Here is a 72,089-nt window from a genome sequence, read left to right as displayed (position 1 = left end):
ACCCATACACACACTGACCCACACACTGACCCCCCACACACACACACCCTCACACTGTGCCATACACACACTGACCCACACACTGACCCCCCACACACACACCCTCACACTGTCCCATACACACACTGACCCACACACACACCCTCACACTGTCCCATACACACACTGACCCACACACTGACCCCCCCCACACACACACACCCTCACACTGACCCATACACACACTGACCCACACACTGACCCCCCACACACACACACCCTCACACTGTGCCATACACACACTGACCCACACACTGACCCCCCCACACACACCCTCACACTGTCCCATACACACACTGACCCACACACTGACCCCCCACAGACACACACCCTCACACTGTCCCATACACACACTGACCCACACACTGACCCCCCACACACACACCCTCACACTGACCCATACACACACTGACCCACACACTGACCCCCCACACACACACACACCCTCACACTGTGCCATACACACACTGACCCACACACTGACCCCCCCACACACCCTCACACTGTCCCATACACACACTAACCCACACACTGACCCCCCCCCACACACACACCCTCACACTGTGCCATACACACACTGACCCACACACTGACCCCCCCACACACACACCCTCACACTGTCCCATACACACACTGACCCACACACTGACCCCCCCACACACCCCTCACACTGTCCCATACACACACTGACCCACACACTGACCCCCCACACACACCCTCACACTGACCATACACACACTGACCCATACACTGACCCCCCCCACACACACACACCCTCACACTGTGCCATACACACACTGACCCACACACTGACCCCCCACACACACACCCCCTCACACTCTCCCATACACACACTGACCCACACACTGCCCCCCCACACACACACCCTCACACTGTCCCATACACACACTGACCCACACACTGACCCCCCACACACACCCTCACACTGTCCCATACACACACTGACCCACACACTGACCCCCCACACACACCCTCACACTGTCCCATACACACACTGACCCACACATACACACCCACACTGTCCCTCACACTGACCCTGACCCCCACGCAGCCACACAATGACCCATACATAAACCTTCAGACACCGACCCTGACTACACCCTCACACTGACCCTTACACACACTGACCCTGAGACACACACAGTCAGACAATGACCTTTACACACACCCTCAGACACTGATCCTGACATACACCTTCACACTGACCCTTACACACGCTGACCTTGACCCCAACACACTAACCCTTACACAAACCCTCACACTGACCCTTACACAAAGCCCCAGACACTGACCCTGACACACACCCTCACACTGACTCTCACACACACTGAGACTCGGGACACCCTCCTGACGTGAAAGGAGCTGTACAAATGTAATGTGTTGTTTGTGGCTGACCCTGACCTCACACACAGCGACCCTAACACCCACACGCAGACCGACCCTGACACACAGCCACAAACTGACCCTCACACTGACCCTGACATTCTGACAGTGACCCTAACATGCCGTGATACACACTGACCCTGACCATCTCACACGCACGCACACACGCGCACACATACACAGTAACCCTGATCTCACACACACACTGACTCTCAATCCATCCAGACACACAGTGACGCTGACCCTCACACCCTGACACGTACACACACGCGCGCACGCACACACACACACTACTCTCACTAATACACACTGACCCTGACACACAACCTCACCACAAACATACTAACTGTGATGCTCACACACTGTCGCGCACACGCTCACACCGACACAACCCCCTCACCAACACACCGGTATACCCTGACCCACTTTCACACGCTGACACCCCACCCACACACTCTCGTACCGACTCACACGCGCACACACACACACACACAGACACACACAGACACACATTCGCACACTCACCGATCCCGCGATACGATTCGAAGACGGAGGTTTCTCCAGTGTCCTGGTCAAAAATCCTTCGGACTGTTCCCCGTCCTTCTTCGGCTGAGACTTTAAACCGAGGTCCCGTCTGCCTGTTCAGGCGGACGGTAAAGATTCCGCAGCGCTATTCGAAAAGAGAAGGAAGTTTCTCTCCCGCTTTCTCGGTGTCTTGCTCGAAAAATCCCCCCCAATGGAAATGGGTCGCTCGCTCCATGGCTGTTCGCGGGACACGGCTGTGGTCAAACTGGCGGCTGTTTGTCGTCCGCAAAACACAGTCGAAACCACTTTGCAATATTCCGCGAAGGGCTTTGAGGCGTCTTGAACGTGATGACATGGGGCAAATTTCCAAACGTATGGGGATGACACCCGACTCTATCTCTCTGCCCTCACCCTTAACTCCAGGACTACTGGCGTTCTGACCGACTGCCTGTCCGACATCCAAGTTCTGGACAGGAGACAACTTTCTACAACCGAATGTCAGCAAGACCGAGGCCCTCCCGATTGGCTCACCCCAGCGCCTCCGCACCTCGGGTGCCGGCAGCATCGGCCTCCACGGCTGCACACTCAACCTCACTAAGGCAGTCAGGAACCTGGATGTCTTGTTTGACCCTGAACTGTCCTTTCTCCCCCACATCCGCGCCATGACCGACACTGCTTACCACCACCTCCGCAACATTGCCAGACTCCGCCACTGCCTCACCCCTCAGGCTGCCCAAACCCTCACCCACGCATTCGCCACATCAAGGCTCGATTACGGAAATTTTTTCCTCGTCGGCCTTCCCAACTCTTCCCTTCACAAGCTGCAGATCATCCAAAACTCTGCAGCTCATGTATTCTTGTGCACCAGGCTCCGTGAGACCCCCATCGCTCCCACTCCACTGGCTCCCCATCCCCCAGAGGATCGAGTTCAAGATCCTCGTCCTCACTTTTAAGGCCATCCATGTCCTTGCCCCCTCCTACCTCTCTGACCCGCTGACTCCCTATCAACCTGCCCGCTCCCTCCGTTCAGCGGTCTCCGTCCTGCTCCGTGTCTCCCGCCCGACCTACCCTACCATCGGTGTCCGGGCTTTCAGCCTCTCCGCCCCCACACTCTGGAACTCCATCCCACAGTCCCTTTCCCTCACTTCCTCCCTCGCATCCTTCAAGGCCGTTCTCAAGACCCTCTTCTTTGATCGTGCCTTCCCTCACCCCTACCCCACCCTTCCCCCAATGCTCGGGTCCTGACCCCTGACTGTCCAGCGCCTTGGGACGTCCTCCCGACGTGAAAGGCACTCCATAAAGGTAATTTTGTGGTTCTTGTTGTTGTGATGAGGCGCTACGTCAAATGCAAGGACTATTATAATAACAATCGTCCAGATAAATTGGTCTTGCACTACAGTGGTTGCCGGTGACACTTAACTTTGCACAAAATATCTCCCAAGTATGGCCTACAACTAAACCGTGGCCAATACGTTCTCAGGCGTTCTCAACGTTCAAGCCGCCAAAAACGTGCAAGTTATTTCTTTCTCTATGTTTAGGCCTCAAATGTTGGAAATCCAAGATAAAAACAGAAAACGTCGCAAACGGAGGGAGATTTTATTTTTCGCACACACACACAGAGCTGGTGTCGGTCGGTCGCATTCTCGCCTCTGAGCGAGAAGTTCGTGGGCATCAAGCCTCACGTCAGGACTTTGATCTTATATAAACTTTTTAGTGCATTGCTGCTTTGCCAGACGTGTGGAGACTTTGTGGAGTCGTGCAGCTCAGTGGTTAGAGCGCTCGCCCCGCAAGCGAGGGACCTGGGTTCGATTCCCGGCAGGGCGAAATATTGGGCACGTTTCCTCACTCCACACGCCTTTGTTTACCAGCAGTAAGTAGGAACCCGGCTGTTAGTCGACTGGCGGATCGCCAATTCCAGGGATAATAATTCCTTAAAAAAAATAATGATGAATCGGTCACTTCAATCCACGACTGTTTGTGGGGACGCTGCTGTGCGCAATTGGCTGCCGTGTTTCGCCCACAAAATACACAGTCAATTCACTTTACAGTCTATTCTGTGAAGCGCTTAGAGTCGCCGGGAAGACGTGATATCAAATGCAAGGATTATTATTATTATCATTATTGAACTAACGACAACTTGGATTTATATAGCGGCCTCCACGCCGGACGGCGTCTCAGAGCGCTTTACAGTTTCGGATCCCGGGACCGAGCCGGGGGGAGTGAGAGGGGGAGGAAAGTGACCAAAGGTGCGGTCGAAAAGAAAGGTCTTCAGCAGAGACCTGAAAATGGGAAGGGAGGGAGCGAGGCGAAGGGAGTGAGGAAGGCAGTTCCAGAGCCTCGGGGCGTAGTGGCTGAAGGCACGGCCGCCGAGGGTGGAGCGGAGGACTTGGGGGACGAGGAGGAGGCCAGACCCGGAGGAACGAAGGCGACGGGTACTGTTTTGAGGAGAGAGGAGGTCAGAGAGGTCGGGGGGTGCAGAGGAGTGCAGGGACGTGAATACGAGGGTGAGGACCTTGAAGTCGAAATATTTATTCTACTTGCAAATAAATGTATATTTTATTTTTAAAACAGTTGACACACCGTGGAGGTGCGACACCGTTTCAGGCGTGGAACTGCCACATCTCTTTCCGCCTTCCTCCCCCACATACACGTAGGTCCCACTTGCCTGATCAGGTGGAGACAGACAGACAGACGGGAGGGAGGGAGGGAGGGAGGTACAGGACCCACTTTTAACTGCGTCCTGCAAAACAGAAATCTGAGGAGGGGTTTTAACCTGAAAATACATTCCCCCCCCCCCCGCCCCGCCCCTTTCCTTTGAAGACGCCTTTTCTTACACAGTTTCGGTCCCTCCACCATAATAATAATAATAATAATAATCCTTGCATTTGATATAGTGCTTTTCACGTCGGGAGGACGTCCCAAAGCGCTTCACAGAACACACTGTAAAGTGAATTGACTGTATATTTGTGGGCGAACGCGGCAGCCAATTGCGCACAGCAATGTCCCACAAACAGTCGTGGATTGAAAATGACCAATTTATTATTGTTTTTGGTTTTGGAGGGATTATTATTAGGCTCTGTGTGGAGTAAGGAAACTTGCCCAAGGTTTCGCCCTCTGCCTGGAATTGAACTCAGGTCTCTCACTTGCGAAGCGAGTGCTCTAACCACTGAGCTACAGGACTCCACCTTACTACAGCGCAGTGCAGAGGTAATCTCCCGCTCCCTCCCACGCACGCGCACGCGCGCACACCTGCACACAAATGGCCTGGTCCGTTACAACATGTAACGGGGCACAAATGAATCACGTTCTCTTCTTTCTTTCTGTCACGGGAACTTTTTCCCCTTTGAGATAAGTGTAAACATTTATTCTATTTGTAAATAAGCGCGTATGTTATTTTTAAAACAGTTGACACACCCTGGAGAGTGCGACATTGTTTCAAGCGTGGAAGTGCCACATTTCTTTCCGCCTTCCTCCCCACATACACATACACGCACACATGCACGCACACGCACACACGCATGCACACACATACACGCACAAACACACACATACATACAGCCAGAGCTTCCGGCAACAAGACCGGTGTAATCCAACAGATCCCAGCACAAATTCAACGGGGATACTGGTAACTGATCTATCTATATATATATATATATATATATATATAATCCTTTCACTTGATACAGCGGCTTATCACGTATTCCAGACGTCTCAAAGCGCTTCACAGAATATACTGTAAAGTGAATTGACTGTATATTTTGTGGGCGAAACGCAGCCGCCAATCGCGCGCACAGCAGCGTCCCCACAAACAGCCGTGGATTGAAGCGACCGATTTTATCATTGTTCTTTTTTTCCCCCTTCTCCTCGAGGGGCTATTATCAGAGGCGCGTCACGATTCTCACTGCCCAGTAAATTTTCGCCCACGGGGTTACGCACGGCATACGATGCGCTCGACAGTATGTTCTGCAAAGAGCCCAGAGACGTCTCGGCGATGTGATAGGGCGTTATATCAATATCAGGTGCACAACGTGGGACAGACAGACAGAGAGAGAGAGAGACAGTGACAGAGAGAGAGAAAGAGACAGAGAGAGAGAGAATGAAGTCCACACACAATGTTACCAGATGGGGCGGGTTTCACGCCCAATTGGGCGGGTTTGTTGTTATACTGTGTGTGGGGAGAAAACGTCTTGAGGCTGGTGCCTAATTCTATTATTTTTTTTATTAAATCAATTTAAATCTGCAAAATACATTCCCCACACACCCCCCTCCCCCCCCCCCCACCACACTTTGAAGACCCTTTTCTTACACAGTTTCCACGAGCACTGAGATCTCAATCAGCCACACATCACGTTGGGCTACTTTTCGGGCTTCTGTTTGTTTGTTTTTGAAATGTGGGCTTTAATTTCTGTCCAGAACCCCACACCCCACCCCCCACCCCCACCCGTGTGACACACACACAGACAGACACACACACAGACAGAGACACACACACACAGACGCACACACACAGACAGACACACACACAGAGGGACAGACACACACACACACACACAGACACACACACAGAGGGACAGACACACACACAGACAGACAGACACACCCACAGACACACAGAGGGACAGACACACACACACACACACACAGACAGACAGACAGACACACCCACAGACACACAGAGGGACAGACACACACACACAGACAGACACACACAGAGAGGGACAGACACACAGACAAACAGACACAGGCTCACAGACAGAGACAGACAGATAGACACACACACACAGACAGACAGACAGAGACAGACAGACAGACAGACACACACAGACAGACAGACACACGCAGACAGACAGACAGACAGAGGTTCCACTGATCAGCAAACACAAACAGAACCCAGAGCACAACCAAACCAAATCATTGGGAAACTGGTAACTGACCCCTCTGCTCTCACACACACACACACACACACAGGGAGAGTGAGTGAGTGTGTGAGAGAGTGAGTGAGTGAGAGTGAGTGTGTGAGTGAAAGAGAGAGAGGGAAGGAGTGAGTGTGTGAGGGAGAGAGAGAGAGGGAGGGAGTGAGTGTGTGAGAGAGTGTGTGAGGGAGAGAGAGGGAGGGAGGGAGGGAGTGAGTGTGTGAGAGAGTGTGTGAGGGAGAGAGAGACAGAGGGAGGGAGTGAGTGAGGGAGAGAGAGAGAGAGGGAGTGTGTGAGAGAGTGTGTGAGGGAGAGAGAGGGAGGGAGGGAGTGAGTGAGTGTGTGAGGGAGAGAGAGAGAGAGGGAGGGAGGGAGTGAGTGAGTGTGTGAGGGAGAGAGAGTGAGGGAGTGTGTGAGGGAGTGTGAGAGAGAGAGGGAGTGAGTGAGTGTGTGAGAGTGTGTGAGGGAGAGAGGCGGTGAGGCAGTGAGGCCTGGCGGGCGGTGCGGGCGGTGAGGCAGTGCGGGGCTGGCGGTGAGGTGAGGCCTGGCTGGCGGTGAGGCCTGGCTGGAGGTGAGGCCTGGCTGGAGGTGAGGCCTGGCTGGCGGTGAGGTGAGGCCTGGCTGGCGGTGAGGTGAGGCCTGGCGGTGAGGTGAGGCCTGGCTGGAGGTGAGGCCTGGCTGGAGGTGAGGCCTGGCTGGAGGTGAGGCCTGGCTGGCGGTGAGGTGAGGCCTGGCTGGAGGTGAGGCCTGGCTGGAGGTGAGGCCTGGCTGGAGGTGAGGCCTGGCTGGAGGTGAGGCCTGGCTGGCGGTGAGGCCTGGCTGGAGGTGAGGTGAGGCCTGGCTGGAGGTGAGGCCTGGCTGCGGGGCTGCCGGGCGGGTTAGGCCATGAACTGCCGGGCCCAGGCCCTGGAGCTGACGGTGGAGGCGCGGCAGGTGGAGGAGGCGGTGTTGGCGGCGCTGCACACGGTGCTGCTGCACCGGAGCTCCGGGAAGTTCCACTACAAGAAAGAGGGCACTTACTCCATCGGTACCGCGGGCTCCGAGGACGTGGACTGCGACTTCGTGGACTGCACCTACGTCAGAGTCTCCTCCGAGGAGCTCGACCGCTCCCTCCGCAAGTCTGTGGGGGAGTTCAAGGTCTGTCTGGGTCTGTGTGTGGGTCTGTGTGTGGGTCTGTGTCTGTCTGTCTGTCTGTGTCTGTGTGTGTGTGTGGGGGTCTGTGTCTGTGGGGGAGTTCAAGGTCTGTCTGGGTCTGGGGGTCTGTGTCTGTCTGTCTGTCTGTGTCTGTGTGTGTGTGTGGGTCTGTGTCTGTGTGTGGGTCTGTCTGTCTGTCTGTGTGGGTCTGTGTCTGTCTGTCTGTGTCTGTCTGTCTGTGTCTGTGTGTGTGTGTGTGGGTCTGTGTGTCTGTGTGGGTCTGTGTCTGTGGGGGAGTTCAAGGTCTGTCTGGGTCTGGGGGTCTGTGTCTGGGTCTGTGTCTGTCTGTCTGTGTCTGTGTGTGTGTGTGTGGGTCTGTGTGTCTGTGTGTGTCTGTGTCTGTGGGGGAGTTCAAGGTCTGTCTGGGTCTGGGGATCTGTGTGTGGGTCTGTGTCTGTCTGTCTGTGTCTGTGTGTGTGTGTGTGGGGGTCTGTGTCTGTGGGGGAGTTCAAGGTCTGTCTGGGTCTGGGGGTCTGTGTCTGTCTGTGTGGGTCTGTGTCTGTGTGTGGGGGTCTGTGTCTGTCTGTCTGTGTCTGTGTGTGTGTGGGTCTGTGTCTGTCTGTCTGTGTCTGTGTGTGGGTCTGTGTGTCTGTGGGGGAGTTCAAGGTCTGTCTGGGTCTGGGGGTCTGTGTCTGTGTGTGTGTGGGTCTGTGTGTCTGTGGGGGAGTTCAAGGTCTGTCTGGGTCTGTGGGTCTGTGTCTGTCTGTGTCTGTGTGTGGGTCTGTGTGTCTGTGGGGGAGTTCAAGGTCCGTCTGGGTCTGTGGGTCTGTGTCTGTCTGTCTGTGTCTGTGTGTGGATCTGTGTGTCTGTGGGGGAGTTCAAGGTCTGTCTGGGTCTGGGGGTCTGTGTCTGTGTGTGTGTGGGTCTGTGTGTCTGTGGGGGAGTTCAAGGTCTGGGGGTCTGTCTGTCTGTGTGTGGGTCTGTCTATGAGTCTGTGTCTGTCTGTCTGTCTGTCTGTCTGTGAGTCTGTGTCTGTCTGTCTGTCTGTCTGTCTGTCTATGAGTCTGTGTCTGTCTGTCTGTCTGTCTGTCTGTGGGTCTGTGTCTGTCTGTGTGTGTGGGGGTCTGTGTCTGTCTGTGGGTCTGTGTCTGTCTCTGTGTGTCTGTCTGTGTGTCTGTCTGTGTGTGTCTGTGTGTGTGTGTCTCTCTGTGTCTCTGTCTGTCTGTTTGTTTGTCTGTGAGTGTGTCTGTTGGTGTGTGTGTCTGTGTGGTGTGTATGTGTGTCTGTCTGTGGGTCTGTGTGTGTCTGTCTGTGGGTGTGTGTCCCTGTGTGTGTGTGTCCCTGTGTGTGTGTGACTGTGTGTGTGTGTGTCCCTCTGTCTGTCTGTCTGTCTGTCTGTGTGTCTGTCTGTGTGTGTGGTGTGTGTGTCAGTCTGTCTGTGTGTGTGTGTCAGTCTGTCTGTGTGTCTGTGTGTGTGTCTGTCTGTCTGACACACACTCACCCACAGTCTGTGGCTGTGTTTAAAGCCTCTGATACACATTTGTTTCCGGGTTTTCGTCTTTTTTTCCCCAAAAATTCGAATGCAAACACTTTTTTTATTTTTATATCTCCAATAGAAACGCATACATGTGTGTCTATAATATGTTTTTATTATCTATTATGTCATTTTTAAATAATCATATCTAGTTTGTACACCAGTGGTCTGTCTGTACGTCCCTCACACACTCACGTTCAGAGGCCCCAGACATACAATTTCTTCCAGGTTTTCACCTTAAAAATAACAATTCAAATATATATATATATAATATTATATATATAACGTGAAGGATTGTTAGTATTGGCAATATATCCACAATTAATTCTTTTTTAATCGGCTTTTTAAAAATATTTCAAAATAGTCACCTGTAGATATTGTCTGTACACCAATCGTCAAAAGCCTGAAATTCAGATTTTTTTTCGGTGGGGGGGGGGTGGTGGGGGAATAAATAATCCTGAGAGGCGATCTCTGTTAGAGGCTTAACTGTCCTCGTGAAAATTATTCTTTGTGAAAAAAAAATGTACATTTTTGGGGAAATTTTGAAAAAAAATACATTCGGAGTTTTTTCCCGATAGAAAAGACGATCGGCCAATTATCCTTTGTACAAAAAAGTATAAAATGCTTCATTTTTTTTTAAAGGAAAAAGCGCGAGGGTTGTCTTGTGGCCCGTTGTTGTCCGTGTTTCTCTGCTGAGCGGCGTATTGCGGAAGGCCACACACGGTCACAGGCTGATACGCAGGCCATTGGTTCCTGGAATCCACCAGACCTTGTCCGCCAGACCATTTTGCCTTCAAATTTTTAGGGTTTTCCCGGAAAAAGAGTGGAAGAGTCTTAAACTCAGCCCCAATCCGGATTATGTTTTTTTTTTTCTTTTTTTCTCCACCCCCCAACCCCACCGCGCACGCACGCACCCCGAGACGTTGTTCAAAATAAATGAACTACCTTCCCGAACGTCGAGAAGCAAAGAATCCTTCGCGGAGCTCTGTAGATAAGTTTCCTTACTCCACCCGGCCGATAATTCATCCCTCAAGAAAAAAAAACAATCAATAATAATTCGGTCACTTCAATCCACGACTGTTGGTGGGAATGCCACTGTGTGCAATTGGCTGCCGCGTTTCGTCCGCAAAATATACATTCGCTGCATTTTACAGTGTATTCTTGTGAAGGGCTTTGAGATGACAGGAAGACATGAAAAGCGCTGTATTAAATGCAAGGATTATTATTATTATTTATGGCTATCAAAAGGGGATCGGTTCAATGTTTTGAAAATAAGAAAAATAACAATTACAAGATTTCATTTGTATAGCGCCTTTCACGTCGGGAGGACGTCCCAAGCCATTGGACAGTGCACAGCATTTCGGACCTGAGCTGGGGTCAGGGTGGAGAAGGGGGGGGGGTGGCCAATGGCATGGTCGAAGAGGAGGGTCTTGAGGCGGGACTTGAAGGAGGCTAAGGAGGGGGCGAGGCGGAGTGACTGGGGGATGGAATTCCAGAGGTTGGGGGCAGAGTAGCTGAAGGCCCTCCTGCCAATGGTGGGGCGGGGGACGTGGAGCAGGCCAGAGCCGGCTGAACGGAGGGAACGGGTGGGTTGGTAGGGGGTTAGGTGGTTGCAGAGGTAGGGTGGGGCGAGGCCATGGAGGGCTTTGTAGGTGAGGACCAGGATCTTGAACTGGATTCTCTGAAGGACAGGGAGCCAGTGGAGTCAGGCGAGAGTGGGGGAGATGGGGTCACGGAGTTTGGTGCGGGAGAGGACACGGGCTACAGAGTTCAGGATTATCTGCAGCCTGTGGAGGGAGGAGTTGGGAAGGCCGACAAGCAGGGCATTGGCATAGTTGAGCCTGGAGGTGGTGAAGGCATTAACAAGAGTTTCGGTGGCCTGAGGGGTGAGGTAGTGGCGGAGTCGGGCGATGTTACGGAGGTGAGGGAAGGCAGAGCGGGTCATGGCTTGGATGTGGGTCATAGTGGATAGAGAGAGGATCCGGGTTCGGTTCCCAGACAGGGCGAACCCTGAGGCAAGTTTCCTTTACTCCACACGTCACTGTTTACCTAGTAGGAACCCAGTGGTTAGTCGACTGGCGGATCGCTTTTTTTCGGGGGTAATAATCCCTTCAAAATAATAATAATTTTTTNAATATTTGCGCGCAGCTGTGTCACGCTGTTTGGGGGACGCTGCTGTGTGCAATTGGCTGCTGAGTTGGACCCACAGAATATACACAAGTCAATTCACTTTACAGTTTATTTTGGGAAACGCTTGTGGGATGTCTAAAAGGCCGCCATAAGGTGCTGTATCAATGGCAAAGATTATTATTATTATATAGTATGCTTATTATTATCTGTGCAGTGGGTATGAGATCTTGAGGATGTATTAAAATGTGAGGCTTATTATTGTTGTTGGTGTTTATATGGTAATCTCTCCTCCCTGTAGGACGCACTGCGTAACTCTGGCAGTGAAGGGAGCGGCCAGATCTCCCTGGAGTTCTACCAGAAGAAGAAGTCCCGCTGGCCGTTCTCGGACGAGTGCATCCCCTGGGAGGTCTGGACCTTCAAGGTCAACGTGGTCAACCTGGCCAACGAGCAGGAGAGGCAGATCTGCCGTGAGAAGGTGGGCGAGAAGCTGGGCGAGAAGATCATCAACATCGTGGAGGTCATGAACCGCCACGACTACCTGCCCAAGATGCCCACCCAGTCGGAGGTGGACAACGTCTTCGACACGGGCCTGAAGGACGTGCAGCCGTACCTGTACAAGATCACCTTCCAGATCACCGACTCGCTCGGGACGTCTGTCAGCACCACCATGAGGCGACTGATCAAAGACACGCTGGCTTTGTAGTCCACAGGTCACGCACTCGACTGATGTACAACTGCGCTAAGCAGCCTAGCTGAGATTGTTTGTGTTTTACTGTGACCCCCCCCCCATCCATTCCCCACTCTGTCCCACCGCATTTACCGCCCCCCCCCCAAAAAAAAAATTGAAAACATTTTCAAAAACATTTTGACCCACAAAATAATACACCTCGCATTCGAATATAGCGCCTTTTCACGTCTTCGAGAAGTCTCAAAGCACTTCACAGACTGGATACCGTAAGGTGAATTGACTGTATATTTTTGTGTTGTACAGCCAATCCTCTTTACCGTATATTCTGTGAATAGATTGTGAAAAACGTTGAGACCTCTCGACGGCTTGATAAGGAGTTGTATCAAATGCAAGAATTATTATTATTATGTTTTGCTGTTGCTGTGTTTTTGTTTGGCGGTGGGGGAGGAATGCTCGAGGCATCTGTTTCTCGGGAGAAGAGTTTGGCTGATTTCGGAGCCGAGTGCTTCAGAAAAGCCACTCTGCAAAACCTCCAGCTGTCAAAGCCGAGTCTTTGTAAAGTTGTGTGTGTTTTTGTGTGTGTGTGTGTGTGTGTAAATATATTATGTAAATAAATATAGATATTTTAAAATGAGGGGGGGGAAAAAAAGACAAGAGTGAGACGGATGAGCGAGATTGTAAGAAAGAGCTGGAAAAGAGAGATGCTTCGGTTTTCTCAGTGCTGAGGGGTTTAGCCACTGATCTCGCAATCATCTCGTGGAATCCTGTAGCATATTGGTTAGTCCGCTCACCTCGCAAGCAAGGACCCGGGTTTGATTCCCGGACGGACGAAACCTTTGGCAAGCTTCCTTACTCCACACACCTCTGTTTGCCTAGCAGTAAGTAGGAACCCGGTTGTTAGTCGATGGGCGTTTCGCTTTCCAGGGGTAATAATCTCTCCAAAATCAATAAAAACAATAATAGTTTGGTCTCTTAATCAACGACTGTTTGTGGGACACTGCTGTGCGCAATTGGCTGCTGCATTACGTCCACAAAATAATCACTCAGTTCCCTTTTTTAGTATATTCTGTGCAACGCTTTCAGTCTCAACCATATGATAAGGCGCTATATCAAATGCAAGGATTATTATTATTAACTGGTTGCCAAACAGCTGCTTTGCATGTAATTCTGGCGTTCTGCAGACTCACCTCAAACCCCCCCCCCCATTGGTATTTTTTGCTGTTTATATTGAATAATATCTTTGTGTTGTCGAAACCACACGTTAGGTCACTAGGAACTTCCTTACCTCGTCTTTCCCGAACCAAAATTCCACCTGGCCTGGGCCTGCAAGCTCTCAACATTTTAACACCGCGCATGGAAATTGGAGAAAATTTTAACATTGCACCATCTTAAATGTTAAAGGCTAAGACTGTGTGGCTCCCAACCAGCCTACGCCTAAAACTTTCCGGAATTAGGCAAGCAGGATGTGTCCCTCCAAGGGAGAGAGTGCGCATTGCATTTCAACAGTCTTATCTCTGGGGTTTCCATGTGTAGGTGGGATGCCTGGAATTCTCAGTTTGGTTTGGATACTCTTAAGCACGGAGATGGGTTTCCGCATGTGTCAAGACACCCGGCTGACCCCCCAATAAAAGGTGTGGGGCTCAGGAGGTGAGCAAACTGTTTTTCTTTGATATGACCACATCGGAGGGGGCACACAGTGACAGACTCTTGTGTAAACTGCACTGCCTCTGTAAGGCAGTTTGCCCACGTTGACACAGGCTTTCCCCGATAAGATTAGATCAGCTGTTTATTTTACAGGAACACGAGAGAAAAGGAAATCCGACACATTTACTTACGTTGGCACTTGCGTGCTCTCCGAAAGTGTATTCATTAAAGAGATTCATCACAAACTTGAGGAAGTTTGCGTTTCTTTTAAATCACGTCATTATTTATTTCAGGGTTTTAGGGGGCATTTTCATTCTGGCTCAGTTGGTAGCGCTCTCGCCTCTGAAGCAATCCAAGGTTGTGGATTGACGGCCTGCAACCCATATAGAACCCAGTCTCTGCTGGTACTCCAGTGGAAGCTGATGTGTGTGTGTGTGTCAAGACCCTGCTCTTCGACCGTGCTTTCAACCACCCTGCTTCCCCCCCCCCCCCCCCCCAACATCCTGCCCTCCACCCTCCCCGATCCCATTTCGGGTCCGAAACTTTGACTGTCCAACGCCTTGGGACGTCCTTGCGACGTGAAAGACGCCACACCTATGTAATTTTGTTGCTGTTGTCTTCACTTGTGCAATACAGCTGCATCTCACAGCGCTGAGGTTAATTGGAAATGAACTGAATGTTGTGATGGAGGCAAATATGGCAGCTAATTTGCCCCCAGCAGCAACAATACAACCTGTATTTATGCAGCACCCTCCACGCAGGATAGCGTCTCAAGAGTGCTTAACATTGGCAGAGCACGAGGCTGAGCTGGGGGGAGGGAGGAGGTGAGCGTAGGTACGGGCTAAGGAATATCTTCAGGCGCGAACTGAAAATGGGTAAGGGGTGGGGGAGTAAGGCGGAGGGGTTGAAGCAAGTTCCAAAGCTTCCGGGCCTCGTGGCTGAAAGCACGGCCGCCGATGGTGGAGCGGAGGGGACGAGGGACAAGCAGGAGACTGGAGAAGAGGTAGGGAGGTGCCAGGATGTGAAGGGATTTGTAGACAAGTGTGAGGATCTTGGAAGTCGATCCGTTCTGTGATAGGGAGCCACTGGAATATAGGGGCGGCATATATGGTTTGTAACCATACTCATGAGGTGAAATTTAACAAGAAAGACAAGATCAAAATATAAATCAAGGTAAGGAAGACAAAGCAGTGTGCAGGTTATTCCTGTATGCTTACCTGAATCACCAAGGAGATTGGATCTAAATTAAACACAATTAAAAAGTTAACCTAGAAGTAAACGTGTATTTAAAATAGATTGTCCTACAATATAGGTTTACACACTCAGTCACCAGTTTTTGTACAACATAAACATTTGTAGAATCGATTGGCGGATCTCTTTCCAGGGGTGGTAATCTCTCCAAAATAAATACTGTAAATAATAATAATTTGGTGACTCAACCATGACTGTTTGTGGGTCAATGCCGTGTGCAATCGGCTGCTGTGTTTTGCTCACAAAGCACAATCAATCCATTTACGATCTATTCTGTGAAGCACTTTTCAAAGAGACGTTTCAACGATGTGACAAGGCGCTTTATCAAATGCTCGGATTATTATTCCCTTAAATAGAAAAAAACCCACAACAAAACATAATAGTTTGGAAACATTATTTATTACTTAGTTTCTATAAATGTATTACACAAGGACATTGAAGTCAAGTGGTTAATTCGAGAGCAGAAACAGTCAAAAGCCTAAAGCTATCAGTTAATCTTTGGTGTCTGTGAGCATGACTACTGCAGACAATGTACAATGGGAGTAATCCTTGCTTTGTAAATACAGGGCTTTAAAATAACTCTTTTAATTTTAATTATATAAAAAACACTGCTTCATTTAACTTCTTTCTAGTCCAGACTAAGCAAAAAACAGTCCATTGAGCTTAAATGCCCAAGAGCCAAAATGAAGCTTTGTACATATATTTTTCTGCGTAAACAGATCAGAGATTGAGAGAGGCCAAAAATGTTTGCAAATGGCAGACACAAATTATTTAATCTGAATTTTGCAGGTACACTTTTTGATGCCCGCTCTGTTAGTATATACACCGGTAAACAAAGAGGACACTGAACAATAATGGCCTCAAGTTTACCTTTCTAGGATCAGCATGTTCCAGTTATTACAAAGTACAACTTTTAGAGAGAGAGAGAGAAAAAACACAAGAGAAGGTGCAACTCAAGCCCAGATTCAAAAGGGCTTGGACGTCCAAAATTTCAAAATACATTCTATACCATCAGTAGTACATCTTAACAATAATTTTTTTTTAAGTTGCATTGCAGACGGCAACTCGGCATGCGAAGCAAAAAGCAGACTGTGCAGAGATTGGAGGGAGAGGGAGAGAGAGGGCATTTTAGAAGGTGTTAAGTAAATTGGTCAACTGAAGCCCAAATAAATCACTTAGGGAGCGAAAAGAAACACAGGCAAGTAAGAAAACATTTGTACTGTACAGCAAAAATTCAAACACACTTCTATTTTGTTTAACCTCCGCCCCCAAGTCTTTCAGATTGAGACTTGTAAATAAAAAGGAAGTGTTTTTAAAACTAAAATTGTACCGAGACGTGCGTGAATTTGAGATCCGTAAATGACGTGAATCAGTGACGTTTAGGAAGGGAACGAGGGAAGGAGAAGAAACGTGTCAACTGTTTAAGGGCGATTGGAATGAAGGGTATCGAGCCTGAACTTTTACAAAAACGATGTTGGCCAGAACACGACTAGTAAATATTTTACGCTCGTCCACATTGCTATTCATTGAATTACAGGGTTAATTTACATGAGTGTGAATGACATCACCTGGCAATGCTGAATACCAAGAACTCTAAATCGGTATACGGATAATATTGTGCATTACCCTACCCAAGCACCAATAATATCCACGCATTATAACCCTATAAATATCATGAATACCTAAAACATAAATGGGCTACGAGCAGAAACGCGCATCTTACTCATTGCGAAAGGCAATTCACAACAACTTGCATTTTTAAATTCACGGGGCAGTGTCTCAGAGTGCTTAACGGAGGTTACTGTGACCACAGTCGAAGAAGAAAGTCTTCAGTCGTGATCTAAAGGAGGGGGTGAGGTGGAAGGATTAAGGGAGTGAGTCAGAGCAAAGTGGCTGAAAGCATAGCCGCCGATGGTGGAGCTGAGGGGACAAGAAGGCCAATTACTCATGAATTCCACTGCAGGCCCTCTCGAGCACTTTAGCAACCATGGCCTCAGAGGGTCCCGTGAAAATTCAAGAGGTGGTCTCGGGTGTTTTCTGCTTCCTGGATATGCACCAGTGGTCGCATACCTGATTAAGTTCCACTAGCAGAAGTCGCCTGTGCGGGTGAAAGCCAAGTGAAACAAGGAGTATGATTGTCCTCATCAAAACCCGCCGGGTGGCCTCCAGCATCAAAAGCATCATCCAGGTCATTCATGACGAGCTCCCGCATCGTACTGTTCAAACCATGGATCGTAATAACAGAAGCAAGTGCGTACAAATGTGTGTGGATTGTTCACGGGCTGGGGAAACAACTCATAGCCTTTCCCACAAACACCAATTACTACTGAACTTCAATATTTAACCAACCAACCAACCAACCAACCAAGAAACCCCAATAGCAGGCTGATGTCCCCTGCTCCAACGACGTGGGAGCTTGCACTCCTAGTCGAGGAGGAGATTTAAGGCCTGCCTCAGCTCCATGTCTCTTTCCTCGCCGGTCCCAGCCGGCAAGGAAACAGACGTGGCTACCAAACCCGTTTCCATTCAGGCTATCAAACCCGTTCCCTCCCGCCACCTGTGCAAAACGTTCAACGTTATTGTTTTCTCATTTGCCTTTCCTTTAAAACCCACCGGACTTTCCCTAATCCCCAAGGTTTCTTCATGTGCTGACCCATCCGAATACAGACCCATCTATCATTGTTTTCATAAAACTCTGGCCAAACAATGCTCTACCTAGATCAGATTTAATCCGACCAAAGGGCAATCTACATGGGTGACAGGATGGCATAAGATAGTTATCCTCGATACCTTCCTAAAAAATTACCAACACCTAACTTATCCCCTTACATATTCTCTAGAAATGCTTCTACTCAAAATTCAAATGCAGCTTTTTAAAAANCACACACACACAGGTTTAATGTTTGTTGCAGGAACCAGCAGGCAATTGCAGTTTAAAAATATAATTATTATTATTATAATTATTATTATTATATTATAAAATGCAATTTTATTTTTGTGAGAAATCCACTTTGATAATTTTAGACTTGTCGTGATCTGGAATGGATGGCCTGAAAGGGTGGTGGAAGCAGATTCAACAGCTTTCAAAGTGCAATTGGATAGGTACTTGCAAAGGAAACATTTGCAGGACTACAGGGTAAGAGCGGGGGAGCGGGTCGAGTTGGATAGCCCTTTCGAAGAACTGGCATAGGCACGATGGGCCAAATGGCTTCCTTCTGTGCTGTTAGATTCTATGGTTTTTATAGCCCAGATATTTACCCTTATTGGATCTTCTTATTGGATTGAATGAATATTCAATGCCATTCCCTGACTGAAATAGTTGGTAACCGTGTTGCCAATACTTCTCTTTAGCTGCGCAACGGATCGGAATGAACAAAAAAACTGGGGAAAAGTGGTTTTTTTTAAAAAAAGAAAAAAACGTTTCAAGGAGCTTTTCTCAGAGATGAAGAACAATTTCACCCAGGGCCACATTATCTCCCAGTAAAGGTCGGTGAGCAGCTTAATCATTCAGATAAAGGGTTATAGAAAGGGACAGTTGGAATACTTTTTTTTGTATAAAAAAATCAGGTCACTCTCAAGAACTGCAACATTAAAATTATTAAGAAAAGGACTTTCTCTGGCGTCGAAACAACGATCGGATCAATGAAATGCTGAAATGCTCTCCCCTTTGATTTTGGAAGTAACAATAATAATAATAATCCTTGCATTTGATACAGCGCCTGATCACATCATCGAGATGTCTCAAAGCACTTCAACAGAATATACCGTAAAGTGGATTGACTGCGTATTTTGTGGGCGAAATGCCTCGGACTTTAATTGTTGTTTTGGGAAAGCAAAGCGAAGAACTCTCTCCTCCCCACCCAAGATCAAAGTATTTATTTTAATCTTATTTAAATTGTTTTCCGTCATGGAATCAGAAGAGTAGAAATAAAGTCCCACAAAGGTAGATATTATATTTGAGTCACGACTTGTCCCTGACTTCCACTGACATTTTGCTGCGTGGAGTCATTGGTATCCCCGATCCCGGCATCCTTAACACAGCGGCAAATTCAAAAATATTTTTTGAACTAAATTCATTTCATTTCAGTGAGTGACAGGGACAGACAAGAGGCTCTGATGGATACAGAGAGGCACCGATAACTTTTTACATTGATTTTTTGAATAAAAATGATGTGGAAACAGCTGTTGTTACAGACAGCAGGAAGTTAAAAAGCAAAACAAAAAAAAAATCCTCTTAACTTCTGTCGATATATCGGAGCCAGTGTCTGTACCGTGTCAGTTAGTATCTTTGTGAAGGAAAACAAAAGGCAAAATACTGCAGATGCTGGAAATCTGAAATAAATATAGAAGTCGCTGGGAACACTCAGCAGCATCTATGGAGAGAGGAAAGTGGGTTAACGTTTCAGGTCGATGACCTTTCAGCAGGGTGGGATCTGCGTTCTCTCTAATTTCTCATGATCATCAGCGATTTGAGACGTCTTGAAGACGTGGTAAGGTGCTACATCAAATGCAAGGATTATTATTATTATTATTATCTCCCCCTTTTACATCAACAAAAAAAAACAAAGAAGAAACTGGAAACTGTTTGGTATGCTTGTATAAACATATTAAGAAGTAAAGTATATTTGCGACACTGGCTAACAGGGACAGGACAGAGCCTTCCAATGGATAGTGAGAAACCCAAGGATTTTTCTTCCCCAGAGTTTTGTTTTTAATTTGCTGCTGGATGAGGATTTATCACGAGACAGCATGAAATTCAAACATATGTGAAATATATGACATAGATGTTTATCAAGTTGTAGATAAACTGATCGGACAACACCGTAAGCAAGTAGGCTATTTTCCTCATTGTGAATATGTTCAGTAAATAAATGGGCATCCGGTTATATACTGTTAAAAGTGTTTAGACTTGAAATCTAAATCATTTTAACATTTCGCTTTAACATTTTGATTTTTAAATTTTTTTTTGACGTTTAACTTTTTGTTAAAAACTATACATACTTTTACACACACACACACACACACACACACACAGAGTTGCAGACCTCATACATGTTCCTAAGAGGAGATGCCCCAGTGAGGCCACATGCTCTCGGGATGAAAAAAAAATTGTTTGCCACTAACTAAAATAAAGGTTCTTCGGAATAGCATCAGCAGAGGGCTACAAATACTAACTCACACAGGTAAGGCACTTTGCACCAGGACAGGGAATAAAATAGGGTGTGTGTGCGTATATATATATATATATATACACACACACATACACTTTTTAAATGTTCGCATATATACACACACACACTTAAAAACAATCAGCAGCTCACCCTCAAAACCTGTAAATCTAAAATGAGCAACTCTAAGGTGATTTTTTCAGTGACAGTCACAGTGCTTACATCAAATTAATTCTGAAATGCTTCCCTCCTTTCTGTTGGAAGGCGTTTTTATTCCCCTTTATTTTCTACTTGAGTAAAAAGCTTGCACCCAGATAGAACCATGACTCTCACTTTCAACAAAACTACTCTACTATTTTTAAAATGCACCACAACCTAAATTTACTTTCGCGCAGTTTACTATTGGCAAAAAAAAGGAGCATTTGGTCAGAGAAGGATCTGCAATCTGTAATTTCTCATGATTATATGGAATCGCTGAACTATGAGACTTCGAATAACACTCACACCTTCTGTAGTGTTCGAGACGCTAACCTCCATGAAGGGCGCTATGTAAATGCAAGCTGTTGTGTATTCAAAGATGCATAAGCTACCAATACTTATTTGTTGCATACAAATGAACTAAATCATGGGGGGGTTGGGGGGGGGAAGAGATGAGCAGACGAGGAGAGGTAGAGTCTTATTAACTCTTCGAAAGTCATCACCATAAAAACAAAATCTACGGGGCCCAAAGAGAAGTCACGCTGGCCCTGACTCTCTTATTCTTCCAATCTTGAAGGGGAGCAGTAGAAAGTGGAAATATAGATTTTTTTAAAAAAAATTAAATGATCAATGAACATGGTATTGAGTATGGAAGAGACACTACTTGATAAAAATTTGCTTCGCAGTCATGCAAACAAAGTGAAAATTCACACATAGCAATTAGAATTAATTATAACAACACTATTACCTCAGGTCCTGGAATCAATAACAATTTTCCTACTATTGCTAATGTACACTGTCATTTTAGGGGAGTGTTTACTTAACAGTAGAAATATTGTAAAACATTCTTTCAACAGTATATTAAGACCCATATGTCTTTTAGTACGCAATGCTGTGAAACCAACCCATCCTCAGGCCCTCTAGATAAAGTAGTCTCAAATACTATTGTTTATAAACACTTAACATATCAACTTCTAAAAAGCCTTCTTTATTTCTGTAAATATTTAAGAAAGGTTTCCCTTAAGAAAGACATCTACTCATTGTTAGCATTTTTAAAAAAAAACTACTTGACATTCCAGTGTTGGTAATAAGGATTTCCAGTTCAGGTTCAGCAAAGATCAGTCGCACAGGAAGGATCCCTCTGTTCTGCCTCAATCCCAACTCAGATAGACATCCGAGTGTCTTGAATCCCAAGATTCTTTCTGATCTCTTCCAACTGAGGTTGTCAACTTAGAGAGTGCCTTTTGTGCCATATGTGGGACAGTGGCAGTAATTTCTGCTTCACAAGGATGGGAAGAGCTGACATGGAAGGATTTTTTTTTTTAGTCAGCCGGGTGTCTGACGTATGCGGAAACCCATCAAGTTATTATTAATAATTATGTTAAAGGTAGCCAAGCCAAACTGAGAATTCTGTGCATCTCATCTACGGATTGAGGATCAAAAAGCGATCCTCAAAGCTTTGAATTCTTAAGCCGCCACCAGCCAAGTATTCCTTTTCTGACACCTCGTGCTTAAAACCCTAAAAGTAAGATGGATTAAGAGACCCCACTTTCACAGTCTGTATTCATACTGAAAATCAAGATCAAAAGTAAGCTTCTGCTCTTTGTTCTATCCACCACCACAACAACAACTTGTGTTTATATCGCATCCTTAAAGCAGTGCAGTGTCTCGGAACACTTGGAGCCCTAGGAATGCAGTTGAAATAAACCCAAATTTGGCTGTTTGTGGACACTGCTGCGCACAATTTTGCTGCTTCGTTTGCTGACAAAAACAGCGCTCGCTGCACTTCGCTGTAAATCCTGTTTAGTGCTTTGAGACTGCTGATGTGAAAGGCGCTATCAAATGCAAGGATTATTAATAACTAATTTCACGTGGTCAGCTGAGACAGCGAGAGAGAGAGAGGAAGGCCACTGTCCTATCAGTGTGAGCTGCAATTAAACCCATGGTCACAGAAGAGAAAGCACATTTCAAATACAGTAAACCTCACATGAGTCGAATCACTTGGGACTATACCTTTAATCTGACTGATGCAAAGTATGAGTTATGCCAAACTTGCATAATAATAACATATGTAGAATATAAACTCTTAACTGGAATTTCTGTAGCTCAATGGTTAGAGCACTCGCTTTGCAAGCAAGAGACCTGAGTTCGATTCCCAGCAGGGCAAAACCTTGGGCAAGTTTCCTTATTCCACATGCCTGATAATAATCCCTCAAAAAAAAAATTGGTCATTTCAATCCTCGAGTGTTTGTGGGATATTGCTGTGTGCAATTGGCTGAGCATTTCGCCCACACATATACAGACAATTCACTTTACAGTCTATTCTGTGAAGCGCTCTGAGACATCTAGAAGACGTGAAAAGCGCTGTATCAAATGCAAGGATTATTATTATTTGGGCAGGTGTACGACTTGGGCAATTATACGATTTATATGATTTATCATTTAACTCAGTCTGCACAAGGGATAAAGGGCCCTTCCTGGTTCTGTATCGAGGTCCACCCTACATGATGCTATTTCTGGAGTCATAGGTTACTTTTTGTGGCGATTAAGTGCATGGAAACACAGCTAAATCTGACAGCCATTCTACTAGCTTGCTAAAATTAGCTCTTAAACCTCTCTTTGTATCTCAAATGAATTGGCCTGGGTTTGACTGTGTCTGTCTGCCGAGTTGAAAATTGGCCATTTCTCCAAGATGTAGAAATTAAACCAAAAATTCAGTAAGTTTGTAATTACTCAGCACTATTTTGATAGGCTAAAATGAAGCATGCGTCAAAATTGGATATTTTGAAAGGATTCACATTGTCCAATTTGTATATCCCTATCGATATAACTGAAAGCTAAGATCAAGGTGGTAGAAATGTCCTGCATCTAGCACAATAAAAACTTTACATCATACCCTATTTACAAAGACATCCAAGTCAGATCGTTCATTAGTGCACATTAGCTCACTGACACAATATTAGACACCTCGAATCTAGATATGGGAATCAAGAGAGTGTTTACTGGAAATCAACTTTACTTTACTGGAAGTCAACTTAACTCAGCAGGAGAGTCACTCAGTTAAGAAATGTCAAATTCAAATCTTCCTGATGTACAAACGAAACAGTTTTGCCATGCAACCAGTTTCTCATCAGGGCGCAAAATTATATGACTGCTTGAACACCAAATAACCGTCAATTGAAAACATAAAGTGTACCTAACCGACATACAACATTTTGCCCTGCTTCACATTTTCTTACGTAGTCCTCAAAGGATGAGTTATAAAGATTGCAGTGACTTTGCTCATGGTCTGCAGGCATGAAAAAACAAACTTCTCTACCGGATTTAGAAAAACAACATACTACCACGGAGTAGACAGAGCCATTAAGGTACAATGCAATTATATTCAGTAGTGTTACTGTACACCCTGCAGGTTAGCTATACTAATATATGAAGAGGTGTGGATATGGAGAAAATGTTCTGCCATGATCTTAAAAAAGTGGAGTCCTGTGGCGTAGTGGTTAAAGCACTTGCCTCACAAGCCAGAGGACCTGGGTTTGATTCCCGGGCAGGACAAAAGCAATAAATCAGGCATTTAGAAATTTAAATTTTGACAAAATTTACATGTGACTTTAACCTTTTGCCTTTCTGCTTCAAACAGAAAAAAAAATTCTGGTTACTTTTAGGGATGGACATTTAAAAGTACTTAACAGTCAACAGTGCCCAGCACTCTTCTAAACCAAGATCAAATGTTATGTGGAGAGACTGGAGAGGAATTGTTCCCCTTGGAGCAGAGAAGCTTAAAGGGAGATTTAATAGAGGAGTTCAAAATCAGTAGGTGTTTTGATAAGACTAAATAAGTAGAAACTGTTTCTTCTGGTGGGTGAGTCGGTAACCAGAGGTCACAGATTTAAGATAATTGGCAAAAGAACCAGCGGGGAAACAAGGAGAATTGTTTTCTACCCAGAGAGTTGTTAAGATGTGGAATGAACTTCTTGGAAGTGTGGTGGAAGCATGATGGGCTGAATGGCCTCCTTCTGCACTGTAAGATTCCATGAAATATACAAGACCGAATGCACACAATCTGAACAGTAAATAAATTGGTTTTGCTAAGTGATTTTGAATTTTAATAGGTTCACCTCTGGATTGTAAATTGGAGGCTACATCAGTACTTGAGTTCACTGTCTAGGCCTCCTCCCTTTCAGTACTAAAATAGCCCTGCATTGTTTGAGGAGCCAGTCCTTCAGGTGAGATCGCAGAAACAAGATCACAAAATTGGTTCGGTTGAAGAAGAAGGCCTTTCCAAGTCCTGAAACACATCGTTGCTGCTCAGCTTCGCTCCTTCCTCTCTTCGGCCTATTTAATCTCATCCTTCCAGAATACACACCCTACTGTCTTCCCATTCGCAGCACCAAGCTGCATGTTAAAATGAGTCCCAGTGTGCTGGCTTCTCCCAACCTTCCTGGTAATCCTGTTCCAGTCACTAATTACCCTCTGGGTAAAGAAACACTTCTGTGCGTCTGGCCTCAGATTGCCCTTTACAACTCTAAACCTATGTTCTCTTGTTCTACTGTCTTCAAAGTATTGTTCTGTGTTCACTTTTTCAGTCCCATTCGCTCCTTCCTCTTACACTACTTTCTCTACAAACCCCTCTAATTGGGTTTCCATGCTGCCCACAGTACAGAAAGAGTCTTGGTCAAAGTCACAAATGACATTTATCCACCTGTGACCAGGGCTCTCTGTCTCCTTGAACTCCTTGATCTCTATACAGCTTTCGACACTGTCGAACACTCTATCCTTCTCCACCACCTCTGCTCTCAGATCAATCTTCACGATCCCGCCCTTGCCAGGTTCAAATCTTACCTTTCCCAAAATCTCCACTTTGTGTTCATGAACAGGTTTTCCTCCAGCCCCCACACCACCACTTGCGGCGTTCCACAGGACTTTGTCCTTGATCCTCTCCTTTTGAATATCTATATGCTCCCTCTTAATGAAATCATTTACAGACATGGGGTTAACTTCCATATATATGCAGATTACACACCTCAGCTCTACCTCTCTGCCGCCACCCTCAATTCCAGGACAACTGCTCTTCATCAGACATCAAGTTCTGGATGAAAGCTAACGTTCTCCAGCCGATTGTCAACAAGACCGAGGCCCTCCTGCTTGGCTCTCGTCAGCACCTCTACATTTCAGGCCTTGACAGCATCAACATTCATGGATGCACTCTACACTTCACTGAACCTTGGTGTCTTGTTTGACCCTCAATTGTCCTTCAAACCCCACATCCGTGCCATGATCCGTTCTGCCTTCCCCCACCTCCGCAACATCGCCCAACTCTGCCTGTCCTTTCATCCACACATTCATCAGGCTTCCAGGCTTGATTACGCTAGCTCAATACTTGTCAGTTTTCCCAAATCTTTCCTCCACAAGCTGCAGATTATTCCGAATCTCTGCAGCTCGTGTCCTCTCCCGTACCAAGCTCCATGAACCTGATGAGTTATCCAGGATGACTAGTTATCAGAGAATCATAATGAGCATTTCAAATGGGAAATAGCCAGAATATTGAGTGAGTGACAAGTTATATGGATTGACGACTTATTCCAGGGGCGAGTTATCAGTTTCATTGAACCTCCATGAAGTCTCCTCTGAGACATCTCCTTTGAAGACTGAAGTGCCTTAGTTTGTCCAATTTGTGCTCATTACTGTCTAATAGTTTTTCACAGCAAAGTTTAAACTGAAGTCCAGTCTAGCTGTTCTGGTCATTAAGGTTAAAGATCTCGGGGCACAGTTTCATGAAGTGGAGGAAGATTTTGTAGTACCTTACCAATATTCTCCCTCATACAAATGTGGTCACTCATCAATCTCATTGCTGTTTGAGAGATGTTCTTGCTTCAGGACAGGTACCACATTTGCCCAAGTTAAAGCCAATCATGAAGTAAAACGCTCTTAAAGAAATTTCGATCTGAAAATGTGGCTGTATTAAATGCAAGTGTTCTAAGAACTAAGATCTGACAGTAAAAACAAAACTTATTTAAAGGGTAACAAGACAGTAGCACAGGATGTAATATGAAATAATAGCTTGTTTGAAAGACTTGTCCTTTCCAACCTAGTGCACTGCAGGGCCTACAGTGTCAGACAAAGATTAGCCGAACTTTACTCCTGTAACCTTGCTCTGGGACTTCATACCTGTTTAAGTCAATTTCGTTCAATGCGCTCTGGAGATTTGCAGAAACAGCAGAGGCTAGATCAAATCACAAGTGTTTTTTTTAGAAGGAAAATAAATGTATCCTGGTTGCTATGAGCAATGCAATGTTACTGTAAAATCACAAATAAAATCTATGTATTGCAGTGCAGGCAAATGTAGTGATCACCCTGAGCTTCAATACTTAATATCAAACTGCAATAACCCAATTGTTCCCAAAACACCTTTTCCAGCAGTGCAGTAAAGTCCTGCAGTGTATTAGTTAAAGGACTCGCCTAGCAAGTGGCAGGACCTGGGTTCAATTTTTGGGCAGGGCAAAACGTTAGGTAAGTTTCCTTACTCCACATGCCTCTGTTTACCTAGCAGTAAGTAGGAACCCGGTTGTTAGTCAAAAAAACAAGTCACTTTTCCAGGAGTAATAATCCACTAAAATTTTTTTCTAAAAATATAATAAATTCAGTCACTCATTCCACAACTGTTTGTGGGACGCTGCTGTGCGCAATTGGCTGCTGCTTTGCCCACAAAATATAGACAATTCACTTTACAGTATATTCTGTGAAGCGCTTTGAGACATCTCGAAGATATGATAATAGGGCGCTATAGCAAATGCAAGGATTATTATTATTACTTTGCAACTATATTTTCTCTAATATATAAAAAGGTGTGTTGCAGTGGATTGATTGGGGTATAAATGCCAAGGTTAAACAAACATTGCACTGCTCCATAGCTCTTTCCTGGTGTTTAGTCAAAACCGTGCAAAACAAAAAGTTGTTTACAAAATATTGGTTGCCTTTTCTCCTTAGTAATCCGAAACACTGATTGTCCAGCGCCTTGAGACGTCCTCCTGACGTGAAAGGCGCAATACAAATGTAATTTTGTTGTTGTAGTACCATGAGCTCCCTTGCTTTACTCGCTGAATTTAGGCAAGCATTGGGATGACATAACAGCAAAACCCAACTGACTAAAATAGGAAGCTCATCCTGCATGTTAGTAAAAAATATAATAATCAGTTCATCTTAAAAACACTATAATTCATCATTACATAATAAAAAGCAGGAATCAATCAATCAATCAATCAATCAATCAATCAATCGGACAGTCTCTTTTGGTTAGATAGGTACTGATACCTTGCAACATTCTCTTTCATAAACTGCAGTTACGTAAATATTTTTCGGGAGGGCGCGGGGGGGTGGGGGGGTCTGGAGAGGCGAGGGGGTAAAGAGACACTAATCTTGAAAGATAACCCTGATAAGACTGCTAAAAGGTCACGTTTTAAAAAAATAAAAAGGCAATATTTGGCTTAAAGAGCAGTTTTATTCTGTGCTTGAATTTAGACAAAGATAAATAAAATTCAACAGCAATTTGAAAGGAGAGTCTGTTTCTTAAAAGGAGGATTGTGCATTTGGAAATTCGCAAGAAATGCACTTGAATCGCATGCTTGGTGTATCCATAGTACTAAATTCTGGAAATCCGGAATGAAGTTGGAGAGTTGAAGTCAGACACAGCAAGCTGGATACTGCCTTTTTAATACAAATGTATTATACACACACATGATAGGACTAAGCAGAACCATTTGAGATCCCTTTCAAAGCAATGTCAATAGTTTCACCCACAAAATATACAGTCAATTAATTTTACAGTATATTCTGTGAAGCGAGGCGAAAAGGCGCTATATCAAATGCAAGGATTACTATTAATGTTGCAGTGGAATTAAAATCAATATTTGCTAAACCTGTCACTGGAACTGTCATGGAACTTCACTGTGCGGGAGACAGACCTCATTCCGATCAATCTTCTGAGGCTCGTTTGTCTATTACACAATGGGTGAGAGGAAGGGATAAACAAGCAATCATCCGTGATTTAAAATTTTAGGTCAAATGCCACGGTCAGTGATTATATTATATAGGTACAGCCACAACCTGTACGTACATTCTGAGATCAGAGTGGAATCCTGCCAAATGGTCCTTATTTGAAAGCCAAAAACAGGCCAAACATTTCGGTACTAGAATGCCAAACAATTTAATTAGCTACAATGGCCACGGACGGTGGAGGGGTCAAGATGGGAAGGTGCCACAGGTACTTTTTGGAAGATAAAAATCACTGAATGTAACAGGACTACATAGGCCACTTACCCATCCTCTCTCCCGTCACCCTCCTCTAACCATATTCTACAGAAAACAGAAGGTTAGTGCTACGTCCCACTTCCTGCTCTGCTGTTACACTATTACAGAATACTTAAAATTTATCCAAAATCGCTTCTCCCCCCACCCCCCGATTCTGAATAACACAATTCTCTCCCCTACCAACATTCGTAGGCGTTGCTAACAATTAGTTTTACGTAATACCACCCGTAATTTAGTAAAAACAACTCCATGATCAGTTATTTAAGCAGTCAAGAAAGAAAAAAAATCACACAGGAAACCGGGTTACACGGTTTCTCGCAAAAATAAAGGACATTGAATATGGCATTGCAGTACTGTAACAGTTTGACTCCCTTCTAGCATAGCTCGCCTAGCGTAACTACCTTCAGCTCGGCTCCTCAGTAACAAACACCAGACTACTCTGAAGGTTAGGTGGGTCGGTGAAAGTCCATCATTTTGTTTTCCTCTCCTCCTTTCACAGGAACTGCTTAGTTATTTAGCATTCCCAACTGTTACAACGAAACAATGCCATTTTAGCCCACCTCCTCTCTCTCTCTCTCACACACGCACGCACGCACACGCACACGCACACACACGCACACGGTCCGAGCTGTCCGCTACCTTTGGTCCCAATCATAGCGTAAGATTTCTACAATGTCACCAGGTGTGTTCCATACCACAATGGAAGCATTCTTTTTCCCGCGAAAAAAAAAAAGAAGAAAAAACTAAAAACAAGGTACTGTAAAAATATCAGATGAATAAGTGCACATAGAATCAATTAATGGGTGCGTCCCCCGTCTAGTTGTGGATGGGGAATGATCTTTCAGAATCACCTTGGTGCTGGTTGCCAACGATCATCTTCCCAGCTTAGTCGGGGGAAGCAGGTTTGACGGCTGAGCTACAGGTTCTGCTTCACGCTACCGTTTAGCCGAGGCTGGCAGCAGATCCCAATCTATGTCAATAAATCCATGAGCTGCGTAGCCACAGCGAGGTACAGAGACCAGGTCATCCATCTTCCTTTCTTCCCCCACCCCCCCCACCAATAAATTGAATTAAATGGCTACAATCCTCTTTCCCCACTCCATCAAACGGTAAAACAGCAAAAAAAAAAATACTGCCAGGAATGACCAGGCCAGCGGTTGCGTTTTGCGTTTGCAGTGATGGGCCGCAGAATAAAATCTCTTGAATAACATTATTGTAAAATCCCCCCCCCCCCCGCCCCAACCACACACACCTTACTGAATGTTTCAGACACAATAAAAAGTCCATCCCAATGCACAAATTGGTTCAGCAACTTTTAGTTCAGTCCCACTTAAAACAGTGATTGTGTAGTAAAACTGGTGAATTCCTCTCGTTAAAAAAATATGCTCCCAAGTAGCCCCCGAACAACAAGTATGCTGATTTTTAAAAAAAAACATTTCTAGAGATTTTACTTTGTCCCGTTAGTAATCATTATTCCGCGATATCATCCTTTACCTTTCGTATCCAACTTTCCTTTTACAAACTTGAATGGTTTGTAATCAGATGTACGTTATGTCGGCCATCTCCTGACTGCGCCCAGAGTGTACCGCTCTCCCAGTTACCTTTATAGATAAACCTAGCGGAGCACCAAAACATTTACATCAGTGGGTGATATCAAACTCAATTGTGGGTCTGTTCGTGGCTCCACTGACTGAAAGCAGTCTTGAAAGTCCTACGGCAAAATTTGCACATGAAGGGCCTTTCAAATGTGGCTGCCGCAAGAGGAGGGGCGTGCGAAAACAGTGTTTCAGAGGGCTGTGGGCTAGCAGTCCTGTCTGAGTGACTTGAGGATTGTTCGTGATCGGGACACTGCTCCTGAGGTGGGGCTGGAGGCGGGGGCGGAGGAGGTGGGGGAGGGAGTGGATGAGACGAAGGACTCCGGGAAGGTTTGGAGAATTCAAGGCGATTGGCAGACTGAGATATATGGGACTGGAAGTGGCTCCAGAGGCGGAAGTTTGTACGGAAAGCCTTGTGGCAGACGTGGCAGATGAATGGCTTGACAGCGCAGAGCAGTTCCTGGTGACGTTCCAGCTGTTTGTGTATTGTGAAGATCTTGCCACATTTTTCACATGGCCAAAGACCTCGCTCTCCTTTGCAGGCCAAGTCTTCCAGATCTCCACTACAACTGTTGGATTCGGGGGCCATGTCCTCCAGATGGGTGGGATTCGAGGAAACTGATTCAGATGGATTATCTTTAGTGTTTGTGCTTCTGCGACTGGAGACACTTAGATCCTCAGGAAAGCAAGACGAATCTTCGGAGTCAACATACATGGGTTCTGAAGAGTCACTGCACGCAGCATCTTCCTTTGAGGTACTTGGGCTGGCTACAGAATTCTCTTCCACTTCAGCTTGAAGAGTCTCCTCTTTGGGCAAGACGCCATTGACCCGCATGGCCTCCAAGATCGACTGTTCCACAGGAGCCATCGTATTTTCATTATGCACTTCAATCTGGTGACGCCATATACTGAAGGAGGTCTTAAAAGTGCGCTTGCATTCCGGACAGGTTAGCTTCTTGTATTCGCACTGATTTTCATGTTCCTGTTTTAGTTCTTTGGAACAAAACCTAAGGCTACAATAGGAACATACAGTAATGTTCCTACATATTCTCTCATGCTTTGTCTTCTCCACTACTGAAGACAACTTCAGGTTACAATGCTCACACTTATGATCTTTACCATCGCTCAGACTTTCATCAACACCTTGTTCTTTTGATTTGAAAATTTTGTTATAGAGCTTGCAGACAAAGGGTTTTTCACCTGGGTGGGTCTTCATGTGTTGTCTGTAACGTGAAAGGAAGCGGAACAGCTTTCCACACGTTGTACATATGTAGACGCCTTTGGTCGCGGATCTCAAATTCTTTTTGTATCCCTGTTCTGATCGCAGGACAGTGTAACTGTGAGAGACTTGCTTGCGCCGTAGCTTGTGAAAAAGGGCCTTCTTGATCTCCCTTTCACGTACCATATCACTCAGTTTCTTTTGAAACCTTTCTTCTGAAACAGGGTTGGAGCTCGTAGCCGCTGATGGATTTATAACTACACCATGTTGTGTCTGACAATGGGTCCAAACCTTAAAGTTGGTTAGGAATCGCTTATGGCAAATGTCACAGGCATACGGTTTATCCGGGTTATGGTACATGTCAACATGTCGTAAAAGGCCCGCTGTGGATCGGAATATCTTAAAGCAGGTCTTACATTTGAACTGCTTCCCCATTATTGCCGATTCACACTCGGAATATTCATCCTTGTTTTCGTCGGTCTTCAACACGTCCACATTATCACCTTCTGCACTCTCCTCAAACCTTTGCACCATACTCTGAGAACGCTGAATTCCCTGGAAAGTCTCAGACTTCTCGAAAGAAAACTTGGAATTTTCAGTCTGAAATGTCCTCTTCACCGGCAGCATTGACGTCCTTCTGTTCCTTTCCACATTTTTCACAGAGAACTCTTTACTTGTAGATGGAGATGTTTCTCCTACAGTAACCCTGATTATATCAGAGGCATCGGAAACGGGACTACAAGGTTCCGTTTTTATTTTAAGGGTAATTGGTAGTGAGGCAGACTCTGTGTCAGGTTGAGACACACTATGTTGCCTCGGTTGACAATGTTGGTTGACCTGCGGTTTATCCTTTACAAACCTCTGTTTCATTGAGTCTGCGTTCAAAGGCTTTTGGGATGAAGCATCATAAGCCAGCTCAGGTGGTTCACGCTTGCAGATGTGTGGTCCGTAGTTCATTTTTAGATCAAGAGAAGAAGAGTAGCTGGGAACTTGACTGTCCATGGACAATGACCTTCGAAGGAGACTTTTCACCAAAGGGCCACTGTTGACAACACCCTGGCTGTTAAGCTGAAACCTAGGTGATTGAATTGTGTGTCCCACTTTGGTGTAATATAGCAGATTACTTTCTTCCACTTTGCTGGCACTGACCACCTGCTCTGCTTTGTGCTGTGGGTATGGCAGTACTGTGGTTCCATGAAACGAAAATGCGCCTGAAAGCTGTGGCCTACCTCCAGGGTTTCCATTCACCAGCAGGTCAGTTAAACTTTGCCTAGTGTCAGAAACATTGCGTGCAAAGTCAGAGGTGCTATCCACACTCATTGAATTTCTCCTGTCCCACAAAAACCTCATTCTGCTGTTTCGGTCTTCCAAAGATCTGAAGTTATCATGACGTTTTGTGTCACCTAGAGGCCCATGCATGTGAGATTGTCCATTATCATCCATGGGGTGACTTTCATCCATATTTCTAGATGTTGCTGCAGGTACAACGCTAGAATTTGCCCGAAGAACATTCATCAAAGATGAAGACTTCAAATCATGTCCTCCATCTTCCTCTGCCAGTCCTTTTTTCTGGTTGGAATCCCCTCCTTTTCCTGTGGAATCAATATGGTTTTTATCAATGTCGTTGCGACTTTGGCACACAATGACACTCCGTGGCTGGCAGGCATTTCCATCTTCGAGAATCTTGCGAAGCTTTTTTGAGGGGTTTAAGGGACAGGGAATCTGAGGAGTCTGCGAGGGAATGTTGGTGAGAAATGAGATGCCAAGTTTACCGCCTAGATCGTGGACGGTGGCGAGACTTTTCTTCTCCACAAAGAGGGATGAAGAATAGATGTAATTCAGGATATTTTCAAAAGCAGTCGCTTCGCAGAGATCCAGCTGGAAGACCGATTGATTCTCGTTCTCCTTCTTAGTAAACAAAGTCTGGAAATAGTCACTACTGGCAGCCAGGACATTCTTATGGGCTCGGAATTTGTGGTCGCCCACAATCAGGACAACATCACACAGCTGGCCTTTTAAACGGTCCTCATTGAGCGCACTCAGGAGAGAGATGGCATGTGCTGGATTGATATAGTGAAGTAACGCTTCCATGGTGTGTTCCACCTGTAAGATAGCAACACAAAAATTAAGGGTCAAACTTGGGTGTGGGGGTGGGGAGAGGGGGCTGGTGCAACAAACATTATGAGACTGAAATACAAACAATGTCAACAATACATCAAGAAATTCGGTGGTTTAAAGGGGACAGGAAAAGTGGCAGAGCGGCAGGATTCCCGAATAGCGAATGCAAATCATTAACAGGGAATTCTACCAATAACCAGCAGTACACTAGGCTAACTAGTAGGAATCTCACCATCGACTCCCACTCTATACATTCTGTAATGGAGATCCTGTGGGTTGGTCGTGATGTAATAATAAATAATAATCCTTGTGTTTGGTATACCGCCTTTCACATCAAAGCACTTCACAGGATTTACAGTAACTGTATTTGTAGGCAAACACGGCAACACAACAATTGCCCACATGCAACTATGAAATTAAGAATTTTACACAAATGTATCTACTTTTTGATGACCAGGACCCTTGGAGACAGAAACTACCATCTAAGTTTTGAATAGTACCATGAGATCTTTTAACGTCCATCTCAACAGGCAGACAGGACCTCGGTTTTAACGCCTCGTCTGAAGGATGGCAACTCTGACAATGCAACACATCTCCAGCAATGCAATGAAGCATCAGCCTACTCTAGTTGAGTTTGAGTCCCAATATACGGGCTTGAACCACAAGCTTTGGACTGAGAGGCGAGAATGCTACCAACTGAGTCGGTTAACAGAAGGATTTCCTGTTAGCAAATTGATGTCGCTATTAAGGAATCCAGATACAAACTGCCTTCTTTTTACTCCAATGAGAACTTTACAGGCACAGTACAAATTGGCACACAATAATAATCCTTGCATTTGTGGAGTCCTGTAGCTCTGTGGTTAGAGCACTCGCCTTGCAAGCGAGACACCTGGGTTCAATTCCAGGCAGAGGGCGAAACCTTGGGCAAGTTTCCTTACTCCACACAGAGCCTAATAATAGTCCCTCCAAAACAAAAACAATAATAAATTGGTCATTTTCAATCCACGACTGTTCGTGGGGCACTGCTGTGCGCAATTGGCTCCCGCGTTTTGCCCACAAATATACGGTCAATTCACTTTACAGCATATTCCGTGAAGCGCTTTGAGACGTCTAGGAGACATGAAAAAGGCTATATCAAATGCAAGGATTATTTGATATAGCTTCTTATAAAAGTCGTTGAGACATCTTAAAACACTTCACAGAAATTGTAAAGTGGATGAAACGCAGCAGCTAATTGCACACAGCAATGTCCCACAAACAGTCGTGGATTAAGTGACCAAATTATTGTTATTTTTTGAAGGAATTATTACCCCGGAAAAGCAATCCAGCAATCGGCTAACAAGCAGGTTCCTACTTACTGCTAGGTAAACAGAGGTGTGTGGAGTAAGGAAACTTGCCCAATGCTTCACTCTGCCGGGAATCAAACCCAGGTCCTCTCGCTTGCGAGGCGAGTAAAGTATACTGTAAAGTGAACTGACTGTATTTTGTAGGCAAAACGTAGCAGCCAATTGTTCGCGGCGATGACCCACAGACAGTCGTGAATTGAGTAAGGGATTATTATTCCTGGAAAGCGATCTGCTAATCGAATAACAAACGGATTCCTACTTACTGCTCGGGAATCGAACCCGGGTTCTCTCGCTTGCGAGGCGATCATGCTGACCGCTGCCCTACGGGATTCTGATCGCTGTCTGATATCTCTGCTGGTAGATCCAATTGTATGGACATTTGATGAGGATACGATTGGACTGAAATGTGAAGGACCCCACCTGCTGATGTTAGGGTCTACACTCATGTATGAAAAGTGACGCGAGCAATGATAATGCTCATGATCCTCATACATGATGCTCTCTTGTGAACCTGCTTGGAATTTGTGCCTCAGTTGACAGGGAATCAGAGTGGGCTGTGATACCCCTCATCCCCACACCTGCTAACACTCATGATTTGGACTTGTGTATGAATCGCTACTTGAGCGAGACACCAAAAGGTAGTTAGTTGTTCATGGAATAATACTTGATACAATGGGCCAAATGGCTTTCTTCTGTACTGTAAATTTTCTTGGAGTCCTGTAGCTCAGTGGTTAGAGCACTCGCTTTGCAAGTGAGAGACCTGAGTTCAATTCCAGGCAGAGGGCGAAACCTTGGGCAAGTTTCCTTACTCCACACAGAGCCTAATAATAATCCCTCCAAAACCCAAAACAATAATAAATTGGTCATTTTCAATCTACGACTGTTTGTGGGACATTGCTGTGCGCAATTGGCTGCCGCGTTCGCCCACAAATATATAGTCAATTCACTTTACAGTGTGTTCTGTGAAGCGCTTTGGGACGTCCTCCCGACGTGAAAAGCGCTATATCAAATGCAAGGATTATTATTATTTATTATTAAAAAAAAGGATCGCCAGTAATAAAGGAGAGAAAATTAATAACAATAATCCTTGCATTTGATATAGCGCCTCATCACATCGTTGAGATGTCTCAAAGTGCTTCACAGAATATGTCGTAAAGTATATTTTGTGGGCGAAACTAGAGAATTGGATGGGGGTGGGGGGGAAATATCACTTCTGTAAATTGTCTTTTTTTTCACTCAACAGTTAAATATGCCAAAACAATTCACCAAAAACATAAAAGTGTTTACTTTGGAGGTTGACGGATGGAGGTTTTAACTTGAAAATTAACTTGGAAGAAACGCCTGACGAAATTTCAAAGTTACTTCTCTTTAAAGACTACAGCATTGGATTTTCTTGCAGAAGACGAATTTACTTCATTGATTAAGGACAATGGCAAACTTTCTCAGCAACTCAAATCCTGTGCCTAACAGGAAGGAAGCCAATGCGTGAGCAGAATCGTAACAATGTCAAACGATTTTAAATAACAGGCAGGGAGTGTTAGGGGGGGGGGAAGTAGTTTGCAAAAAAGGACATATAAGAAAACTCAGAGAAACTCAGCAGCAAGCAAGTTCATGTTGCAGAGCCAATGTGGACGTCAACCATAATTCCGACTTTCTCTTTCTCCTTCCCTTATTTCTCTTAAGAGTTTATTGAAGGCTAAAGGTCAGAAGTATAGTTTGTTGCATGTTACGCAAGACAGACAAAAAGTCTTTTGTCACATATAAATCAAGGCCATGGGTGCAGGGCTACGTAAAGTGCTTTTGAATGAACAAAAAACATTGGCAAGTAGAGTTCAGCTTCTTGCTGCTAACTTTTACAGCTCCAAACTAACATCCACTCCTGCCAAATTTATCATGGAATGCTAATGAAGGCCAAAGCTCTGCATTAGTTCATTCTCACATCATAAATTTCTGCCGATTTCTAAGCATCGGTTTGGTGCTAGAGGAAAAAAGTGAATAACTGATTATAATAATAATCCTTGCGTTTGATATAGCGCTTTTCACGTCGGGAGGACGTCCCAAAGTGCTTCACAGAACACACTGTAAAGTGAATTGACTGTATATTTGTGGGCGAACGCGGCGGCCAATTGCGCACAGCAATGTCCCACAAACAGTCGTAGATTGAAAATGACCAATTTATTATTGTTTTTGGTTTCGGAGGGATTATTATTAGGCTCTGTGTGGAGTAAGGAAACTTGTCCGAGGTTTCGCCCTCTGCCTGATTCTTGTAGGCAAACGCAGACTTCTGCATTGAATTAACATGATCACTACGGAACACATCACATGGCACACACGAGACATTTTTGATTGCTTAAGTAGTGACTTTCATTAGTTACAATTAATTTATTGTTTAGCTCCCCCGTTTCTTGAAATAGTACACTGCAATTTTCTTTTCTGTCATCATAACAAAACGTTTCTGCTCTTATGGTCTTCCCCACATCACACAATCACCCACTGAGTGGGAGAGCAGATAACCTGCTTAGTTTTCTGACTGGTCTGCTATGACTGGCTGCTTGTAAGTAAACCATTATAACAATGAGATTTTCCTCCAAGTATCGCACACTTCTCTCATGACATGGGTGAAAATCTTCATCGCGTGAAGATTTTCTGGAACCAACACATGCCTCAGCACCACAAGGCCTACATAGGCTTAACAACTTGAATTAGCTGAATCTGGTGAAAGGCATCAAAGTAGCGTAAGCTCTCTGGTGATAATTTACATAGCTCCTTGACAAAGAAGCAAATTATTATTATTATTATTAAATGGAGCTCTAAATGTCAACAGCTGAACGGGGAGAGGGGGATATCGCCGCTTATTTTTGCTAACAACAATATTCCTCAACTTAAAGCAATTAAATCAAACACCCTAAATCCTCTGAAAAAGACTGCCAAATTATGGAGACCGTCATGCTATGGACCAATGAACCTGGGTCACATAAATCAAGTATTTTTAGCTTTGCAAATATTGTAAAGAGTATACGTTTACGTAAGATATAGAGGAAAGAGTCTCAAGGGAATGTTTTTAACAGTTTTATAAGTTCGTCATTAACATACAGCAAAGATCAAGTAGTTTCCTGCTTTTCCCGAATCCCTCAGTGTGAATACTTAATTAATAATATACAAATAACTGTGGCTTCCCTATCCCTCCATGGCCTATTAGGTAAAAGCACCACTCAGTGTAGTAGTAAGCCAAACAAACCAACGGGCTGATAACCGATAAATAAAGTTCAGTACAGATAAATGGAAGGTACGACATGTAGAATACAAGAATTGTCCAATGGGATAGAACTTGTCAAGAGGGAAGCTGAAGGAGATCAAACTGTGTCAGTTGACACATCATTCATTATGTCAAAATAATGCAAGGCAGCAATAAACCAGGCAAACTGGACGCTGGGCCACATTGCTAAACCAGTTGAATTTAGATCTTTAGATATCGTGATCATGCAGTACAGTGCCGCTGGTCAGACTTTGAATGCTCCCTACAGTTCTGGTCACTGTAACCAAAGGGCCTTCTTCATCCCAATCAATCTTGTGAGGCCATAATCCTGGCCCTGGTTGTACGATTGGCTTCAATGCCAGGGGAGAGAAAATGAGCCAGGTTCGTGCTCTTGATCTCCGATGCTGGAAAAGCAATTTGGGGTAATGAAGGAACTGGATGTCGTCGACATCCAAATTGTATTCGATGTTTGCACCCGTTGAATAATGCCCACACTCCCAAATTGTGCACTCTCTCACAAATGGCAAAAAAAAAAAAAAAACGCCATTTGGGCGAGATGCTGGAGTAGAGAAATTCAATAAAAACCTATTTTTCTGCAGCGGCATGCATTTGAAAAACAACTGAATCGATCACTGATTTCATTGCTGTTACTGGCAGAGGTTAACTGTCGATTCCGTTGACAACAACAATTTGCACTTACACGGTACGCTTTACACAGAATTATCTCTCAGAGTGCTTCACAAAAACAGGATTGGATGCCAAGCAGGTGAGAGGGGGAGGAGTAACACTTCAAGTAACTCACTGCTTGAAGCTTTCAGGAACTATATCAAAGTCATTATTATAATTTCCTAGTTATAGAATCAGTCAGATAATGGCAAACACAATCTGTTCCCGTACAATTTTCTTTCCATCGACATCACGCCACTTCTGTATTTTGTGGGCTTTCTGTATTACATGAACATGACGCTTGACACCATCGTACAATAAAACCATCTCGAACAATCGTTTTATTTCAGGGTTCTGCTGACGTTCAATTAAATTACTATTCTGTATCTCAAACCCAGAGCATAGCTCTCCTATCTTACGTGAAATAAAAAGACTTGAAGATATTCAATGGCATTACGCACAAATACAAGAACATTTAACGATTTACAGGGCTAAAATCAAAGAAATTAAATTGAAGGAAAATGTTACCAGTTTGGTGACAAAATGAACATGCCGTCTTGAAGAAATGGATATCCAATATTGGTAAATTTACCCAGGGAAAATACAGGGAAAAATCTCACTGCGTACTGCATCCACCATGTGCACCCACCATGTGCTTTAACTCAAAACTTATAACAGCAAACTCCACTGTATTGATGAAATGGTTCCACTTTCCATAACAGTCATGGGTTTCGTCTCTGAAACAAGCCAGTCAACTTGTGCCAGATTTATAGGTACTTTTGTACTATGGACATTAGCAAACTGAGACTGATTTTTAAGCTGCTGATTTCATTTAAGACCATAAATTGTTAGAGAGCAGACTTTCATCCCATTAGTCTGGCATGGACGTAGGCATCAGAGAGAAATCTCTTCATGCCCTAGCACCTCCCTAGCTCTCTGACCTGCTTACTCCCCAATCCGCTACTCTCTGCCACTGCTCGACTGGCTCCAGCCTCCTGCTAGGCTCGACTATGCCAACTCCCTGCTTGTCGATCTTCCCAACTCTTCCCTCCACAAGCTGCAGGTCATCCAGAACACTGCAGCTCGTGTCCTCTCCCACATCAGGCTCCGCAACACCATCATCCTCGTCCGGCTCTACTGGCTTCCCATCCATCAGAGGATAGAGTTCAAAATCCTCGTCCTTGCCTTCGGCCCTCCACGGCCTTGCCCCTTCCTACCTTTGTGACCTGCTAACCCCTTATCAACTTATACACTCCCTCCGCTCAGCAGGCTCTGGCCTACTCCATGTTCCCCCATCTGGCCTGTCCCACAATCGGCAGTCAGGCCTTCAGCCTCTCCACCCACACCCTTTGGAACTCCATCCCACATTCCCTTCGCCTTGCTCCTTCCCTTGTCTCCTTTAACGCACGTTCCAAGACACTCCTCTTCGACTGTGCCTTCGGCCACCCTCCCACCCTACACCTTCCCTTATCCCCCTCACCCTCGCTCAGGTCCAAATCCCTAACTGTCCAGCATCTTGGGATGTCCTCCCGATGTGAAAGTCCGAAGCAAAGATCTTAAATTTAAGTAGAGCCAACTTTGCCGGTATGAGAGAGGATAAATAAACTGGGAAATTAGACTTAAGGCTTTGACAGTAGACCAGCAATGGCAGACGTTTAAGGAGATTTCCAGCGAGCACGTATTCCTTTGAGGAATAAGAATGCCACGGGAAAGGTGGCCCAACCGTGGCTACCTAGAGCAGTTAGGGAAAGTATAAAGTTAAAGGAAGAAGCCTATAAAACAGCTAAGATGAGTAGTAAACCCGAGGATTGAGAGAACTTTAGGGATCAACAAAGGAGAACCAAAAAGGTGATTAAGAGGAAGAAAATGGAATATGAGGGCAAACTAGCGAAGAACATAAAGACAGACTGCAAGAGTTTTTACAAATGTATAAAGAGGAAGAGGCTGTCAAAGGTAAATGTGGGTCCGTTAGAGGCAGAGACAGAGGGAATTATAGTAGGGGACAAAGACATGGCAGAGTCATTAAACAAGTACTTTGCTACTGTCTTCACCTTAGAAGACACTGAAAACCTACCAAGAATAGAGGGGAACCAAGAAGACAATGTTAGCGAGCAACTTGGGGGAATTAATATTAGTAAAGAAATGGTTTTAGGTAAATTATCAGGTCTTAAAGCTGATAAATCTCCTGGATGATGGCCTACATCCTAGGGTTTTAAAGGAGGTGGCTACTGAGATAGTGGATGGCTTGTCGTTGATCTTCCAAAATTCTCTGGATTCTGGAACGGTTCCCATTGATTGGAAGATTGCAAACGTAACATCACTATTTAAGAAGGGTGGGAGAGAAAAGATGGGGAACTGTCAGTTAGTCTGACATCAGTTGTAGGGAAAACTCTTGAGTCCTTAATTAAGGATGTTGTTATTGGATTCCTGGAAGACCATAACAAGATTAGGCAGAGTCAACATGGCTTTACAAAAGGGAAGTCATGCTTAATTAATCTTTTAGAGTTTTTTGAAGATGTATCTAGCAGGTTAGATAGGGGGGAACCAGTAGATGTAGTATATTTAGATTTTAAAAAGGCATTTGACAAAGTGCCACACAAAAGGCTATTGCACAAGGTTAAGGCCCATGGGATTAATGGGAACATATTAGCATGGATTGAAGAGTGGCTAACGGGTAGAAAACAGAGTGTAGGGATAAACGGGTCATTCTCGAATTGGCAGGATGTGACTAGTGGAGTGCCACAAGGATCAGTGCTTGGGCCTCAGCTATTTACAATTTACATCAATGATCCAGACCAGGACATTGAATGTAACGTATCTAAATTCGCGGATGACACTAAACTAGGTGGGAGAGTAAGCTCTGAGGATGATGCAAAAAGATTGCAATGGGATACAGATAAGCTAGGGGCGTGGGCGAGTGGGTGGCAGATGGAATTTAATGTGGGGAAGTGTGAAGTTATTCACCTCGGTAGAAAAACAGATTATTTTCTAGAGGGGGAGAGCTTAGATAGTGTTAGTGTGTAGAGGGATTTAGGTGTCCTTGTACACCAGTCTCAAAATATTAGTTTGCAGGTGCAGCAAGCAACTAAGAAGGCGAACGGCATGTTAGCATTCATTGCAAAAGGTTTAGAGTACAAGAGTAGGGAAGTCTTGCTGCAACTGTATAGGGCCTTTGTGAGACCGCACCTAGAGTATTGTGTGCAGTTTTGATCTCCTTATTTAAAAAAGGACATACTTGCCCTCGAGCGGGTGCAGCGTAGATTCACTCGGTTAGTTCCTGGGATGAGGGGACTGACCTATGAGGATAGACTGAATAAACCAGGGCTGTATTCTCTAGAGTACAGAAGAATTAGGGGAGATCTTGTTGAAACATATAAGATTCTTAAAGTGCTGGATAAAGTAGACACTGAGGGTCTGTTTCCCCTGATAGGAGAATCTATAACCAGGGGTCACAGTCTTAAAATTAAGGGTCAGCCTTTTAGAACAGAGTTGAGGAAACATTTCTTCACCCAGAGGGTAGTGAATTTATGGAATTCATTACCCCAGAAGGCTGTAGATGCTCAGTCCTTGAACATTTTCAAGGCTGAGACTGATTTTTAAAAAATAAATAGAGGGATTAGGGGATATGGGGATAGGGCAGGTAATTAGAGTTAGGTCAGAAGATCAGCCATGATCTGATCGAATGGCGGGGCAGGCTCGAGGGGCTGAATGACCTACTCCTGCTCCTAATGCTTATGTTCTTATGAAAGGTGCTGTACAAATGTAATTTTGTATTGTACTATCCCTCGGACCCTCTGTTCCACCATTGGTGACTGCGCATTCAGCCACTGTGCCCCGAAACTCTGGAACTCTTCCTTCTATCCCTCTGCCTTCCCCATCTTCAGGTCACACCTGACAACCTTCCTCTTCGATTGTGCCTACGCTCATCTCCCTCCTCTCCCCGGCTCCACCACTGTCAAGCGCTTTGGGACTATCCTGCGTGAAGGGTGCTGTATAAATGCAAGTTGTTATTTTCTAACCCAATTAATTGCTCATTTCTCCATTAGTAATTTCACTTTTCAAAACTAAAAGGAAAAAATATGCATTACCAATTTTGTACAAGTGCTAAAAATACTTTTAACCGGTGCTCAATATTTGGGCATTTTAGATCCTTATGCTCAGACATTGATTCCCCTTGTTTGGGAAGCAAAAATCTCTTCTACAGCAGTTCAGCAAGTCTGTACTGTGTTCAGATAAAGGACTTTTAATTAAAGTACCTTTGAGCATTTGGAGTTCGCTTCTTCCTATATCTCAAAATTACTTTCCATAATCACACAGGATCAGAGCATTTTTACAGTAGGAAGAGAACATTCAGCCTATATCTGTGCTGCTTCGCTGAAATAACTATATTTAGTCCCATTTCCCTTCCCATATCCTTGAAATATTTTTCTTTTTCAAATATTTAAATCTCCTTTAAAAAGTAGTATTATGATTCTGCGTCAACCATGTTTTTGGCAGAGTTCAGAATTACTTGAGCAGAGAAACCAGCAGCGTGAGAAGAGAACTAAGAGAGGTGGAATAGAGTGAGAATTCTGTTAAGGAATTTGGTGAGAGTGGTAATTCGGTGAGAGGGGAAAAGAGGTGCATAATTATAAAATATATAAATTATATTAAAATAATATAAAACATGTCTGGGAATATGGCAGGTTAGCTGAGACGGGTTGCCATGCGGGAACGCCAGGATTATTTGTGTGTCTTGGACAGACACGTGTGTAGGAAGTGCCTCCAGTTGCTCGAGCTCAGAGTTTCTGAGCTTGATGAGAGGCTGGTGTCACTACATAGCCTACGGGAGGCTGAAGAGTTCATAGATCGAACGTTTCAGGAGGTGGTCACCCCACAACCACAGAGGGTTCAGGAGGAGAGTGAGTGGGTGACCATCCGGCATGGTAGGAAGAGTGGGTGGGCAGTGCAGAAATCCCCTGAGAGTGTGACACTCACAAACCGGTTCTCTGTACTGAAAATCGGTCAGGGTGATGACACCTCTGGGGAGGGGAGTCAAAAGCAAATGGATGCACATGGTGACACAGGGAAGAGTGTCAATGCAATTGTAATTGGGGACACAATGATGAAAGGAGTAGACAGACGTTTCTGCAACCAAAGATGTGACTCTCGCATGGTATGTTGCCTCCCTGGTGCCAGGATTGAAGACATCATAAAACGTCCCACAGGGGGAAGGGGAACATCCAGAAGTCATGGTCCATGTTGGGATCCATTACATAGGGAAAAAAAGGACTGAGATCCTACAGGGAGAGTGTCAAAAGCTAGGGAAAAAGCTGAAGAGTAGGACCTCAAAGGTGGTGATATCTGGATTACTCCCAATGCCTTGTTCAAGTGATTATCAAAACAACAGGATCAAACAGATGAATGCATGTCTGGAGAAATGGTGCTGAAAGGAGAACTTCAGGTTCCTGGATCATTGGGACCAGTTCTGGGGCAGGTGGGACCTGTACAAGGTGGATGGGTTACACCTGATCAGGGATGGGTCCAATGTCCTCACAGGGAGGTCAACTCGTGCCGTGGGGAAGGGTTTAAATTAATTTTGAGGGGGGAAAGAAATCAGAATGTAGCATTGGAGAGGACAAACAAGTTACACGGAGAGCTGGGAGAGACGAATAGCAATGTAATAAGGAGTAATCCAAAAAAAGGAGGGAGTAGACGGGGGAGAAATGCAATAAGTCGGACTTGGGGAGTGCATGTGCGTAAATGCACAGAGAATGACAAATAAGATTGGTGAGCTGCAGGCTCAAGTTGCCACAAGGGGTTATGATTTAATGGCAATAACGGAGACCTGGCTCAAATAAGGCAGGAATGGGAGCTGTATAATCCTGGCTACAATGTATTCAGAAGGGATAGGGAAGGAAAAAAAGGAGGGGTACTGGCAATATTGACTAAAGACACGGTTACGGCCCTGGAAAGGGATGATGTGCTGGAGGGTCCAAGAACAGAATCTATTTGGTTAGAGTTAAGGAATGGAAGAGGAGCTGTTACTCTATTAAGTATATACTATAGACCACCAAATAGTGGGAAGGAGATTGACGAGTAAATCTGCAAGCAAATTTCATAAAGATGCAAAACCCAAAGAGTTGTGATAATGGGGGAACTTTAATTACCCTAACATAGACTGGCAAAATAACAGCGTAAAGGGGAAGGAGGGGGAAGGATTCCTGAAATGTGTGCAGGATAACTTTCTGGATCAGTGTGTTTCCAGCCCAACGAGGAAGGAAGCAGTGCTGGATCTGGTTCTGGGGAATGAAGTGAGCAGGTGGAGCAGGTTTCAGTAGGAGAGCATCTGGACAACAGTGATCACAACATCATTAGGTTTAGAGTACTTATGGAAAGGGACAAGGAACAAACAAAGGTGAAGATACTCAACTGGAAGAGGGCTAATTTCAGTGAGTTAAAAAGGGACCTGGCCAAGGTGGACTGGACAGAAAGATTGGCAGCTACAACAGCTAACGAGCAATGGGAAGCCTTCAAGGAGGAGATAATTCGGGGACAGAACAAATACATCCCACAAAGGGGAAAGGTAGGGCATCCAAACCACCCTGGATGAATAAGGAAATTGGGATTAAAATAAAACAGAAAAAGGAGTCTCATGATAAATGTCAGGTCCAAAATACAGAAGATAATCCAATAGAATATAGAAAGTACAGAGAAAAACTGAAAAGGGAAATAAGAGGGGCAAAGAGCTTTTATGAGAAAAGATTAGCGGGTAACATAAAAGGGAACCGTGAGGTATTTTATAAGCATATAAAAATAAAAGGTTAGTTAAAGGTAGGGTGAGTCCAATTAGGGACCAAAGAGAAAATCTTCTTGTGGAGGCAGACGTACTCAATGAATATTTTGCATCTGTCTTCACAAAAGAAGAGGATACAGCCAATGCCACAGTATTGGAGGAGCAGAGAAATTGGATAAGATAAGAATAAACCAAGAGGAGGTACTGAAAAGGTTGTTGGTGCTCAAGATAGATAAGTAACCCAGCCTGGAAGGGATGCATCCTGAGGGAAGTAAGGGTGGAAATAACGGAGGCTCTGGCTACAATCTTTCAATCCTCCTTGGACACTGGGGTGGTGCCAGAGGACTGGAGGTTTGCAAATGTTACTCTCCTGTACAAAAAGGGATAAACCTGGGAACTACAGGCCAGTCAGCCTAACGTCAGTAATGGGAAAACTTCTGGACAAAATAAATTTTCACTTAGAAAAATATTGGTTAATAAAGGACGGCCAACACGGATCTGTTAAAGGCAAAATCATGTCCAACTTACCTGATAGTTTTTTGATGAAGTAACAGAGAAGGTGGATGAAGGTAGTACAGTTGATGTAGTTTATATGGATTTTCAAAAGGCATTTGATAAAGTGCCACATAAGAGACTTGTAAGCAAAATAGAAGCCCACGGTATTAAAGGGACAGTGGCAGCGGATACAGAACTGACTGAGAGTCAGAAAGCAGAGAGTGGTGGTGAACGGTTGTTTTTCTGACTGGAGGGAAGTGTGCAGTGGTGTCCCCCTGGGGTCAGTATTGGGACCACTGCTGCTTTTGATCTATATAAATGACCTGGACCTGGGTATAGGGAGTACAATTTCCAAGTTTGCAGATGAAACCTTTCCACCAAATGGAAAGTTTTTTTTTCATTTTTAGCTTATCAAACAATAATCCTTGCATTTGATACAGCACCTTATCACACCATCAAAACACTCAAAGTGGTCTTACTCTGTGTATTTTACAGACAAAGAAGCAGTGAATTTGTGCCTTAACATTTCATAAACAGCCATGGAGTGAAAGCCTAGTTTTATTTTGGGGATTATTGGCCCGGTTACCAGGAGAAATTCCCTTTTTTTTTGAATAGCACTGTGCGATCTTTAACGTCCACCTGAACAGGAAAGCGGGTCCTTGGTTTAACATCTCACCGGAAGGACGGCACCTCCAACAACGTTGCATTGGAGTATCAGCATAGATTGTCCCGCACCAGGCTTCGGGAACACATCACTCCCACCCTCGCTCTCCTCCACTGGCTCCCCATCCCCCAGCGGATTGATTTCAAGATCCTCATCCTCACCTACAAGGCCATTCACGGCCTTGCTCCCTCCTACCTCTCTGACCTACTATCCCCTACATACCTGCCCGTACCCTCCATTCCTCTGGCTCCGGTCTGCTCCACGTCCCCCGCCCCAACCGCCCTACCATCGGTGGTCGGGCCTTCAGCCTCTCAGCCCCCAGGCTCTGGAACTCCATCCCCCAGTGCCTTCGCCGCCTCCTCCCTTTCCTCCTTCAAGGCCGGTCTCAAAACCTTTCTCTTTGACCGAGCCTTCAGCTCCCCTCTCGACTCTCTTCCCCCTCCTCGCTCCCTCCCTTCCCTCCCCTTACCCTGACCATTTCCCCCCTCCTCGCTCCCTCCCTTCCCTCCCCTCACCCTGACCATTTCCCCCCTGCTCGGGTCATGACCCAACTGTGCAGCGCCTTGGGACGTCCTCCTGACGTGAAAGGCGCTTTATAAATGGAATCTTGTTGTTGTTGTTGTTGTATAGGGTCCAAATCCCAACATAGGGCTTGAGTGCACAACCTTCTAACTTAGATGTAAGAGCTCTAGCAACTGAGCCAAGCTGACACACAATATCAAAGTAAATCATTGGAGCAAACAGCTGACATGCGCTGACTTATTCGCTCATATTTTTTGAACCACACAAACTCCACATTGCTCTACCATTGCTCACTTACTCCATTAAGTAACCATTATGCAAATTGGACACCTTCGGTAAAAAAAGAAGTTCAAGTATTGAGAAAAGTAGTTTTTTTAAAAAAAAATACACAGACCATTACATTTTATCAGATAAGATCAGATCGTTTTATCAGTTTCTACTGAATGAGTCACCCTTGAAGGTTTTAAAATGTAGATGGATTTGATTTGACAAATTTAATACAGAGGAATAGACATAATAATAAAAATAATTCTTGTCTATCAACCAATTCATGAATCTCAGATCATTTGTTTTTATCAATTAAAATCCAATTTGTTGAAGCAATTTCTATGTGATCCTATGCAACAGTGATGATGGAGTAGGTAGGTGGGGGAATGACCAAATTCTTTTATTATTTAAAAACAAAAATCTCATCACCAAGTACCCTTCTCCCCCCGACCCCAGCTCGGGTCTGAAATGCTGTACACTGTCCGGCGCCTTGGAACGTCCTCCCGACGTGAAAGGCGCTATACAAATGTAATCTTGTTGTTGTTGTACACACCACAAGGAGTATTAAATAGAAAGTGATTATGAGTTCAAATGAATTACGCTTCACAAAATATATTATAAAGTGAGCAAAAAACGCAGCCAATTGCACATAGAAGTGTCCCATAAACAGTCCTGGATTGAGTAGAAATGATCATTTCTCAATATGGATCGGGGAGAGTGTAGAATATCCAGAAAAAGGTTACAAGTTCCTCCAAATTACAGCTGCATTGTGACAAAGAATGTATTCATCAGATGAGTCATACAAAATCAGCAGCTTGCCAGTAACTATTTCCGTTGATGAATTAATCGCCCAAGTGTGATTTACTACGAACAGCAGCACACCAAAACTACAGTGATTTTTCACTCTTCCCATTAGATTTAAGGCCCACATAAGCTTGTAAACTCTACATTACAGGAGTGAAGAATAATAATAATCCTCGCAATTGATATAGCTCCTTATCACTCGTTGAGATGTCTCAAAGTACTTCACAAAATATATTGTAAAGTGGGTGAAACGCAGCAGCTAATTGCACTCAGCAGTGTCCCACAAACAGTCGTAGATTGAGTGAAAATGAATAGTAATTTTGTTTTGAGGTATCCGCCAGTTGACTAATAACCAGGTTCCTACTTACTGCTAGATAGTGTATGGAGTAAGTAACAGCTAGATAAAGTAACTACCCATTCAAACATAATGGACCAGGCGGGTGAAAGTGTGTAATACTGTGTATATTCCTTTACTAAGCAACATCTAAACATACAAGTAACCACCTTGGTGGCAGAGGAACAGATTGCATGTCACGATAGCAATCAGTGCTACTGGTAAAGAACAATCACCGAGTTGCATCAGAACAACCCATCATTCACAGTCAACCTACTACTGAAGGAAATAATTACAAGTTTTACTGAGTAGATCACTTGAATGTCAGCAGGCACAAATATTGTACAGTAAACCTCACATACAAGGGGTTAGGGTTATGAGTCAGGACCATAACATTTAATCTAATTTACGCGAAGCCCAAGTTGCAGGCAATCTGCATAAATCGTATAAAACCTGATTTAATCAATAATCTATACAGCGCATGTGGTAGTTTGTCAGTGCAGTCGGTAAATGTGTCATGCATCAACGGGTTATGATATAATTTCCAGTAATTCAGAGCGAACAGTAAGCATGGAAGGATTGGGGTTTGGTAGCGTTACGAGTTTGGAAGCGATTAATAAGAGTGGTACAAAGAAATATAAGCGGTTTTAATAGAAAACTCAGGTGAATGTACGACTAAGGCAATTATCTGAGTTATATATAAAGATAGGACTTATGCAAGTTTCACTGTATTCACACTTGTTGCTGAGATGTCACCACTAGTTAGTGATTTTTTTTTGGGGGGGGGATTCAGCTAGGTGTCTGACACAGGCGGAAATCAATCACTTTGCTTAAAGAGTATCCAACACATGCATTACACCTACTCATGGAAATTCCAGAGATAGATTAGTGACTCACTGAATAGAGGAAATGGTTTCTCCCTATTTACCATATCAAAAAAAAACTCAATTTTGGTTTAGGTGTCAGCCTCACTAAGTTAGTAACACTCTTGCTTCTGAGTCAGGGTGTGGGTTCAAGTCCTACGTTGGATTTGGGTTCAGTCTATGCTGATACTTCAATGCAGTTGGGGAGCACTGAAATGTTGGGAGGTGAAATCCTTTGGATAAGATGTTAAGCCAAGGTCCCATTTTACTTTCCAGGGCGATATTAAAGATGCAATGGCACTGTTTGAAAAGAGAAAGGAGTTTCTCCCGTTGTGCTGGGCAACAATCACCCAGATAAAATTCATCACTCACTTCTTGTCTGTTTGTGGGGCATTGCTATGTGCAAAGTGGCATCTGGGTTTGCCAATAAATACAAGGCACTTCTCTTTACAGCAAATCTGTGTGAAGTGCTTTGAGACATTGATGCGATATGGTGTTATATCAAATGCAAAGAATGATCATCCTAGAGAATGATCAACCTGGCTGCTCTTTTATACCACTCTGAACGTGTATGTAACCTTGGTGTTCTTTGTCCGCCTTGCTCAGATGTCTTGGGTTCAACCCCAATGTCTGGACTGGGACCTATAGTATATGCTGACACTCCAATACATTATGCAATGTGCTACAATTGTCCCACTGTCTTGGCCGACAATCCCCCAAATAAAAAAAAAGCCCATTCTGTGAAGTGCATTGAGATATCTCAATGACATGATAAGGTGCCATATAAAATGCAAGGATTATTGTTCTTTTATTACAATTGTAGCACAATTCACAGCAAGATTCAAAAGATAAGCAAGATTCACACTATTCAAAGATTTACAAAGAATGCACAGCGTGGAAGCAGGCCACTCAGTCCAACCAGTCCATGCCGGTGTTTATACTCTACACGAGTCTCCACTCGCTCCTTACTCCCTCCAATACCCTTCTATTCCTCTCTCCGTAATGTGAAGGTCTAGCTTCCTGTTAAATGCGTATATTCTATCTGATTCATCAGCGAATTCCACAATCTCACTACACTCTATGTGAAGTAGTTCCTCCTCATCCATCTTTCATATTCATCCAACAAGGATCACTACCTATTTAAGCTTTGGCACTGAAATTACACACAACTCTAGACCTCATAGTTTCATTGATGAGGCGGGTAAAAAGATCATAGAATCAGGGTCTTACAGTACATTCACAGGCCATTCAGGTCATCAAGCTCAAGCCTACCCTAATGTTTTTCTCCAAACAAATTGTCTAATCTAATCCTAATCACCTACTTGCACTCCAAATCCTATTTGAAAAGAACATATGGACTCTGCTTTAACAATTGAGAGATCTATTACTTTAACAAGCTGATGCATTACATTTGAAATAGCTACTAAATAGGAAAGAGGTCAGACCATTTCCACCTGACAACTATTTAGATCAATGTCTGTATATGGCTCAACGTGTCTGGAACATTTCCCCCGAAATGTGACCCATTTCATGAGATTTGCAGAGTAAAGTTCAACCCGTTTATTGCTCTGTCCTACATTTCAGAGAGTTTAGTTCTGTATGAAGATTTAAAAGAGCATTTTCACATCCATTTATCAGAAAATCTTGAACTTTCCTCCCATAGCTATATGCATTATAGAAGCATGGCTTTATATATTTTTTAAAAACCTTTCGAATAAAATTAACAACAAAAATACATAAGCGAAATATCAGAAGCAGAATTTAGCAACATACCTTCCAACTCTTACCTTCCAGTAATATTTGTGTTAGAAATCCAGCTAGTTGATTATGTGTCACTTAAGGTTACTGAATGAATTTGAAAATACATAATTAGAAGCACTGTGCTCACTGTCCTCATTCATATCACAGCAGCGCAGTGTCATTCCACACAACACATCTATTGCTCGGATTCACTCCAGCAAAAATAAAGGTATAAAACTTAAGAACACGTGATGACCGAGAAATAAGTAATGCAATATCCCATTACAGCTCAAGAATTCATGGAAACTCACATGAATACTCTCCCCCTATCTACCCTGAGATGAAAAATAAGAGCCTAATTATTGGTCTACCCCCTTTGCTTTGTTTTCCAATAACAGTGAGTAGCTGTCAAATGCAACTGATTACAAAAAGCAGGAAGACGATAATGTCAAAGTGTGGGCGAAGAGGCTTGAAACACAGGGTAACTGTAAAATCTACAATAGCCTGCCAATCACAGTCAACTTCTGTGTGGTAATGTGCTATTCAATTTTGAGGACCTAACCACAGAGGAAATTTCCCTCAATCACTCACATACTCCGATATTTTCAATCTGTAGAAATTGAAAATGGATCCAAGACTATCAAGCGAGAGGCCTGAGTTCAATTCCAGGCACAGGGCGAAACCTCGGGCAAATTTCCTTACTCCACACAGAACCTAATAATAATCCCTCCAAAAACAACAATAAATTGGTCATTTTCAATCTACGACTGTTTGTGGGGCATTGCTGTGCGCAATTGGCTGCCGTGTTCGCCCACAAATATACAGTCAATTCACTTTACAGTGTGTTCTGTGAAGCGCTTTGGGACGTCCTCCCGACGTGAAAAGCGCTATATCAAATGCAAGGATTATTATTATTATCTTAACAAGAGTTAAGGTTATTGCACAGCATGTCACTTCAAAAATTACATTCTTTCTTGGCAGGAAAAATATTCATTCAAAAATGGCTTCCCAAGTTGTAAGTTGTATTGACAGATCAGTCAAACAGGGTAACTAGTGAGGATGTGGTAAAGGAAAATCAGGTATTACAAATCAATAGGTGAAGCAGAGTTCCCCTTAGAATGCTATGGTCCTTGTGCTTTCATGGCTTCAGGGTGCACGGGGAACTCAACAAAACCTATACAACAGAATCACAAGGAACGTCAAAATTATGGAAGGGGCTTCAGAGAATTTGGTTGGCAAATGGGTATGTTGTTGTTGACAATTAGGAGCCTAAATTTCAAATGAATAATAATAATAATAATCCTTGCGTTTGATATACTGCCTTATCACATCTTTGAGACATCTCAAAGCGCTTCGCAGAATATAATGTAAAGCGAATTGACTGTATATTTTTGTGGAACAAATTATTATTAGAAGCACAAAAAGCGGCCTAGAATAAACCGTTTCAAGCAAAAGGTTATCATCAGGTTGTGGAACTCATACCACCAAGTTGCTCTGAAAGACAAGATTTTAAAGTGCTGTTAAACAACAACGGGTAAATGCTGTTAAACAACAATGGAAAAGGTGCAACAACTTTAACACAATTTTTTTTCATCTTTTTTCCCCTCCCTCCTTTACTGACCCTGATCACTGAATTTGCTTCTCTTGACTTCATAGTACACTCTGTGTGGCTCTTTGAAAAGTGTATCATTATTGTAACGGTGAGTTGACTTCAAAGCAAAATAAGTCTGAAACTTCACAAAATAACAACAAGATTAGATTTGTTTAGCGCCTTTCACGTCGGGAGGACGTCCCAAGACAGTGTACAGCATTTCAGACCAAATAAGCAATAGGTGTTGGATTTTTTTTTTTGGGGGGGGGTGGGGGAAATCCCGAAACAGCCAAGAATAGCTGTTGAGTAAAATTACATCTGTAACATAAAATCTCAGTTAAACAGATTTATGGTTCCCCCCATCCTTCTTCGGGTATCAGAACACTTATCCCAGCACATTTGAAATCTTTCCCCCTTCCATTTCGAGCTTTCCACATTTAAAATTAATTAGAAGTGGAAAAATGTATTCTTCATTTAACTGTGCTATGTGGGAGCGCTTTGGGACGTCTTCCCGACTGAAAGGCGTTATACAAATGTAATTTGCTGTTGTTGATGTCAACACTTGCATCCTTCACTTTAGTGTAAATTTACCAAAAAGTTATGCTTAATTAGTAATTCTCTGCTGCAGAATTTTCTAAGTTTGATGTGACTGCTCACAGCTGTTTTTAAACATAGATAACACTTTTTTACATAATTGATATTCTAAGAGTTGTCATGAAACAGTGTTGAGTTTTTCTATTATCACCTCCTTATTTAGATTAGAGATTTATTGTAATCAACACCATATAACATTTGTGCAATTTAGCCACTGGTATTAATTTTGTCAGGCTTTCTTTTATGACTTGTAAATTTGTCAAGTGAAAAAAAAACAATTATTCCTTACCATTTGAAATAAGCAAATCAAAAAAAGATTACTGTAGTACTCTTCACAAGCACAGCATTGTGCTCAGTCACTGTCAAGCGTTCTGCATGAGGGGCACTATATAAATGCAAGTTGTTCTTTACTGTACAGTTTAGTACAGTAGTCTAGTATTACATTTTAAACATGTACAATTACAATTGTGCAGCCCAAAAGGCCACCGCCCGATAGGATATTCCATATCCTTACTGCTCTGAGCGTGAAAGAAATACTCCTAATCTCTCCGTTTGCTCTTTGCTAACAAAGTCGGCAATCCTTCTGTGTTTATTTTGCTTATAATCATAATAATAATCCTTGCATTTGGTATAGTGCCTTATTACGTCTTCAAGACAAAGCGCTTCACAGAATATACTGTAAAGTGTAGTTACTGTGTATTTTGTGGGAGAGACCCAGCAGCCAATTGTGAACAGCAGCTATAATGTGGCAACTGAGATTGGAGCCAGATGACCATAGTTTTGAGTTGTTTAGGCTGTTTTATGAATGAAGCACAACTCATGTGTTACTTCATCAACACTAACTTTTTTTAATTATACAATTACTGTATAGAAAATCCAGACAGACTGAGGTGATATTGCACATTGTCAGTTAATTTTAGTTACATTTGTTTTGTTCCACCTTGTTTGTTTCCTGTATATGTTGAGCACCATGGCTAAAGATGGCTGTTATTTTTAGTCACGTCGCCATCATTTTTGTAAGGTGTTCTGTAGATTTGTTGCTTATCGGAGTCCTGTAGCTCAGTGGTTAGAGCACTCGCTTTGCGAGCGAGAGACCCGGGTTCAATTCCAGGCAGAGGGCGAAACCTCGGGCAAGTTTCCTTACTCCACACAGAGCCTAATAACAATCCCTCCAAAACCAAAAACAATAATAAATTGGTCATTTTCAATCCACGACTGTTTGTGGGGACGCTGCTGTGCGCAATTGGCTGCCGCGTTTTGTCCACAAATATACAGTCAATTCACTTTACTGAATATTCTGTGAAGCGGTTTGAGACGTCGAGAAGACGTGAAAAGCGCTATATCAAATGCAAGGATTATTATTATTTTTTTCTTATTGTAGCTTAACATTAACTTCTCCCTGGTTAATTTGAAGCATTGCATCCCAAGTTGAAATTACTTGTGGAGTCCTGTATTGTACTGGTTAGAGCAGGCGCCTCGCAAGTGAGAGGACCTAGCTTTGATTCCCGGGCAGGGCGAAACATTATTGCTCGGAGAAAAAAAAAAAGTCAAATTAAAGTTGGGAGTCATCCAAATATAGAAATGGACCCCATACCTGCAGATAGTGTCATGGGGGTGGGGTTAGTGGGTTGCGGAGAGAGTATGTAGATCAGGAAAAGAGAGGACCGACAATAGCGAGAATATTATTACACTTAAAAGACAACTGCAACACTGCTGTAGGTTTTTCAGTAAATACATTTCAAGAACTCTTTTGAAAATTAGAAACAGCTCTTAAAATCACTCTTCACTCATGGTTATGTGTGGGTGTTGCAAACAAAATTTTGAAAATTACTTCAGGGCAAACTGAATAGTGACTTCACCTACAATACTCTGAATCATGAATGCAACTTTAATCTTAAAGTCAATACCCATTTCATGTTTACATAGCCTATGTTTACAATTTAAGTAAAAGGCTAACAACACGCTTCAACACGGGACAATGCTTTCCTCCTTGTTCATATGTTTATGAACAATTACAATTGTTTTTCTCCTAAAGAGACTCTGCAAACATTTGCAAACATTTTCATAAATGGCAAAACGCTAAAAGGGAATTTGTCCAAACGTGTCCAAAGAATAATAAATCAACATCTAATATTGCCACAAGTAGAAATAAATAAATGCAATGTTACTCTGGAAGTCTGAATTCCACCTAGAGTAGCCTGTAAATGTTCTCTACACTTTCTCCCAAAATAGAAAGGTGCTATAGGAATAATCCTTATATTTAACATAGCATCTTTTTGTGTGGGGAAGGACTCCTCAAAGGCCTTCACAGGATATATATAAGAACAAAATAATTGCTTGATGAAAGGAGATCAAGGTCCATTCAGTTTGCCTTCCACCATCCTGGCAGTCGCATGTACATGTCATGTCCCAAACTATATAATAATCATTGCATTTGCATTTGATATAGCACCTTATCACGCCTTTGAGACATCTCAAAGCGTTTCACAGAATATTTTGTAAAGTGAATTGACTTGTGTATTTATTGTGGGTGAAATGCGGCAGCTAATTGCACACAGCAGTGTCCCACAAACTGTTGTGGATTGAGTGACCAATTTATTATTAAAAGCGATCCACCAATCGACTAACAACCAGGTTCCTACTTACTGCTAGGTAAACAGAGGCATACGAAACAAGGAAACTTGCTCAACGTTTTGCCATGCTGTAAATCGAACCCAGGTCTTCTCGCTTGCGAGGCGAGTGCTCTAACTATTAAGCTACAGGACTACACAATTTTATTTCCTAACAGATCTATCTAATTTGTTCTTGAAAGATACAACGATGTGCAAAACTGTGTAAGTGTATCTTGTGCGGCGTTCCTCAGGGCTCTGTCCCTGGTCCCCTCCTCTTCAATATCTATATGCTCCCTCTTGGTGACATTATTCGCAGACACAGGATCAACTTCCACATGTATGCGGACGACACCCAACGCTATCTCTTTGCCTCCACCCTCAAATCCAGGGTTATTGCTGTTCTGACAGAATGTCTGTCAAGATTCAAGTTCTGGATGAAAGCTAACTTTCTTCAGTTGAACGTCAACAAGATCAAGGTCCTCTTGATTGGCTCCCGTCAGCACCTCCACAGTTCAGGCGCTGACAGCATCACCATCCAAGGATGCACACTCCACCACACTGAGCCAGTCCAGAACCTTGGCGTCCTGTTTGAACCTCAACTATCCTTTCTATCCCTCATCCGTGCCATGACCCACTCTGCCTTCCCCCACATCTGCAACATCGCCCGGGTCTGTCACTGTCTCACACCGCAGGCTGCCAAAACTCACATACATTCATTCACAAGATCCAGGTTTGACTATGCAAACTCCCTGATTGTCGGCCTCCCCAACTCTTCCTTCCATAGGCTGCAGATCACCCAGAACTCTGCAGCCTGTGTCTTCTCCCACACCAGGCTCCATGACCCAATCAACCCCATCCTCACCTGACTCCACTGGCTTCGCATAACACAGAGAATATAGTTCCAAGATCCTGGTCCTCACCTTCAAAGCCCTCCGTGGCCTTGCTCCCCCTACCGCTGTGATTCTCTACCAACCTGCCCGCTCCCTCCGCTCAGCAGGCTCCAGCCTTCTTCACGTCCCCCACTTTGCCTGCACCACTGTTGGTGGGTGGGCCTTCAGCCACTCTGCCCCCTCCCTCTTTAACTCCATCCAGCAGTCTCTCAGCCATTCCCCTTCCTTGCCTCCTTCAAGACATGTCTCAAGACCCTCCTCTTCAACTGTGCCTTTGATCACTCTCCTTCACCCCCTGCCCTACATCCACCCCGACCCCAAACCCCAGCTCAGGTCCGAAACACTGTGTGTCCAGCGACTTGGGTCATCCCCCTGATGTGAAAGGCGCTATACAAATGTCATTTTGTTGTTGTTGTTAGCTGAATGAAATGCAAGGGACATTTTTAAACCCTCAGATTTTTTTGGGGGTGGGGGGGGTGGTGGGGGGAGGAATGCCGGGCTGGGCACAAGGAAATACACATACATACACCCACAGACACACAAACGCTGAGCAAGATTACTCCTGCTCACAATGCGAGGGCGGGCGGGCGGGCAGAGAAAAAAAACTTTTTAAGAGGAAAAGCATTCCGGGACGCTAACCCGCAGAAGTTCCTCAGGGCTCTGACCTCGGGTTCCCCCCTCCTCTTCCAACATCCATAAGCTCCCTCTCGGTGACACTATCCGCAGACACGGGGGTCAAAGCTCCACATGCGTGCGGATGACACCCAACTCTATCGCTTCGCCTCCGCCCTCGACTCCAGGGCCACTGCTGTCCTGACAGAATGTCCGTCGGACATCCAGTCCTGGATGGGCGCTTATATAAATGCAAATTGCTGTTGAAAAGTGAATGAACGCCCAACAGGGAGTGGAGTGGGTGGGGGGGTGGGGGGGAGGGAGGGGGTGGTGGAATTATTCGCGCACGCGCAGTATCTCCCGTCTATCTGTCGCTCGGGGACGCACACTGGCGCCTGCGCACATGGAAGGGTTGGAAGGGTGTGCGTGCGCAGGCGCGCGCGATCCCACGCACGCGCAGTACCTCCCTCCCTCTGGCGGCGCACGTTTCCCCCCCCCCCCCCCATCCCATCCTCCCCTCCCCAGACGCGCCTGCGCACACGCACGGGAAGCTCGAGCGAGAGGCTGGAGAGCCCCACGCGCGCGAGCGCGCGCGTCACCGCGCACGCGCAGTTGGCACACCCAGGGCGCCGCCGCGCCGCCGCCGCCGAGTTGTGAGCGAGCGAGAGACAAGCTCACCTCAGAGTTACGTCAGGACAGGCCGCTCTTTCCCCCTCACGCGCGACACCGAGGCGAGTCGGAGAACTTCCGATCTCGGGCATCTCTTGTTCTCACGTCAAAAAAAAAAATTGTTTTTTTTTTCCGGGGGGTCAAAATCGTCCCAACCGCGGCCTTGTCGAGAGTTTTGAGGAGGAAGAGAAATCACCCAAAAAAAATACAAGCGGCCGTGGGGCGGTGGGGGGGTGGGGGGGAACGAATGCCCGCCCGGCTTGTTTTATTGCATATTTTATATGAAAAATAATTCACTTTGCAAATGTTAGCGGCGCCGCGCCGCCGCAGTGATTCCATCCATCTTGAATTTGACGTCATCCCCACACTAGGGGATGAGGTCATTGCACGGAGCGCGCCGGCGACGTCACTTCCGCTCCCGCCGATTTGCCCTGTCAATCAAATCGGCGGCGGTGTCTCCTCCCTCTACCTCATCCTCACTGGCCACGCCCACCCCTCCCTCCACCCGCCCTGTCAATCAGAACCCGCGCGGTCGCACCACGTGACCGACCTGTCAATCGCCGCCGCCCCCACCCCACCCCATGTCAATCAATCCCCGAGAAACTCTTAAAGGTAACCTGTGTGTGTGTGTGTGGCAAATATCAGTCTACGGATGTAAAATGCATTCATTCTCAGCATTCATTTTTAAAGCGAGGGCAGAACTTACTGAGATGCCCTCTCTCCCTCCCATTCTCTCACTCACTCTGTCTCTCTCACACACACACACAAAACATGCATATGTTAATAATAATATATATATATATACGCACTGCGAAGCGCTTTGGGACGTCTCAACGATGGGATAAGGCACTGTATCAAACGCAAGGATTACTATTATAAATTGTTTTGTTACAATCATAACTCTTGCATTTGATATAGCTTCTATAACATCCAGAACGTAAGTTACACGATCACCACACTTCACAGTAAAATCCTGTGATGCTGTTTGAGACATTGCAACAATGTGATAAGGCACCACCACAACAACAACAACTCGCACTTATATCGTGCCCTCCATGCAGGGTAACATCCCAGAGCACCATGTCAAATGCAATGCTTCATAAAGTTCTGTTAAGTAAAGTGACTGTATAATGGTAGCACAGTCAACAGAAAGCACAGCACTTATTCAGAATCATCTTCCCCTCCCCAGACATATATATTGTATACATATTTCTAAACATTAATGATCAATGGAGGAGAACAATAAGCAATTATTGATACCAAGAAAGACCAAGGTCCATTGAGTTCGCCTTCTTCCATCCTGGCAGATGCTTGCACGTTTCATGTCCCAAACTACGTACTGTATCCCAAGATATTATTTCCTAAAAAATATCTCATTTGCTTTTGAAATAATTGACGCTTCCTGCTTCCAGCGTTTCCCTTGACAGCCTGTTCCATATATTTACTACTTGCTAACTGAAATAGTGTTTCCACAGATTTGTTTTGAATTCATCAAATCTTTAATCACAGGTTATTTCCTCTGATTCTACTCTTCTGGGCAAGATAAAACAGCTTATCATGGTCTACGTTATCCAGTCCCTTTAGAACCCTAAAAACAGGATTCATATCGACTCTTAACCTTCTCTTTTCCAGCGTGAACATGCTCAGTTTACTTAATCGTTCCTCATAGTCCAGTCCCTCCATCCCCTCAATCATTCTGGTTGCCCTCCTCCGTATTCTGTGAATCGCTGCAATATCCTTTTGGTACTGCGGCGACCAGAAATGCACACAGTATTCCAAGTACGGTTGCACCAATGATTTATAAAGCGGCAGGATTACCCCACTATTTGGGCTCCATATTGCCCTGTTAATACAACAGAGATGGATTAGTGTTTCAGGTAAATAACCTTTAGAAACCTTACTGCTGCTATTTTTAGATGAAATTTCAAAGGGTCCGTTGTATTTATGAAAGAAAAGTGAACTAATCTAATACAGGTATATTGAACACACCCACCCCTATAAACGTACCTGGAAACACAATAGTGTGAGTGTATTACCTACTCTTTGCACTGGTTGACACATTTGACTCATGTGAAAAGACGTTTGGTAATGAGTAATGTGCTGTATGTCTGCTGACATCACACTAAGCAAGTTGTGATGATTTCATCATCAACAACAAACTTGCATTTATATAGTGCCCCACAGTCAGGGTAGTGTCCCAGAGCGCTTGACAGTGGCAGAACATGACTCCGGTGGGGGGGGGGGGGGGGGGGGGTACGAAGAACAAAGAGGTGGCATTTTAAAGGAAATATCACTTCACAGAAATACCAGCAGGATCCAAAGTATAAATATATGTTCACAAATGGCTCAGCATTACAGGCTGGCGCTCCAGGGCAGGACTCGGGAAGTGCTGCCTTTTTGGAAGTGTTTTCTTCAGGATGATTTGCTACAGTTTGGATGAGGTTCATTCACTCTATTCACCTGAAACACCTGCAAGATCCTCTCACTCGTCTAACAAATCCCTTCACGCGCTGGCACCTTCCTACCTTCTCCCCACTGCACTACCTGCTGCCACAATCGGCTGGCTCCGGCCCCCTGCTTGTCCCTTGTCCTCTCCGTTCCACCATCGGAGGCCGTGCTTTCAGCCACTATGCCCCGAAGCTTTGGAACTCTCTCCCTCAATTCCTCCGTCTTGCTCTCTCCTTCCCTTCTTTTATATCACGATTGAAGATCTTCTGCTTGGACTGTTCTTACGGTCACCTGTCCCACATAAAGGGAGCTATGTAAATGCACATTATTGTTATTTAAACTTATCTCAGATGCTCCTTCACCTGCTGATATTTTATGTCAGCCTGGCACAGTCAGCAGCACTCTCTGATTCAGAAGATTGTGGGTTCAACCTCCACATCAGGACTTTGAACTCACACAGTCTTGGTTGACACTCCAATGCAGTGCAGGGGGTGCTTTGGATTGTTGGAGGTGTTGAATGAGATATTAAACGGAGGTCCCTATCGCCTGTTCGCAGCACTATTCGAAAACAAAAGAGTTTCTCCCGGTGTCCAGGTCCACATTGCCCCAAATAAAAATGTCCGTTCACTTCATGGCTGTTTGTGGGACATTGCTGTGCAAACATTGGCAGCCCATCTTTTCCTACAAAATACAGTCCCTACACGTTACCGTTAGCCCAATGAAGTACTGTACCAAAGGTGCTTTGTTAAGTGCAAAGATTAGTATTATTTATGAGACGTTATGCTGAGGCCCTGTTCAGTTAAACAAACTGTGACACTATCTGATACAAGAAGGAAATTTCTCCTGTTGTCCTGGTCACGGCTGTTTGTGGGACGCTGCTGTGCATAATTGGCTGCTGCGCTTCACCCACAAATACACAATCAATTCACTTTACAATATATTCTGTGAAGCGCTTTGAGACACTCAAAGACGTGATAAGTCGCTATATCAAATGCAAGAATTATTATATTTTTATCTGGCTCCCATGATTCCTGGGTGTGAAGGTGACCAAAAAAAAGGCGTCAATAGGCACCTTTGTCGTAAAGATTGTGGGTTTAAGTCCCACATTGGAACCTTGACTTGTTGCAGTACTTGGGGGAGCACTGCTTTGCCAGAGACACCATCCTTTGGGTGAGACATTCTGATTTTTTGGGGTCAGACGTGTTGACTGACACATGCAGAAATCCATCACCGTGCTTAAGAGTATCCAAACCGAACTGAGATTTCCAAGCATCCCACATGGAAATCCCAGAGATAGATTGTTGGAATGGAATGCGCACTCTCTCCCTGGAGGGACACATCTTGTTTACCTAATCACGGAAAGTATTAGGCGCAGGTTGGCAAGAGCCAAGGCTTGGGGGGACCCCAGAGTGTGCATTGGAATAACTGCTGGAGTCTAACCAGCTAAAACAGCACAACTTGTCATCGAGAGCGCTGTCTGATCTGGAGGCAAGGGCTTGGATACCAACTCAGTGTACATGTGGGAGAAGGAAATAGACAGGTGTATATAGGAGGGGTAGAGGCTCGTGTGGAATAGAAACACCGGCACAGACCATTTGGCCTGCTTCAGTGCCGGATCACTCTGTGTGACTGTGCAAATGTTTTGCTTGTGGCTGAAGATACACCGATGACAAGCAGGACGTGCTGCGCGGGTAGTGGAAAATGATCTGTCAGAAGCAGTCAGTGAAACACACACAAGCACCAGGCAGCTGATCTGTTTCTCGCACAGACACACACAGACACACACACGCACGCGACAGGTAGGCGTAGGCACATCTCGTTCAGGGCCAGGAACATGAAAGGGATTATTCTTTGCATCTCGATCGCACTCTTCGGCAACGTGTGGAGAGCGTATCCCGAGTTAGCACAGACGAACGGAGTTTCCACTGAGGAGGAGGACCCTCACCTTGGAGAACAGCCGTTACCACCAGGTAAACTCACTGAAAAGCTTCCTATTGTACCAGAATCAGAACTGGAGGAAAACCTGCTTTCATCTCCAACACATTCTACCTTTTTTTTTAGATACAGGTGTTTACTGAACGTTTTTGCTGAGTTTAACCCTCAGGCACCTCAATTCCCTGGGGTGCTGTATGCTTTGTGTTTTGCAATTAACTTTGCCACTGAATTTAGGGGAGTCAGGTTTGATCACACTGTGTGGGCTGAAGGCTGCCAAAGCGGAGGAGATATTGTGGAATTACCCCGAGAAGCAATATCTACACCTTTTTTTTCCTCAGATTGTATGTAACATTAACATTTTTTTTCACAAAGATACCAATGCATTTGGGGAGGTCTGTAGCATGTTGACACGAGTGCTCGCCTCGCAAGCGAGAGGACACGGGTTTGATTCCTGAGTGAGGCAAAATTTTAGGCAAGTTTCGTTACTATACCAAGTGCAAGGATTATTATTTTTTTCGTGGCGATTGATGCGAAGCGCTTTCGAGGCGTTATTCTATGTAAAAGGTGACTGATATCAACGCAAGTAATTTTGTTGATGTGCTTTACACACATCACGTTTTGATGCTATAAAAAGGCATCTTCAGGCACCTGCGTTGACAGTGAGCTTTCCTATAATTGTCAGCAAGCCATCCTGCTGTCAAGAGACGCTGCAGCTGTGTTTGATGTTTTGTGGAAGGTTAACAGCATCTGGTGACAGTACCGGAGGTGAAGCAGCTCTGTGTTTTCTGTTGAGTGAGTTACTGGGGAATAGCGGGCACCAAAATTACAACAGCGGTGTCCGACTGCGTAGAGAGAACCCAGATTCGACTCTCAGGTGGGGCGAAACCTTAGGCAAGTATCCTTACTCCACATATCTAGCAGTAAGTTAGTAATAATCCCTCCCCAAAAAAATTGGTCACTCAATCCGTGACTGTTTTCGGGACACTGTGGTGCGCACTTGGCTGCCGCATTTCTTCCACAAAATACACAGTCAATTCACTTGACAGTATGTTCTGTGAAGCGCTTTGAGACGCGATAAGGCACTGCATCAAATGCCATATTAAATCACTCTCCTACCCCCACCCTCCCTGCCCTCTACCCATCCTGATCCCAACCCCAGATCAGATGCGGATCCTTGACTGTACGGCGCCTTGGGACGTCCTCCCGACGTGAAAGGCATTTTACAAACTTAATTTGTTGTTGTTGTTGTTATTCCGCAGAGATCAGGAATGTAACATGGACTCCCATCGAGGAAGAGACAGGAACAGCTGTTTCTTTGGTAACAAGAAGTACATCATCAATAGAAGCAAGTAGAGAAGTTACAGGAAGCGCAGCGAGATCGCCAGGAACTGCAGCAGAATTGACAGGAAGCACAGCGAGATCGACAGGAAGCACAGTGAGATCGACAGGAAGCGCAGTGAGATCAACAGGAAGCACAGCAAGATCGACAGGAAGCGCAGTGAGATCAACAGGAAGCACAGCGAGATCGACAGGAAGCGCAGCGAGATCGACAGGAAGCGCAGCGAGATCGACAGGAAGCGCAGCGAGATCGACAGGAAGCGCAGCGAGATCGACAGGAAGCGCAGCAGAATCGACAGGAAGTACAGCGAGATCGACAACTGTGGAAGGACCAACAGGAAGAAGTGAGAAACGGACAGAGATGCATTCAAAGGTTTCCGCACAGACAGAGGACGACATAGCCCCCGCCACCCAGACCACAGAGCGAGTGGACCAATCAGGCGAGAGGAAAGTAACCGCTCCGGTTCCAGCAGAGACGGGGGTCGGTTCAGAACAGGCAGCAGATACACCACCCACGGACGCTGGGGAAACGGGCGCCGTGGCACAAAGAACGGACCTCCAAGACTCCGGCTCTCAGGCCATCCATGCTGCAGCGATGGGAGTGACCGCTCAGACTGAGAGCATGGTGACGGGCAAACCGCAGCCGGCTACCACAAGCTGGGCTGCCCTTGGAGGTGCGGACAACCGCACAGAGCGTGAGTATCAGTGTGAGCAGGGACTGACGGGCCTTTGCGGGGGTGGGGGGGGGGAGGTGAACGAAGAAGGGAAGGTGTTTTAGGAAGTTGGAGGTGTAGAGTAAGCAGGTGGAACGCTCCCGCCTGCAACCTGCAAAAGTGTAACTAAGAACTATATGTTTCATATAAATTATTTAAAAAGAACCAAATCATCTCCGTCCTACCCTTTGAGAAGCTCATCTGATGTGAAAGGCGCTGTGTAAGTACCTGTTATCGTTGTTGAGGGAGGCCTCGTTGAATATTGTAGTTTTTGGGGGATGAATAACTATTCTGGACTCTAATTCGTGGTACAGTACAACTCGCAGAAGCCTCATCTTCATATAATCACTTAAGTCGTACATTCACCTGAGTCCTATTCAGTTTCCTATCAAACCCACTTGTGTTAATCACCTCCTAACTCGTAACGCCACTCCCCTACCCTCCATTACTTCCACACTTACCGGCTTCATTGAATCGCATTGAAACGCAGTCTTGATCTGTCAATGGGTGCGCAGAAGGACTTCATTTCCCGCGATTCAATGTGATTCCAACACCTGCCGGTAAGTGCGTTTGCGGTGACGGTTCAAAACGCATTGAGTCGCAGGAAATGTAGTCTTATCCCATCACCGCATGTGCACTTACCAGTTGAATTAAATTATGCATGAGCAGTGGAGATAATTGATTGAATCAGATTTAAACAGTTTGCCTCCAGCTCAGACTTTGCGTGAGTTGGATCAAATGGTTCAGAGAGATACGACTTATGGGAGTTTCACCGTATCTCCTTTATTAAGGAATCCTGTTCGAATTGTCACCCAGGGAATCCTAAGTGGGAAGAGCACTGTTCCCGTGGGTTAAATGTGATGCACTTCTGATCACCGGAACATGTTGGAGTGACTCAGATTCCTTATTATGAAATCCCATTAAGAAATACCGCAAATCCAATCCCTTTGTAATTTTCTTTAGATTCTCCTTTGGGGTTCTGCAGTGTTTATACGACACTGCCCCCAGGTGAGTGAGTGTGTGTGTGTGTGTGTGTGTCTGTATGTTGTGTATGTGTGGTATTACAATACAATACAAATTTACATTTGTATAGCGCCTTTCACGTCAGGAGGACGTTCCAAGGCGCTGGACAGTCAAGGACCTGAGCTGGGGGTCGGAATGGGGGAAGGTGGAGGGCAGGGAGTGTAGGAGGAGGAGGGTGCCCGAACGTTCGGTTGAAGAGGAGGGTTTTGAGAGGCGTCTTGAAGGAGGCAAGGGAGGGAGCGAGGTGAAGGAAATATGGGATAGATTGGAGGCAGAAGGGTGGAGGCAGAAGGGCTGAAGGCTCGACCACCGATGGTGAGGCAGGCCGGGCGGGGGACATGGAGTAGGACACAGCCTGCTGACCAGAGTGAGCGGACAAGTTGATATGGGGTCAGCAGGTCACAGAGGCAAGGCCGTGGAGGATTTTGAACTCTCCTCTGGGGAATGGGTATCCAGTGGAGCCAGCCGAGGGTGGGATGATGGGGTCACAGAGCCTGGTGCGGGAGAGGACACGAGCTGCAGAGTTCTGGATGATCTGCAGCTTGCGGAGGGACGATTTGGGGAGGCTGACGAGCAGGGGGTTGGCGTAGTCGAGCCTAGATGTGATAAATGTGTGGATGAGGGTTTAGGCAGGCTGAATGATGAGACAGTGGCAGAGCCGGGCGATACTACACCTACGTATCATAAACTTATACAGCACTTCACATTTATATGGAGTCCTGTGGTATATTGGTTAGAGCACTCGCCTCGCAAGCGAGAGGACTCGGGTTCAATTCCCAGACAGGGCGAAACATTAGGCAAGTTTCCTTATTCCGCACACCTCCGTTTCCCAAGCAGTGAGTAGGAACCCGATTGTTAGTCGATTGGTGGATCGCTATTCTGGGGGTAATAATTCCTTCAAAAACATAAATAATAATAAATTGGTCACTTCTGTGCGCAATTGGCTGATGCATTTTGCCCACAAAATATGCAGTCAATTCACTTTACAGTATATTCTCTGAAGTACTTTGAGACATCTCAAAGACGTGATAAGGCGCGATATCAAATGCAAGGATTATTATTATCAATAATAATTATTATCATTATTTATTCTTTAGCTTATTTCTCTGTGTTACAGTCCTCACTGCGTTCAGGGCCTCTGTATTAATCACCAACTGGAATTTCACTGAGGACCTCAACAATGAAACCAGTGTGGCCTTTGGGGCTCTGGAGAAGCTCTTTAACTCTGAGGTGAGGCCCTGCAAGCACGGTGGAGAGATTATAAATTGATGCAGGCCTGAAAAGTCAAAACCTTCTCAGGATGGACACCAGGATGTATTTCTTTACATGGATTACCAGGATGAATGAGACGAGGCGAGGATATTTGAATGAGTTAAGAAATAACTAAGATCCTCGACTTCAAAACCCTCATCCTGACTTCTTAATGCCTCCACTCCCCGAGCCCCATCCTACCTCTGTGACCTTGTCCATCCCCCCCCACTCCACCTGCTCCAAACTCAGGGCCTGCCTCAAGCTCTGTACCCCAGCATTTGCGGCTGAGGTTTCAGCCGTAGAAATTTACGGCACAGAAAAAGCCATTTGGCCCAGTGTGTCTGGTTCGGCTCCTTTAAGAACAGTCCTTTCAGTCCCATTTACCTGCCCTTTCCCCACACCCCTGAAGCTTACTCTTCTAGTGGAGCACAGTGGTACTTGGAGTAGAGTCCTGTTCTGTAGTGGTTAGCGCCCCAGAGGACCTGGGTTCGATTCCCGTGCAGGTTGAAACCTTAGGCAAGTTTCCTTACTCCACCCGCCTCTATTTATCTAGCAGTAAGTGGGAACCTGGTTGTTAGTCGATTGACAGATCACTTTCCTGGAATAATAATTCTTCGAAAAAAATAATAATTTGCTCACTCAATCCACGACTGTTTGTGGGACCCCGCTGTGCACAATTGGCTGCCGCGTTTGGCCCACAAAATACCCAGTCAATTCACATTACACTACATTCTGTGAGGCACATTGAGACGTCTCAATGACGTGATAAGGCGCAATATCAAATGCAAGGATTATTACTCGTATTATTTGATGCTGAGCAAACAATGCACCTAAACCCTGTATTTTCTTTCCCCCCACCCCCAACTGCAACCCCAAACCCCTGCAATCCTTCAGTTGTCTCAGCTCCTGAACAAAGCTGCCCGTGCGGTTCTGCACCTTCCAGTTAACTTCAAGGTGGCCCTCGAGGGCTTTAGAAAGGGCAGCGTGGTTGCCCACTCTATCCTCCTGGCTCGCGCCACCCAGCACCTGTCTTTTGCCAACATGAGCACTACCCTGACATCAGCCCTCAACCAGTCTCAGAGGTCAACTGGTCATTTCAAGATGTCACCGGGAAGCATTGAAGGTAAGGTTCAGTTGTTAGAGCTCTCGCTTCTGGGTCAGAAGATTGAGGGTTGGAGTCCCAGGACCTCTAAGATCACAGGTTAAGCTAACGTTTCAATGTGGGGTGGGCAGCGGAAGAAGCCATGCGTTTTTATTCGGATGAGACTTTAAAATCGGTCACAGTCTGCCATATCAGCATTAAAGATCTATTGGAAAAGAGAAGGTACTTTCTCCTAGGTGTCCTGACCAGCAATCCCCCCTCCAAGATACACAGTCAATTCACTTTACAGTATATCCTGTGAAGCGCTTCGAGACCTCTCGAAGATGTGATAAGGCGCTGTATCAAATGCAAGGATTATTATTATTTTTCACAGCTGTGGGTCAGTGGGTTTCTCACCTTCGTGTGTCTTATTTCGGAACAGATTTGCATCAATGTGAGGGCGACGCCTGCAACTACAACTGCGGGGCCCTGGATGGGAGGTCCGAATGCTGGTGTCTGAGCGACCTCAAGGGGTCCGGTTTGGTTGTCCAACCGGCGCCACGAGTCGCTGCGAGGGAGACGATGCCATGATCCTGCTCTCGAAGCCCCTCGCACGGGACCTGGACCGAATGACGCGACTCTTCGACTTCTCAAGCTCCCCCGGAGGATGCTCCCTCGAAGTGGGGGCTGGGCCTGAGGCGCGCGGAGTTCTGCGCCTGACGGACGGCTGCCTGGTGAGTGTATGCGGGCCACGCGCACTCCCCAACCCCCCCACCCCGGCTCGGCGTCGCGCTCCGTCACTGCAGAGCGCTCTGGGACGCTAGCCTGCGTGAGGAGCGCTGTGTGCATTCTTGTCGTCGCTGGAAGCTAGCGGTCAGGGTAAATCTCCGAGGAGCAAAGACCGCGTGCCCGGGGTAAGAATGTGACGTAAATGGCAACGATCACGCTTTTTCTTACCTCGCGAGAATGTGTCCCGTAGCCTAGCGGTTAGCGAGCTTGCTTTGTGAGCGAGAGGACCCGGGTTCGATTCCCGGGCGGGGTGAAACTTTAGGCAAGTCCCCTCACTTCCTCACTCCACACACCTCTGTTTACCTAGCAGTAAGTAGGAACCCGGTTGTTAGTCAATTGACAGATCGCTTTCCAGGGGTAATAGTCCCCCAGAGAGAAAAAAAAATGTTCGCTCAATCCACGACTGTTTGTGGGACGCTGCTGTGCTCAATTGGCTGCTGCATTTCACCCACAAAATACACAGTCACTCGCACCTTACAGTATATTCTGCGAAGCGCTTTGGGATGTCTCAATGACTTGATGAAGCGCTATATGAAATGAAAGGATTATTATTGTTATTATCTGCCCTCACTCTCTGGAACTCCATCCGGGAGTCCCTCCGACTCACCCCTCCCTCACCTCGTTCGAGATCTGCCTCCGTGATCATGGTTTCAGTTCCCTGAGCTCCCACACCCCACCCCCCCTCCCCAGCTCGGGTGCCAAGCCAGTATCGTCAAGTACCTCTCGTCAAGTACCCTCTCGAGGTGAAAGATGCTATTTAAATGTGAACGTAAATGTAAACATGTATCTTGTATTGCAAAAGAGGCCGAAAACCACTGTGGTGTAATCAATGATTCCCACTCACTGGGGTCACTGTGGAGAATAGTGGCCAGACCTTAATTTCAGCAAAATGAACTCGGACTCTCATCCTTGATATAGCGCCATATCACGTTGAGTAGACGCCTCAAAGCGCTTCGTAGAAAATACTGTAAATACTGAAACGCGGCAGCCAATTGAGCACAGCAGCGTCCCACAAACAGTTGTGGCTTGAACGACTACTTTTTTTTGAGAGGTTTATTATCACAGGGTAACGTTGCGAAGTGGCAAGGGAGTAAAAAAAATGTCATTGTTGCTAGAGGTAACCGGAAAATAGGACTAAAATGTCAGTTTTATCCCCCGCTCCCTCCCCACTCCCTCCCCCACCCCCACACACGGTCTCCTTTTGTCGCTACAGAGCATTACTGACAACCTGATGGATCTGTGGCTCGTGTGGAAAGACTCCGACACTTTCAGTCTGTTTCTGCAAGGACCTAATGTCACTGCCTGTCGGTTCAATGTTTCTTCCAAGCAGCAGTCAACGTAAGTCAGGTCTTTGAAGCGATGAGGAAGGGGAGGGAGGAAGGGATGGGGAGGGAGGGTGGAGGGAAGGAGGAAGGGAGGTGGGGGGGAAAGGGGAGAGGGCGGAAGAGGGAAGCGGGGAGGGCAGTGATTTACCAAGGATTCCGGACCTTTGGTAAATTCTGCTTCAGAATTCTGCGCAACTCTTTCAGAGTTTTCTCCTCCCGCCCCCCCACCAAAAAAGGAACCCCAAAGTAATTTAGTGACGCAATCCACGACTGTTTGTGGGGACGCTGCGGTGCGCAATTGGCTGCTGCGTTTCGCCCAAAAATGTACAGTCCATTCACTTTACGGTGTATTCTGTGAAGCGCTTTGAGACGTCGCAATGATGTGATGAGGCGCTGTATCAAATGCAAGGATTATTATTATTCGCAGTAGGATTTACTCACCCAGGCCTGCACTCCAGCGACGGCTTAGTCGGTCTGCGCTCTGAGGCGCAGTCCCGCATGACGAACGCTGTTTAAGTGCAAGTTGTTGTTGTCTTCGACCGTAAAGAGGGAAGGGGCGGCGAACGAGGTGGAGGGAGATGATCGCAGACGAAGGACAAGTAGCTGAAGGCTCATCCACTGAAGTTTGGGGTGGAGCAGGGGCGTGACTCGTACTAGGACTCGATGGATTTTCGGGCCTTGCAGGTGTTCTATAGCAACAACAACTTGCATTTCTATAGTACTCTTCATGCAAGGCAGAGCCTCGGAGCACCTGACAGTGGCGGACGGAGCCTGACACCGAGCCGAGGGGAGGGAGGAGGTGACCGTAAACACGATCAAAGAGGAAGGTCTTCAGTTGTGATCTAAAAGAGGGGAAGGGAGGGGGCAAGGTGGAGGGATTAGTGAAGAGAGTTCCAAAGCTTTGGGGCGCAGTGACCGAAAGTGCGGCCGCCGATGGTAGAGCGGATGGAAGGGGCGAGGAACAAGCAAGGGGGCCAGAGCCAGCCGGGCAGAGGCAGTGGGTAGTGGAGCGGAGTGGGGAGTAAATAGATCAGAAAGCAGGGAGATGCCAGGGCATGAAGGGATTGGAAGACGAGTGGGAGGATCTTGATATTGATCCATTCCGTGATCGGGAGGGTGCCAGTGGAGCCTGGTGAGATGGGGGTACGCAGTTTAGTGTGGGTGAGAATGCGGGCGGCGGAGTTCTGAATCAATCAATCCATAAACCTTGATGCACTCACTGGCATGTGCTTGATCACTTACAGGTTTAAGGTTATCAACAAGACGGTTGGAATAAAAGGATCTTTCCTGGTTAAATTTGTGCGCTTGGGCAACGAGCGATCCTTTGCTTTCGGGGAAAACGAAAGCTTGAAGCTGTCTTTGAGTGTGGAAACGGGATTGTCCAGAAACCCCAAGCTCTTCGTCAGCTCCTGCTATGCGTCAGCTTCATCAGAGGGAGCTGGAGGGAGCATGCTCGTACAGAACGGGTAAGGAACCAGACTGGGGCTGGGGTGAGACGTGAATAATAATAATAATAATAATCCTTGCATTTGATATAGCGATTCATTGGATGTCATTGAAACATCTCAGAGGGCTTCACACAATATATTGTAAAGTGGAATGACTGTAAATTTTGTGGG

General features: G+C 45.3%; 2 protein-coding genes across 2 annotated transcripts; one reads left to right on the top strand and one right to left on the bottom strand.

Annotated features, from left to right (window-relative positions):
* Window positions 1-7,695: 7,695 nt before the first annotated feature.
* atg101 (autophagy related 101) lies at window positions 7,696-12,529 on the top strand. The gene is made up of 2 exons (XM_042334725.1): window positions 7,696-8,018; window positions 11,978-12,529. The coding sequence occupies exons 1-2, from the start codon at window positions 7,767-7,769 to the stop codon at window positions 12,380-12,382; spliced, it is 657 nt and encodes a 218-aa protein (XP_042190659.1). The 5' UTR covers window positions 7,696-7,766; the 3' UTR covers window positions 12,383-12,529.
* A 15,969-nt stretch (window positions 12,530-28,498) lies between these two features.
* zbtb21 (zinc finger and BTB domain containing 21) lies at window positions 28,499-58,623 on the bottom strand. The gene is made up of 2 exons (XM_007906702.2): window positions 58,577-58,623; window positions 28,499-33,852 (listed from the first exon to the last, which is right to left on the bottom strand). Exon 2 carries the CDS (start codon window positions 33,838-33,840, stop codon window positions 30,595-30,597), a length of 3,246 nt encoding a protein of 1,081 aa, XP_007904893.2. The 5' UTR covers window positions 33,841-33,852; window positions 58,577-58,623; the 3' UTR covers window positions 28,499-30,594.
* Window positions 58,624-72,089: the final 13,466 nt, after the last annotated feature.

Source organism: Callorhinchus milii, unplaced genomic scaffold (assembly GCF_018977255.1).
Source record: "Callorhinchus milii isolate IMCB2004 unplaced genomic scaffold, IMCB_Cmil_1.0 Scaffold4, whole genome shotgun sequence".
In the NCBI taxonomy this organism is placed as follows: domain Eukaryota; kingdom Metazoa; phylum Chordata; class Chondrichthyes; order Chimaeriformes; family Callorhinchidae; genus Callorhinchus; species Callorhinchus milii.
Note: the sequence above shows the minus strand (reverse complement) of the source record. Positions and strands in the feature narration are given on the sequence as shown.

What these genes read in the sequence shown, in the direction of transcription:
- atg101 (XM_042334725.1), top strand. Translation starts at nt 7,767, where the DNA reads ATGAACTGCCGGGCCCAGGCCCTGGAGCTGACGGTGGAGGCGCGGCAG. An exon ending in AGTCTGTGGGGGAGTTCAAG is followed by an intron (nt 8,019 to 11,977) that starts GTCTGTCTGGGT and finishes TCCTCCCTGTAG; the next exon opens with GACGCACTGCGTAACTCTGG.
- zbtb21 (XM_007906702.2), bottom strand. Translation starts at nt 33,840, where the DNA reads ATGGAAGCGTTACTTCACTATATCAATCCAGCACATGCCATCTCTCTC.